This window comes from Molossus molossus, unplaced genomic scaffold (assembly GCF_014108415.1).
Source record: "Molossus molossus isolate mMolMol1 unplaced genomic scaffold, mMolMol1.p scaffold_m16_p_2, whole genome shotgun sequence".
Classification (NCBI taxonomy): domain Eukaryota; kingdom Metazoa; phylum Chordata; class Mammalia; order Chiroptera; family Molossidae; genus Molossus; species Molossus molossus.
This window is the reverse complement of record NW_023425355.1, coordinates 79,831,720-79,903,808: the sequence shown is the minus strand read 5'-3', so window position 1 is coordinate 79,903,808 and position 72,089 is coordinate 79,831,720. Positions and strand designations below refer to the sequence as shown.

General features: G+C 38.2%; 1 protein-coding gene across 1 annotated transcript; it reads left to right on the top strand.

The window, feature by feature from the left end:
• The first annotated feature begins 25,252 nt into the window (after nt 1-25,252).
• Nucleotides 25,253-26,878, top strand: LOC118635957 (60S ribosomal protein L7-like 1). Its single transcript, XM_036271030.1, has one exon. The coding sequence runs from the start codon at nt 25,274-25,276 to the stop codon at nt 26,015-26,017; it is 744 nt and encodes a 247-aa protein (XP_036126923.1). The 5' UTR covers nt 25,253-25,273; the 3' UTR covers nt 26,018-26,878.
• The last annotated feature ends 45,211 nt before the right edge of the window (nt 26,879-72,089 follow it).

Genomic DNA, 72,089 nt, shown 5'->3' with positions numbered 1-72,089 from the left:
ACTATTTATTAATGGCAGTATTATTGGAAATATCTCAGAAATATTTATAAAAATAAATGAATATCTATAATACTTTCTTTTTTTAATTTTTTAATTTATTTTGTTACACATTTCTCCTTTTTTCTCCATTGACACCCCCCTACCAATCCCCCCACCACATCCCAGCTATGTTGTCCAAGTCCATTGGTCATGCATACATGCATATAAGTTCTTTGGTTTTTCTCTTTGCACTCTCCCCACCCCCTCTTCTGAGGGCTGTCAGTCTGTGCCCTACTTCCATGTTTCTGGGTCTACCGTATTCCTCAGACTGTTATGTTCATTATATTCCATATATAAGTGAGATCATGTGGTATTTGTGTTTTTCTGTTTGGCTTATTTCACTTAGGATAATACTTTCCAGGTCCCTCTATGTCGTCTCAAAGGATAAGAGATATTTCTTTCTTACAGCGACATAGTACTCCATTGTGTATATGTACTACTGCTTTTTTATCCATTCTTCTACTGATGGACACTTGGGCTTTTTCCAGATCTTAGCTATTTTAAATAGTGCTGCTATGAACATGGGGGTACATATATTCTTCCTGATTGGTGTTTCAGGCTTCTTAGGGTATATTCCTAGAAGCGGTATCACTGGGTCAAATGAAAGTTCAATTTTTAATTTTTTGAGGTGACATCATATTGTTTTCCGTAGTGGCTGCACCAGTCTACATTCCCACCAGCAGTGTATTAGAGTCCCCGTTTCTCCACACCCTCGCCAACACTTGTTGTTTGATGATTTGTTGATGGTGGCCATTCTGACAGGTGAGAGGTGATACCTCATTGTTGTTTTAATTTGCGTCTCACTGATGATTATTGATGTTGAGCATTTCTTCGTATGTCTCTTTGCCATTTGTATGTCCTGTTTGGAGAGGTGTGTATTCAGTTCCTCTGACCATTTTTTTGGTGGGTTGTTTGTCTTCCTTTTGTTGAGTTGTATGAGCATTCTCTATATATTTGAAATTAACCCCTTATCTGATATATCATTGGCAATGACGTTCTGTCATATAGTGGGTTGCCTTTCCAATTTGATGATTGTTTCTATTGCTGTGCAGAAGCATTTTAGATTGATGTAGTCCCATGTGTTCATTTTTTCCTTTGTTTCTGTTGCCTTAGGTGATGTATCAGTGAAAATTCTGCTCCCTATGATGTCCGAAATTTTGTTGCCTAAATTTTCTTCTAGAATTTTTATGGATTCACAGGTCACATTTAATTCTTTTATCCATTTTGAGTTTATTTTTGTGTGTGGTGTAAGTTGAGGGTCTAGTTTCATTTTTTTTGCATGTAGCTGTCCAGTTTTCCCAACACCTTTTATTAAAGAGGCTGTGTTTACTCCACTGTATGCTCTTGCCACCTTTGTCAAATATTAATTGAGCATATTGCCTTGGGTCCATTTCTGGGTTCTCAGTTCTGTTCCACTGGTCTATATGCATGTTCTTGTGCCGGTACTAGGCTGTTTTGATTAGTCGCTTTGTAGTATAACCTGATATCTGGTATTGTGATCCCACCTACTTTGACCTTTTTTTTTTTTTTTTTTTTTTCAAAATTGCTATGGATATTCGGGGACTTTTTGGTTCCATATGAACCTTTGAAGTATTTGTTCTAATTCTGTAAAGTATGCCGTTGGTCTTTTTATGGGGATTACATTAAATCTATAGATTGCTTTGGATAGTATCGACATTTTAATGATATTAATTCTTCCAATCCATGAACAAGATATGTGCTTCCACTTTTTTATATCTTCCTCTATTTCTTTTTTCAATGTCCTATAGTTTTCTGAAAATAGGTTCTTTACTTCTTTGGTTAAGTTTATTCCTAGGTATCTTAATTTTTTGCCACGATGGTAAATGGGATTGTTTTTCAGTTTCTCTTTCTGTGAGTTCATCATTGGTGTATACAAATGCCGTCGATTTCTTGACGTTAATTTTGTATCCTGCTACTTTGCCAAATTCATGTATTAAGTCTAGTAGATTTTTGATGGAGTCTTTAGGGTTTTCTATCTATAATATCATGTCATCTGCAAATAATGACAGTTTCACTTCCTCCTTTCCAATTTGGATCCCTTTTATTTTTTCCTCATGTCTGATTGCTGTGGCTAAGACTTCCAGTACTATGTTAAATAAGAGTGGCGAAAGTGCACATCCCTATCTTGTTCCTGTACTTAATGGAAATGTTTTTAGTTTCTGCCCATTGAGTATGATGTTGGCTGTAGGTCTTCATATATGCCCTTTATTATGTCAAGATATGATCCCTCTATTCCCACATTGCTGAACGTTTTTATCAGAAATGGATGCTGGATTTTGTCGAATGCTTTTTCAGCATCCATTGATATGATCATGTGGTTTTTCTTCTTTATTTTATTTATGTGGTGTATCACATTTATTGATTTGTAAATATTTTACCAGCCTTGTATTCCTAGGATAAATCCCAGTTGGTCATGGTGAATAATTTTTTTGATGTATTGCTGGATCCGATTTGCTAATATTTTGTTCAGGATTTTGGCGTCTATGTTCATCAGGGATATTGGCCTGTAGTTTTCTTTTTTTTGTAGTGTCTTTTTCTGGTTTTGGAATTACCACTATGCTGGCCTCATAGAATGAGGTTGGAAATCTTCCTTCTTTATGAATTTTTTAAAATAGTTTGAGGAGAATGGGTGTAAGTTCTTTTCTGAATGTTCAGTAAAACTCCCCAGTGAAGCTATCTGGCCTGGTGTTTTGTTTGCTGGGAGAGTCTTAATTACCTCTTCAATTTCCTTAGTTGTTGTTGGTCTGTTCAAGTTTTCTATCTCTTCCCAGTCCAATTTTGGGAGACTGTATTTCTAGAAATTTGTTCATTTCGCTGAGATTGTAGAATTTGTTGCCATATAGTTGTTTATAGTAGCTGTTAACAATCTTTTGTATTTCTGTGGTGTCAGTTGTTACTTCTGTTTCATTTCTGATTTTGTGTATTTGGGTTCTTTGTTTCTTGGTGAGTCTAGCTAAGGGGCCATCAATCTTGTTTATCTTTTGGAAAAACCAGCTCTTTGTTTTATTGATCCTTTGAATTGTTTTCTTGGTCTCTATGTCATTTATTTCTGCTCTGATCTTTACTATTTCCTTCCTTCTACTTGCTCTGGGGTTTTCTTTTTGTTTGCTTTCTGATTCTTTAAGTTGTGAGGTTAGACAGTCAATTAGAACTTTTTCTTGTTTCTTGAGGTAGGCCTGTAGTGCTATGAACTTCCCTCCAGACTGCTTTTGCTGCATCCCATAGATATTGTGTTGATGTGTGTTCATTTTCATTGGTTTCCAGGAAATTTTTAATTTCTTCCTTGATTTCCTTGGTAACCCATTCATTGCTTAATAACATGCTATTTAGCCTCCATGTGTTCAAATATCTTTGCATGTTCTTGTTGCAATTGATTTCTAGTTTCATGCCATTGTGATCTGAGAAGATGCTTGATATGATTTCAATCTTCTTGAACTTGTAGAGATTTAGGTTGTGTCCTATCATGTGGTCTATCTTTGAGAATGTCCCATGTGCACTTGAGAAGAATGTGAATTCTGGAGTTCCGGGGTGTAAGTCTCTGTAGATATTGATTAAATCCATTTGCTCTAGTCCTTTATTTAGAGTCTGTGTTTCCTTGCTAATTTTTTGTCTAGAGGATCTCTCCCGTGGTGCCATCGGGGTGTTGAAGTCCTCTGCTATAATTGTATTGCTCTTGATTTCTCCTTGGAAGTCCTCCAGAAGATTTTTAATATATTTTAGTGCTCTTATATTGAGTTCATATATGTTTATCAAGGTTATATCTTTCTGTTGGATAGATACTTTCAATATTATGTAGTGGCCTTCTTTGTCTCTAGTTATGGCCTTCACTTTAAAATCAATTTTATCAGATATGACTGTTGCTGCCCCAGCTTATTTTGCTTTCTAATTGCTTGAAAAAAAATTTTTCCATTCCTTTACTTTCAACCTATGTGAATCTTTTGTTGTGAGTTGGGTCTCTTGTAACCAACATATAGATGAGTCATGCTTTCTTATCCAATCAGCTAATATGTGTCTTTTTATAGGTGCCTTCAGTCCATTTACATTTAAGGTGATTATTGATATGTACTTGTTTATTGCCATTTTTGTTTTGTGTGGTTATATATTTTTTCCTCTTTCTTCTAATTACAGTAGTCCTTTTTACATTTTTTGCAGTGCTAGTATGGTGCTAACGTATTCCCTTAGCCTTTTTTTTTTTTTTTTTTGTCTGGGAAGCTCTTTATGTGACCTTCTATTTTGAATGATAGCCTTGCTGGGTAGAGTAGTCTTGGATTCAGATCCTTGTTTTTCCTGAGCCTGTTTAACTTATGCCATTCCCTTCTGGCCTATAGTGTTTCTTCTGAGAAGTCAGCTGAAGCCTAATGGGGTTTCCTTTGTAAGTAACCTGTTGCTTATCTCTTGCTACTTTAGGATTCTCTCTTTGTCTTTAATTTTTGGCATTTTCATTACTATGTGTCTTGGTGTGGGCCTGTTTGCATTCTTCTTACTTGGGGCTCTCTGTGCTTCTTGCACCTGAATGCCTTCTACCTCACCAAATTAGGGAAGTTTTCTTTCACAATTTCTTTGAATATATTCTCTAACCCTTGCTTATTTTCTTCTTCTTCGGGGACTCTTATGGTGTGACTATTATTACGTTTCCAGTTGTCCCACAGTTCTCTTAAGCTGTCTTCCTGTTTTTTAATCTTTTTTTTTTTTTTTTCATTTTGGTTTTCTGATTGGTAGATTTTTTTTCTACCCTGTCTTCTAATTCAATGAGCTGGTCCTCAGCTTTCTCTACTCTCCTTTTTAGACCTTCCAGTGTGTTTTTCATTTTTGATATGTCATTTTTTTTCCTTCTTGGTGGTTTTTAATTTCCAATTGGTTTATTTTCAGCATCTTTATGTCCTTACTCATGCTGTTGTGCTTTCTCAAGATCATGGCTCTGAATTCTAGCTCTGTTAACATGCCTAACTGCTCCACATTGATCTCATCTCTGGTGGAGGTCTCTTGTTCTTTCATTTGGCTTCTGTTTCTATGTTTCACCATGTTGGCTATCACAGTGGACTTTGGAGCCTTTCAAGTTTTCCCTGTGGGTGTTGGTGTTCTGCTGTTTGTGGCTCCCTCTCCTGGGTGTAGACGAGCAAGGAAGGACCCACATTATACACCACTGTCAAGTCTTACTTTCCTGGTTAAAGTTGCTAGCCCAGGAAAGGTACTGTTATCCTCTATTTTTTTTGTCTGGAGGTAGCAGTTGAGGTTACTTGAAGAGTTTTGGGTTGTCAGTTGATTGAAAAACTCCCTGATGTGTTTGTCATAAGGGCATTTCCCGAGGGTGGGGCAGATGCTGGTTGTTAATGTGCCTCAATTAGCATTTCAATGGCCCACAGGATGGGGTTGAATCTCTGAGGGAGTGGCTGCTGCCTCTCCCCAGAGCTCTGGGAAGGAGCAAGATGGCCACCATCCTGTGTGACAACAACTCAGCAAAAACTCTGTTTGCCCTCCAAATCCCGAGTGTCCAGACACAGTTCCAGTCCAGTCTTCCCTCCTTCTGCTGGAGCCCAAGGTGAGTGGCTATCGCTTTTTTGGCCTCTGTCCCAGTTCCGCGCTCTGGAACCACTTGGGAGTGTAACCCGGGGGCGCTGCTCCTAGCTAAGGCAGCTCTAGTCTGTGGGCTCCCAGCCCCCATCCCGTGCCTTTGCAATTCTACCAGGATGGAGTCAGTGTCCCTGGTTATATGGTCCTTGCAAGCTGCTTTTCTGTTGCTTTTTCTCGTTGATTTGTCTGTGTTATAGTTGTAATTCCAGTTTGGTTCTGGGAGACGGTCTGTGTAGCTTTTGTTCAATCCCCTGCCATTTTGGAATGAATATCTGTAACACTTTCAACAATAAAGATAAAAAATAATAATAATAAATAAATATTTAAAATGTTTGGTCTAATATTCCCACCATAGGTGATCTAGTGACAGAAACAAAAACTCCAGTGGGCAAAGCATAAATAGAATGTTTATAGGTATACTGTTTGGTGATACCAAAAAAAAAAACCAAAAAACTAATACCCTGGAAATAACCTCAGTGACTATCAATAGTGAGTGCAATGGTTGAATAAAATATAATACTTTTATAAGTTGAGTTCATATGCAGCTATTAGCAAAGAATATATATATATATAATTATTTTTATTTAGGTGGAAAGAGTATACACATGCACTCTACTCATCCCCCTCAAACAGTAAATATGAAAAGTCATAGACTATAGAGATTAAGAGAAAAGTTATATCTATGTTCTTATTCTAGTTCTGACACTTGATAATAGTATCATCTTAGGTAGATTTGGGTTCATATTCCAGTTCTGAAACTTGATAATAATGTGATCTTGGACAAAAGACTTTTTCAACATTGGCTTCCTGACTATTAAAAGTGGATAAGAATACCTAGAACTATTTGGAATTATAAATACAATAAGGCAAGTTTAGCATTAAGAGGTTATGGAAGTAGGGTACAGACTGACAACCCTCAGAAGAGGGGGGTGGGAAGATATAAACCACAGAACTTATATGCATGTATGCATAACTAATGGACATAGACAACAAAGCCGGGGATGGGGCGGGGGGGATGGGGAGGAGGGTGTCAATGGGGTAAAAAAGGAGAAACATCTGTAACAAAAATTAATTAAATAAAAAAAAGTTATGGTTAATATTACTGAAGTTTATTTTTTTGTGTGACATGGAAAATAAGCACTAAAATGATAATACCCAAAAAGTATTTCACCTTCATTTATTCATCCATTCATCAGATATTTCTCACAGACTTTCCACAAGTGAAAACCAATGGAGTGTTTGTGAGCAGACCCCAGAACAAGTGAGTGTCCATTCACCTGGCCAGCACAGTCTCTTGACACCTCGATATTGGCTCCATATTCAGCAAAGTATGTGTTGGTTTCCCCAGCAATTCACTCTGTAACTGGGACTTCAATATGTGTTGAAATGCAAAACTAAGGAATACTCAGCCACATAGTTAAGGGACTCACAGTTTAGCAGGGGAAAACATGCATATAAACAACTAAATCTGACAGAGTGAGAACAGTTTTAACAAGAACACAATTCAACTGTAGCACAAAGGCAAGAGTGATCAATTTGGAGAGAAAGAGTAAAAATGTCTACAAAAATAATTTATGTTTGAAAAGGATTTCAGAAAAGATAAAAGTGAGAGAAGGGCATTCCAGAAAGCAGGAGGGCAGTATGAGTACAGAAACAGAAAAAAAATGAGAATAAAATTCAAGGGGCAAATAGATTATGGATAGTTAGGACTACCTAGTTTAGCAGACTAAATTCTCCTGAACACATATGCAAATCAGAAGTAAGAAATACATTTTATTGATTATTAATTTTAAAGAGAAAGGAAATGGGTGAGAGAGAGAAAGAGTGAGAGAGAAGTTGATTGCCTCCCATATGTGCCTTGACCAGCCATTAATCCCACAACCTAGGTATGTGCCCTGACTGGGAATCAAACCCACAACCTTTTGGTGTACAGGTTGATGTTCCAACCAACTGAGACACCAAGCCAAGGCAAAATATAAAATCTTTTAAATGGACAACATGTATATCATGCACTTACCAACAGAAGATCTTACCTCAGATTTCATTCAGAGTCTGGCTTTAATCTCTCACCTGTCTCTTGTCTTTTCTCTTCTCTCTTTCCTTAAATCTATCAACTTTAAACATATTCTCATTATTCACAGAAACTTAGAAGGAGCAAAGCAGTTTGAAGAAACCTGTGCACACAACAGCTGGCCATTAAGAGAGAAAGAAGTTCAAACAAACTGTTGAGAACAGATACAATTAAATTTTTTGAAATAAGGAGATTATTTTGGATTACCCAAATGGGCCAATCCTTATAAGAGCATCAGAGAAAGAGAAGTGATGAAAGCAGAGGTCAGAAGAGAGGGATATTTGAAGATAGTGCACTGCTGGATTTGAGGCTGTAGGAAAAGGGTCATGAGCCTAAGAGTATGGGCAGTCTCTAGAAGCTGGAAAGGGCAAGGAGACAAAATTTCTCCTAGATCCTCCAAAAAGGAAGGCCTGCCAACATCTTGATTCTGTTGTTATTAATCTTCACCCGAGGATATTTTTTCATTGATTTATTTTTTTGCAAATCCTAACCTGAGGATATTTTTACATTTATCTTCAGAAAGAGGGGGAGGGAGAGAGAGAGAGAAACATCAATGTGAGAGAGACACATGGATTGGTTACCACCCGCACGACCCCAACCGAGGCTGGGGATGAACCACAACTGATGTTTGTGCCCTTGGCCAGAATCAAACCCAGGACACTTTGGTTTGAAGGCCAGCACTCTAACTGCTGAGCCAAACTGGCCAGGGCTCCATTGATTTTTTAGAGAGTGTGAGAGAAGAGGAAAAAATATTTATGTGATAGGCACATTTATTAGTTGCCTCCCACATGCACCCTGACTGGGGCTGGGGATCAAACCTGCAATCCAGGTACATGCCTTTGACTAGGAATTGTACCCATGACCCTTTGGTGCATGGGTCTATGCTCTAACCACTGAACCACACCAGCCTGGGCAACACCTTGATTTTTAACCCACTGAAACCCATTTTGGATATCTGACATATAAAACTTAGAGGTAAGAAATTTGTATTGGTTAAACCTCCTAGTGTGTGGTAATTTGTTACAAAAGCAATAAGCAACTAGCACAGGCAGAATTTAGTGCCACTGATAATGACAAAGGCATCAAAAAACTTTTGTTTAAGCATACTATTTTTCACCAAGTTGGCAGGACTGTTTGGGATACAGAGAAGTTTACATGTAGGTGAAAGTTATGGAAAATATCTAAACTTTGAAAAATTCAAATATTCAGAAATATTTACCTCCTTTTATTTTCTATTTAATTTTTTTTTCTTTATTGATTTCAGAGAGAGAGGAAGTGAAGGAGACAGAGAGGTAGAAAAATCAATGAGAGAGAACATCAATTGGCCACCTCCTGCATGCCCCACACTGGAGATCAGGCCCACAACCTGGACATGTGTCCTGACTGGGAATTGAACTAGTGACCTCTTGGTTAATGGGTCGATGCTCAATCACTGACCCACACCAGCCAGACTCCTTTTATTCTCTGAGAGGGAAGAATACCTATCAATATATAGATAGCACTATGCTTTGGAGAAGGCTTTCTGCCTTGTCTTTAACTTTTATATTTTCCTGAAGGGCAGAAAGAGTAATATTTAGACAATCGATTGATACATTTTATCCTATGTAACCATCTTTCCATTGTCCTATAACTGGCCAAACAAAGTAATCTAATTTCCATAGTGTCAAATTCTTCCAAGTAGATGAAGTTACTGAAAATCGACTTTTGGGACAGAGTACTATAGCAGATAGTGCTGTTAGGTTCAGAACTATCTGCACAGAGTTTACAATAAATCTGGGGAGATGACAGATTTTAAGGACTCTATGGAGCAGCATGTCAACAAATTTGATTCAATATAGAAAAAATAATTGGCATATCTTAGTGCTGATTGAACATTCTAGTAAACTTGTATTTCTTTATAAAAAGTTTTACATTATGTATTAAAGGATTTAGCTCACTAATAATGTTGCCAGGAACCACCATATCTGACCTCTAAAAATGGTAAAATGAATAAATAAATGTCACATTAAATAATTGTTAATAATGCTGAGCTTTATAACATCACCCCAGAGATGTTTATGTTAATATATTGAATGTTTATCATTCTGTGATTGCTTCATTAGAAGTGAAAAATACCAAATAATTCCAAACAAAGCTCAGAGTTACAGTGTTTGGTCTAGTTGTCTGGACACAGGATGTAATATCAAGTTCTAATGGAAAATCATCTGCAAAAATGAAGAATAATATTGTAATAAAAAGTGTTGACTCCCTCAATTACATCTGTTTAATGACTCTTCATGACCTTCAGCATACTGTCCACACAGTCCTTCATCTATTCTTTGCTTATGTATCAAGCTTCAGAAGCAAAGATGTAGGTGGAAAAGTAAAACTAGGTATATGACCTCTCTCCCATCTTACCTCAGAGAAGAATGGGTCTCCTTGTCTTCTCCTTAGTGTGTCTCTCAACCCATCCTCTCCCATATATTTGTCTTTCTAGGCCCAATTTCTGTAACCAAGTACCCTGCATCTGCATTGACCTTTTCCTACTATCTATACAACTGTTGTAACCCAGGAGAATCAACCTCACTCAGACACAAATTAATTTAGAATATTAGGAGCTTTATTACCTGCACAGGGACTGCAGCCAACCTACACAGAGGAGAACTGCAGTCCCGAGCTCAGGGGGAGGGTTGCTTATATAGGACAGGGGTCATTCAAGAGTTTAGCAGAGCAAGCAAGCTGCTTGTACAGAAGCGGAGGCAGTTAGCGATAAGCAGGAGGGAACGGAGGTGGGAGGGAGCTGAGGCGAAAGGGAACTGGGTGAACTGGGTCAGCACACATCTATTCTACTATTCATTCTATTATCTAAGTTTTAAAAAATAACAAATTTGCTTAGCGGACACATTCATTTAGAGGAGTATCAGGCCAGCTGGTAATTCCTCAGGTTGCCTCTGAAAGCTTTGTAGTTGGCCTTTTGTTTGTTTAATCAGGACAAAGTGATAGGAGCAGGTTATTACATTTTCCACTGGTTTTCAGGGGAATCAAATCTTTGATTCTTGTTGTTCATCTAATGGCAACTTTTGGCAATGAGAGGCCAGGCCTAATAATTGGACAGATTGGACCCTCTCTCTTATGAAAGCTATTAATTTGTTTATAATTATAGGTCTATATGTCATTCCTAGAAATAGGAGTATGAGGGGGCCTGCTGGGGCAGAGAGAAGAGTAATGAGCTGACATCTCAATCGAGATAATGATGACAATTTACCTTGGGTCCTAATAACACCTGAAGGGACTTAGTCTGTATATATCTTTGAATTTATCCACTGTCTAACATCCTTATTAGACCCCTGTATAGTCATAATCAGAAAAATTAGAGTTCCAATAAATGTAAGAGTCTTATTTTTAAGGGATCTGGAGAGGCCTGCACCATCCTTTTTTTTTTTTTTCCTCCTTTAGCCAGGAACAGTGCAGCCAGACCGGGATGCCATTGACCTTGACAGCCGTTGGTGCAGGCAGGATGACAGTGTATGGTCCCTTCCAGGCCGGAGTAAGTCCCTGGGTGCTGAATTTCTTTATTTATATCAAGTCCCCGGGCTGGAAAGAGTGCACAGGTTTCAAGGTGGGCACAGGCAGGGCATCACAGCTGTGTTTATGGATGGTCTTCTGGGCAGACTGCAGGGCCTGCAAGAATTGTAAGAGGGTGAGAGGGAGCAGAGTGGTTCAGTTTTCACTGGTTTCTAAAGTCCTGTTTATATGCTTTACCTGCCTGGAACTCTGTGGGCAGTAAGCACAATGGAACTTCTAATTTAAATTTAATCCCTTAGAGATATCCTGTGATATCTTTGCTATTAAGGTGGGGTCATTGTCTGATCTAAGGGTCAGGAGTAGCCTAAATCTATTATTCCCTTTAATATACCCTAGACTGTTATTTTATTATTAGAGGCAAGTTCTCCCTCTCTCAGTGTCTTATTTTATTTCCTTCTTGAGTATTCCTCCAATGTCCTGTCTTCCTGTAATACGCATGTCTCTTTTTTTTTTATCTTTTCTTATCTTTTTATTTCCTCTGTATAATCGTTCTCTTTTTATTATTTTCTCTTTATAATTCTTCTTCAGTTTACATAGACCCTCTATGACTTACACAATCTTTCTTCAACTTACATAGACCCTCTATGACTTTTCTATTCCCTCCCCTGACATAAACCTGAGAGCTTATTCAATCTATCTGCTGTCTATACATCCCTCAGCCTTTTATTTCTCCTCCTCTCTATTTAGACTTATACATTCCTGTTTCCTTCTGTCTTCTCCCTTTTCCTGTAATCTTGTTGGACATTTCTTGCCTCTCAGGAGTTCAGTAAGCTTGGTGTAACCTAAGTGGGTAGTCTGGTGCAGCTGGTTGATTAAAGTCTGATTTAGAGCCTCTGAGACCAATAACCTCCCATCAGGTAGTGTCTATCATTCTTTGATTTTCTTTATGACTTGTTTTTGCTCGGTTAAGTCATTTTCTGACCCAGTGTAAGTAGGAGTCAGAGGCAAACTTGGGTTTGGCATGGTGACTAATATCTGGAGAGGTCCCCACTGGTTTTAAGGCCATATGTTGAGCTTCCTTATTTGCAGCATGGTTTCCCCTTGTCTCATCAGAGACCCTGGATTAGGGCTATGAGTTCAGCCTATTGGGCTGAAGTTCCCCTACTTAATGATATGGTCCAGAGTTATTGTTGCTGTCCCAGCATACCTGATTTCTTCCTGGACAGAGTTGTTCCTGTTCGTGAACAATACCTCATCTGATGATGGCAGTGGGTCATCCCTGAGGTCTGGGCGGCCATGTGCAGTGTCAATTGCCTCCAGGCCATCCTGCAGAGGTTTCTCCGGGTCATCATTAGGAGGCAGGCTGGCAGGATTGACGGCCAATGTCTTGTGGAACTTGGCCTGGAGTGGCAGTGGCCAGCGATTGCATTATCTCTGGAGGAGATCACGTCCGAGTAGGGGGTATGGGCACTCTGGCAGGAACAGAAACAAATGAGTTACAGTATTTTTCTCAAGGTCTATAGTCTTCTTTGAAGTCCAGGGGTAGGTTAGGGCCTCACCGGCTCGGTGAGGACTGAGTCTGCTGCACCAGTATTTACCAAGAAACTAATTTGTCCCCTATTATTTAGTATTATTCTGGGCTCTGGAGGGCTCAGCTGGAAGAAGCCCTAGCCCTATTATTTTCCTAAATTAAGGATGGTTTTTTATTTTGTTCCTCTACACCTGACTTTGTCTTTTCTATCCCTAATTGGGACCTAGGCCTGTTGTCTTGACTTTTCCTCATGTTTCCCTTCCTAGGGTGATTCTTTTATATGGGCCTGTGTCCCTTAAGGCTATTATTATTATCTTTGTTAATTCAGCCAATTGGGCCAAAAGGTCTAACAGGAGAACAAAGTGTCCAAGGAACTCCTTCCCCCAATAGTATCTGGGTCCCACCATGGGCAGAGAAATGGGAACATTTCCTCTGACACCAGGTTTACAAAAGGATGCTGGAAAGGGGAGTGACATCCCAACATGTATGTTTACATGGGGCAGAGTGTTCTTTTAATTCTCTAAGAGCATTTTGTATCCATGCCTGGGGTCCTTATATTCAATTCCCCAAAGTTCAGAGAAGCCTGTTGGAAATCAGTTGCCATCAAACCCACTGTAGGTGAGCAGCCGAGGCTGGCATTTCAATGGTTAAATAGTTTGCCTGTGAGGATGTTAATAGGCTTTGTAGAGAGGCCTTGAAACCTCATCATAAAGAAGCCAGTACATCCGAATACATTCATATCCATTCAGATATTGAGTCTTCCCATACACAGAGGACATAACAATTGAGGCTCTCAGAGACGCCTTCCCTGCTGACAAGGCAGGAGAAAGTGGCAAAGAATCACCATCTTTTTTACTCCTTTATGTCAATTTTTTATCTTCTATCATTCATAAATCTTAAATCTTTATTATTTTAATATTTTTCTTTTCATAAAGCCCTTCTCAGGTGGAGACCCAAGTACATCAGAGGCATCATTTTATTCATGCTATAGTAACCATAGCTCAGATTTATTTTTTTCTTTTTATATGTGAGTACATTGTAGCACCATGAAAGAAAAAGACTTTCTTAGTTAAACCAAAAAGAGCTTGATCTTCAGGCCTCTGGGGCTTAATCATGTTCTTTCTTTAAATAATCAAAGCATGACTTTATAAAATATCTTATAGTATATGCCTCTTTAAAGTGAGGAATGTTTGCATAACCTATAGCATTAGTAGAGACTCATATATAAGAGTCATTCTATGCATCTGTTAAGTGAACAAATAATCATTCCTAGTAGTGTGTATGCTCTTGCATTTGGAGTTTGTTGTCCCCTTATCTATATTCCAATGGGAAAACAGACTGTGTTAAGCCATCTGCATTGATTTGATTTCCTTTCATAAGGAGAGAAAACAAATCTTTGAGGAATTCCAGGTCCTATTGAAATGACTCAAAACTAATTCCAGGTCAAAAAAAAGTTTCTTAAAATTCAAATCCTGGAAAGGTTGTCAAACATATTTGACCAAAAGATTATATAGTATTATTATTATTAAATAGTATTTAATTATTTATTCATTTAAAGTGACAACGATAGATGTTAAGCATAAACATAGGTCAGTGAAACTTCAGTTCTTATGATTAAGAAAATGGTTCTTTAAGGAATCAAGTACTTGATTAACATAACATAAAACCATTTCAATAATACGTATATATATAATTTTTGTTTCCCAGGCAAATATTGGGAACAAATTTTTTCCCTTTTAACAGGCTGAAAAAGAACCAAATAAATTCTATATTAATTTATTTTAGATTCATGTATCTTATTAAATTCATTATTTATTTTATTTATAACTTTCTTCTAAGATTTCTATAAACAAATTTTTTAATTTTCATAAACCTTTTTATCCATTCAGAAATAACCAGTTTTAGAACAATTTTCTTTTAAAGAATATATATATCTTGAAGTCTTTCTCTCACTCTCTCCTAAGTGTCCAAATCTATCATTCCTTCTTCTGGGAACCAGGGACAAACTTCTTCTATAAGTCCCCCAAAATTTTTCCAGTCGGTCCTTACCGACCCTGACTTCTTTAGCTTGTATTTCTTGGTAAAGCTGGAGAATATTGATTGATTCATTAGCATCATACAATATACCTTGCAAATAAGATTGTATCTTTTCCCAGGCAATTTGATTATCATTGTATTGTTTAGGTGAAATACAAGTCCAATGATATTTTGCATGACATTGCAGCTGCATTCTAATTTTCAAAGTTACTCATTATTGTCCTATATATTTATCATGTCAAACAGAGCACTTACTTTTTCTGCTAATTTCTTATCTATATCCTCTTGAGTACCTAAAGCAGTTGTAACATTTTTGGACAGCTCATTAACATAATGTCCTGTCTGGATGGACTGACTTAAGGCCACCACTGCCATAGCTGCTGTGGCAGTAATGGTGACTAGGGCCGCTATACCAGCAATTAGTAGCCCAATAAAGTGGCAGGGTCTATTAAGCCCCTTTTTTATTTTTATTTTTCAACTTGAACCTTAAGGGTTCCATGAGCTCTTTCTATAATTCCTTGACTTTGAGGATTATAAGGTATTCCACTCTTATGTTGAACCGTAAATTTGGCACAGAATTTTAGAAATGTCTGATTAGTATATCCTGAGCCGTTGTCAGTCTTAATGACTTTAGGTATTCCTAGAACTGAAAAGCATTTAAGGCAGTGGGCAATTATATGTTTAGTTGCCTCTCCTGTCTGTGGAGTGGCAATTATAAACCCTGAAAAAGTATCAATAGTTACATTATATACTTTTGTTTTCCAAATTCAGGAACGTGGGTAACATCCATTTGCCATATTTGATTAGGAATAAGGCCTCTTGGGTTTACTCCTAATGGAGGAACAGGTTGAGTTAGAGGGCAGGTAGCACAATGTTTAACTATTTGTCTGGCAGCCTCCCTTTTTCTGATTTTAAATTGCAGACAGAGGCCAGAGCTATTTTGATGATGTATGGCATGAGATTGTTGAGCTAGCTGTTCCTGAGTAAGGAAGACTTGCCTAGTTGCTGAATCTACTAATACATTACCTTCTGCCAATGGTCCTAGAAGTCCTGTATGAGCTTGTAGATGACTAAAATAACAAGTTTGACTGTGTTTCTTAATTTTTGCTGAATAGACTGGAATAAAGCTTGAACTTCATTATTAACAGTTTCTATAAAGGCAACAGTTTCCAAAATGTGTAAGGTGTTCACAACATAAAAACTGGTGGAATATAAATTAAATTTTTGTCTTGCGATTTTATTCAAAACCAAGCATATTGCTCTTAATTCAACAATTTGAGCTGAGGCTGGGGTGGCTTTCCCCAAATCCTTAGCCATCTGCCTTCTTTGTTGCCCACTTTTAAAGGCATAAATTACAGAGAAAAAACTACATTCTCTTTGTAAGGAATTGGGGGCGCCGCCGAATAAAACAGAGAAGAGACTGGGGAGCCAATCAGCCGAATAAACAGGGATCAGGCTTTATTGGGTACACTCCGGGTGGGTTCACAGACTCCGGGGGTCGAGTCCTAGAAGCCACCCTCAATGTAGGGGCTTGTGTGTTTTATATCTGCCTGTTGTAGCTGGAATTTGTCCCTTAGGGTTTGGCCCTGTGGGGGCTATGCATGGAGCCTCTGGAATGTGAATCTATAAGAGCAAGATGGAAGTTAATCTACAAGCTCGAGGCAGGCCGTTCAGGGTGGGAGACAAGGCTGAGCAAGTGAGACAATGGTCGAGCACTTTGCCTGGCGCCAGTCCCCAGGCCATCGGACACTCTTGGCACCACTTTTGGCACCCTTAAGTGGGGCTGACACAGAGAAGGGGGAGAGAGAAGCTTGTTGGAGGTCAGGGCAACCATTAATCTTTTTTCTCATGGTTCCTCTGAGTTTCCCAAGTCCATCATTAACCCCTTATTTTTATATTTTTCTTTGGGCTTCTCAAGGCCTTCTCAGGTTAATTAACCTTTTAGTATATCCTCAAGGGGGGTCCTGAAGGACAGGATAGAATTTCCTTGGGGGGCTAAGAGGAGTTAGCTGTCCTTCAGGGCAGGCTGAGGTATTGTTGACAAAATTGTTTTTCCTTTCATTTGAACCTCTGGATACTGACATTTCTTAATATAATTGGGTTTGTCAGTAGTTATATCAATCCAAATATCAATATATGGCATTTGTTCCAGGTGACCAAGGCTCCTGTATATTTTCTGATGGACCATAAAAGCCAATTGCAAATTGAAAGTACCTTCAGGAGGCCAATTAACCCCTTAGGCAGGCCATTCAAGTTCATAGAGTACTCTCAGAAAACCAGGATTGGCAGGCTTTTCATAGTCACAGGAGCGCTTAAAGAAATCAGAAAAGTTAGCAAGCACACATTCCAAGGGAGTGGGGGGGGGGACTTCCTTGTCCCATCCTGGAAGGCAGAAGGCAATGAAAACACAAAACAAGAAACACAGACAGACAAAGATTACACTACACCCGTGGGTGACCAAACCAACTCCGTACTGCAGAGCAGCACCAAAACAACAGCCAGAGAACAGCGTCCTGTTTCTGACCAGGGTGATGCAATTGGTGCGGAGTCCTGCCTGCATCACCAGCAAATGCCTCAAGGTGCAAACAAACAAACAAAAGGGGATTCCCCTTACCAACATCCCAGATGAAACAGAAAGTTCCAAACCGAATTGAAAGCCAAATGTAGAGGCAGAGGATGTGGAGGCTCCCTCCGCCTATTCCAAGGAGGTCAACCCCTTAGAGTGGGGGACCTCACGGTTGATCTCGCTGGGGCCTCCAAATGTTGTAACCCAGGAGAGTCAACCTCACTGGGACACAAAGTTGGGTGAATTAGAGGTGAGCTTTAATACCTGCGCAAGGACTGCAGTCAACCTACTCAGAGGAGAACTGCAGCCCCGAGCTCAGGGGGAGGGTTGCTTATATAGGACAGGGGTCATTCAGGAGTTTAGCAGAGCAAGCAAGCTACGTGTACAGAAGTGGAGGCAGTTAGTGATAAGCAGGAGGAAAGAGAGATGGATATCAACAGTTAGCCAAGCGCAATACATATATTTTTAACAGTTACAGTTTTATGGGGTAAAAAGGGAGCTTCAGTTTCTCCCTATCAGTTTATTTACAGAGCATGCATGACCCTCTGGCCTTGGGGCCATTTCTGTTTCTGTCCTCCCTTTTTCTGGAGAATGTTGCTTTTCAAATTCCCAGTGAAGGTCAAATTCCGGTTAATTTTTAAGGGGCTAAAAGCCATCTATAACATTCCCTATTGTTTACCTTGCCATCCCTGAGGCTGTCTATTAGGGCAGCTTAAGGATAAGTTGTTTTTCTTTACTGAATTCCAAGGATAGTGAGCTATAACACCTTATTTATTCTATCATGTGAATCATTTTTTTTTAGCTGTAACTTTATTCACTATAACCTGAGAAATCCAGACTATTCTAAGATGTTTAACTAATAGAGACTATTTATTTAAATACAGAGATAGGACAAGAAGTGGGGCACAGTAAGATGCTTCTGAGAGTTTTTAAAAGGAGACCATCCATGTATTTTTAAACATTTATTATATTCATTTAACCAAACATCGTGTTGCTTTTAAAAATCCCCACTTTCTCAGGGGGAAGTTCACACAAATAATACAGCCCTTATTGCTGTCCAAGGGCACCCATCCCACCCCCATGCACCTCTGCAGATCCTATCATGCTAGATTTGACATCCTCTCTGGCCCTGGTTGTACTGGCTCTCTTCCAGCTGCTCTTCAGTTGTTTTTTACTGATGTTTTGTCTGCATTATAATTGTAATTCCAATTTGGTCCTGGGAGACAGTCTGTGTAGCTTCCATTCACTCAACTGACATCTCCATTATTCCAAGCATAAATTATTTTAACAATAAAGTGTATTATATATGAGCCAGTATATTATATATTCTGACATCATTTTTAATTAATATCTTTAAAATACTGAATGTTCACAAAAATAAGTATTTAAAAATTTTTTAAATATTTTATTTATTTATTTATTTATTTGTTTATTTGTTTATTTATTATTTTTATCCTCACCTGAGGACATTTTTCTATTTTTTGTTCAGAAACAGTGAGAGGGAGAGAGAGAGAGAGAAACATCCAGGTGAAAGGGGCACATTGAGTGGCTGCCATCTGTACAACCTAATGAGGGCCAGAAAAAACTGCAACCTAGGTATATGCCCTTAGCAGTAACCAAACCCGGGTCTCTCTGAACCGCAGGCTGATGTGCTAACCGCTGAGCCAAACTGGCCAGGGCTAAATTTATTTTTACTTTTATTTTTTTTCTTTATTTTTGTTACAGATGTTTCTTCTTTTTACCAATTGACACCCTACTCCCCACCCCCCCTCACCTGTCTCCAGCTTTGTTGTCCCTGTCCATCAATTATGCCTAAATGCAAATAAATTCTGTGGTTTGTCTCTTCCCTCTCCAGCAACCCTCTCTTCTGAGTGTGAGGTTGGGGGGTTGGAAGATGGATGTTTTTAAATCTTTTGTTAAGCACTCTCAACCTTGTGTTAATACATTCTCAGAATCCTAGCCCAGGGGAAAAACCTGGCTCCACCAGGTGTGTTGGGCACTTCATTTTCATGTGAATAAGGGTTTGTAATCTTTTGGCCTCCAGGTCTCTTCCCATAAAAAGCAAGAAACAGAGCTAGGGTATATGTAGTAATGCCATCTTAAGAAAATAATTTACTTAAATCCACTTGTAACCTGGGTATACCAGCCTGCAAATAAATAGGACTGCATCCAAAGATATGGAGCATTTGTTACCTTGCAAATCTCCCCCTCACTGCAAACATCTTGTGCTTGTGATCCCAGCAGGCCAAGACAGCAAGTGGTGACTCTGACGTGATGACGGGTAAGCAGCGGCGAGATTCCATGTGACCAGCAAATAGTGATGCAGCGGAAAGATTCTACACAACCAGCAATGTAAAGGTATGCAAAAGGGAAGTAGCAATCTGGATCCAAAGTAAACTTTAGTCACTCGAGTGAGTAAGAGTATTCTCGAGCCAGCAGTGCCCAGCTTGGGACAGCTGCCAGCATAACTAGTGTCTTGAGGGGTTTCCAGTAAGACAGCATGGGGTTGGGATTTTCTAAAGATCAGTGACTATATGTGAGTTTTACACAGCTGCTGAAAGGGGCTCAGTGCTCTGCATCAGAGTGGAAACTCTTGCAGCTTCTGAGGGACAAACAGGAGTTCTGCCAGTGGTTCCCTAAGGAGGGAACATTGGATTCTGACTGTAAGGAATCGGGGGCGCCGCCGAATAAAACAGAGAAGAGACTGGAGAGCCAATCAGCCGAATAAACAGGGATCAGGCTTTATTGGGTGCACTCCGGGCGGGTTCACAGACTCCGGGGGTCGAGTCCTAGAAGCCGCGCTCAATGTAGGGGCTTGTGTCTTTTATATCTGCCTGTTGCAGCTGGAATTTGTCTCTTAGGGTTTGGCCCTGCGGGGGCTATGCATGGAGCCTCTGGAATATGAATAGATAAGATGGGAGTTAATCTATAGCCTAGAGGCAGGCTGTTCAGGGTGGGAGGCAAGGCTGAGCAAGGAGACAGTGGTCGAGCACTTTGCCTGGTGCCAGTTCCCCAGGCCATCGGACACTGACATGTGGTTCAAAATAGGGGAAACTGTTAGGGTTTGCTAGGATTCAAGGTGCAAAATTTCTACCTCCACCCTTCTTTTATGGTGACTGGTATTTACAACATTGCAGCAGCTGACTCAGGAGATCAGTCCCAGCAGTGAGGCAGCTCCAAACTTCCCTTCAAAGGATACTCCTGAGCCAAAAGCTCCCACTTGGTCACCAAAGGAGGAAGGATTCCCTCCCCCTTCTCCACCTTTTGTGGAGGATTTCTTAGCCTCACCAAGCCCAGCAATGGAGGGCTGTTTTATAGAGGCCAGGAAAGCGGGCAACTTTGGGGCTTTCCCAGCTATAATATAGCCAGGTCAACAATGTGTGCATTGTTGTAGACCAACAAGACAGACCAGACTCAGACTTTGAACTGAGTTCAAATTAAAAGAGCTTTATTAACCACAGGGCGACTGTCCCATTCTACTCAGAGGAGAGAGCAGCCCCGAGCTCAGGGGGAGGGTTGCTTATATAATTGTTTTAGCCCCTGTTAAGAAATTTGGATTAAGGGTATGTGAGCAAGCAAGCACATACAGAAGCAGATATTTGCAGTTAGCTGTTATGCCTGAGGGAACAATCAGTTTCTGTGTACACAAAGCAGTGGTGATCTATACAATGCAGTGGTTATCTACTAGCAGATAGTTCTTGCCATTCCCTTAAAAATCCAGGGAGCAAGGTCACATGATTGTCCTTTATATTATGAATGTTTGCACTATCAGGTTTTTAAGAATTCAGGCAAAGCATAAAGGAGAATGGTTTGCAAAGTTTCTTTACTATAGGAATATTGGAGGGAATAGCTGGTAGTTATATGATGACTCCTTGGGATTGGAGGGCTCTAGTAAAAACGGTGTTGATGCAAGCCCAGTTTGCCATGTGGAAGTTCAAAAAAAGGGTGGGAGACCTCAGAGCCTCCATGGCAGGAAGTATCAGCCTGGATCTTATCACCACCACAGAATTAATCCTTAATGAGTCTGATAATATTTGTTTGGTACCTACAAGAGTCTATGGCCCCTTGCCAGAGGGGAAAGTGGGTTTAGTGATGGGAAGATATAATTTAACAATGAAAGGGTTACAGGTGATGACACAGGTAACTGACACAGATTTTAAAGAAGAAATTAAAGTAATACTTAAAGCAGTGGGCTTTCATGTATTAATGCCAGGAACCCCAATAGCTAAATTTCTTTTGTTACCCTACTAGGTTCCTGGAGCCAACTTTACAATTAGAGAAAATGCAGGATTTGGGAGCACTGGTCAGTGTGATGTTGTCTGGACTGCAGCTATTAACACCAAAACGCCCTTGCTCTCCATTAATATACAAGGGCAACTATTTTCAGGATTAGTGGATACAGGGGCAGACATTTCTATTATAACAACACAGGAATGGCTTAAAGCCCTGGTAACCCTATTAATTACTGGAGTGTGAGGAATTCAATCTCCTCAACAAAGTACTCGCTGCCTTTCCTGTACAGGTCCAGATGGACAAAAAAGATGGATTCAACCTCATGTAATCTCCCCTAAATTTGTGAGGAAGGAATCTTCTCTCTCAATGGGGAATGGTTATTCAAGCCCAGCCTTTAGGCTAGGGGTCACTGATAAAATTCCCCTTTTTTCATTGGCCTGGAAAACAACAAAACCAGTATGGGTTGATCAGTGACCCTTAAAAGGGGAAAAATTATTACATGCAAACAGATTAGTAAAAGAGCTATTAAAAGCAGGTCATATAGAACCTTCAGTCAGTCCCTGGAACACTCCCATTTTTGTAATTCCAAAAAAGGGTGCAAAATGGAGATTACTACATGATTTGAGAGCAATCAATGCTATTATAAAACCCATGGGAGCATACAACCTGGGCTGCCCAATCCTACAATAATTCCTGAAAATTGGCATGTAATTATTATAGATCTTAAAGATTATTTTTTCACTATCTCTTTGGTTCTTACAGATAGAAATTTATTTTTTGTTTGTTTGTTCTCTCCATTTAAAATTTACCACTTAGATTTCCCAGGCAATAAACTTTCAAATAGCTCTAGCAGATTTCATTGGAGAAATTAATTACTCTCTTCCAGCAAATACGTTATTGCAAAATGTTCCTCAGTTACACCTTAACTTGGTGCAAAAAATTAGTAATACCCCATTACCTGGGACTAGAACTGTATTTATTGATGGACAGATAATAGGCCATCCTATACATCTCAAAGCATTAAATTAGTTCTCCAACAATGGAGCATTAGCCATAAAACTGGCATCCCCTATAACCCTACAGGATGAGCTATTGTTGAACATGCTCATGCTACTTTAAAATTTTTAATTAGAAAACAAAAAGGGGGGGAGTATGGGAGAACCCCCTGTAAATAAGCTTTCTCTGGCAATCTATACCTTAAATTTTTTAAATCGAGATTGCTTTGGCACTACAGCTGTGGAGCGACATTTGCAACAAAAGACTTCTGCCATAGGGCCCAAGCCTTTAGTCCAGTACAGAGATCCACAGCAAGAAACTGAGTGGCAAGGTCCTGCAGAGTTACTGGCTTTGGGGTGGGGGTATGCTTGTGTTTTGTCTCCTACAGGTCCCAAGTGGCTGGCAGCATGGTGGATAAAATCTTACCATGAACAGGAAGAACCTGCCTTTCAATCTGACTTCTGAGATGGCACAACTGACATTGGACACTGATTGTAAAACTCACACTCAGTCCCAGACTCAGTCCCAGGGCCCCTCTCAAACCCTTTTTAAGATTACTTTGGGAAGCCTTAAGCAGTTGCAACAAGGTTCTGAGGATATGCTAACTAGAATGGGGGCTTCTCTTACCCCAGAGAATATATTTTGGCTTAATCATCTAAAATCTTCACCCAATCTAGGGTAGTTATTTTATGCTGCTTGCTTATATTATTGAACCTCGCAGCAGATGCAACAATTGGAGGCCCCAGTGAGATTCTCTGGTGTTTTGCTACACCAAGGGCTAGACACCTAGGATGGGCTACCTCTCCCAATCTGGCCACTGGACCCCTATGGATCTGAGGGGAGGCACCCCCTGAGTTCCAGGACTCCAGAGCTCCTACTTGGGTTTCTGACAAATGGCCAGGAGATGCCAAGATGTCCCCCCCAAAAATGAAAGGAGACCTGGTAAAAGCCTCTGGAGGTGAGTTCTGGGTGACTGGTCCATCTGGATGAGAGTGAGAGGGCCGGACATGGCGCAGCCTCTCTTCTCCTGGGAATCCCCCTAAGATGTTAATCTGGCAAATTCTGGTTCAAATCTAGCAAATTCTGTTCATTCAGACCCACCACTGGGACAGAAGGGGAGACTGATCACCTCCCAAACGGCATAGGTGCCACTCAGGATAAGGAATTTCTGAAAGAAAATTTAAACAGTGTGTGAATCTGACTATGAATGTAATTGCGTGTGAGTGACCATACTCCATACTACATGACGTTTGTAAGCAAAAGTTTCTGTCCTGTGTGTCTTTCCTTGTTTTTCTCCTCATCTACCTCCCTACAGTGTCTCCCTCAACTTTGTTACTTAGTCTAATTATAGTTAGCAGCCCTAATGCTCAGAAGACCTCATTGGGTTGCATTTCAAAACTTTATTTGAGGAAGGTTCTGATTAGGGCACAAATACTGATAGTGGACCCCAAACTGGGCCCCAAGAGAAACCTGGGCAAAGGTATGACAGTGCCTGTGAGGCAGAGATATAGCATAAGGCCTGAACAAGTTTCTGGTGCAAACATTTCCTCTCTTTGGGCCCTAGCAAGAGTCTTGATCTACAGGAGGCTAATAAGGTGGGGAAGCAAGGTGTAGTGAAAGACTTGAGGAAAGCTCAGAATGGCTAAGAGTTCTTAAAGATTCACCCACCATCTTCCATTAGAGCTATGATTAATATTTGTGCTTTGAAGGCCTGGAAAGAGTTCCCAACAAAAGGGAGAATGTGCTAAACTGTGCATCCATCAGACAAGAACCTGAAGAGCAATATCAAGATTTTGTAGCTTGGTTGCTACAGACAGTTAACAGAATAATTGGTGATTCAAGGGCCGCCCCTGCCAGCGGGCCACTGTGTGTGTCCTGCTTGATGCCATACTAAAAGTTGTCCAAAACTCCTCCGCAATGCCCTGACTATGCTCACCTCGGAATCTATGCACCCATTCCAGCCCGAGGACTCAATGTGGTTTTCTGAGGACTCTGGCAAATGGTATCCTCTATGCAGAAGACTGAAAAATGAGTGATGATGCTCCTAACCACTGCAACCATGGTGATCCCACAATTTCAAGAAAACAAAATGGGGGGAGATGTGGGGTTGGGGGGTTGAAAGATGGACTTTTTTTAACCTTGTGTTAAGCACTCTCCAACTTTTTAATGCATTCAAGAAATCCTACCCCAGGGGGAAACCTGGCCTGACCAGGTGTGTTGGGTGCTTCATTTGCATGTGAATAAGGGTTTGTTATCTTTTGGCTTCAAGGTCTCCTCCCATAAAAAGCAAGCAACAAAGCTAGGGTGTAAGCAGTAATGCCATCTTAAGAAAATAATTTACTTAAATCCACTTGTACCCTGAGGGTACCAGCCTGCAAATACATGGAACTGTGTCCAGAGATCTGGAACATTTGTTACCTTGCAAATCTCCCCCTCACTCCAAGCAGTGTGTGCTTGTAGTTTCATTGCATAGCACCTATCCTGGCAGGCCCAGAGATGGCACCTAAGGTTGTCAGTCTGTACCCTACTTTCACATCTCTGGGTCTACCCTGTTCCTCAGACTGTTATGGTCATTATATTCCACAAATAAGTAAGATCATGTGATATTTGTCTTTCTCTGCTTGGCTTGTTTCACTTAAGATAATACTCTCTAGGTCCTTCCATGTTGTCTCAAAGGATAAAAAATCTTGGCAGCGTTGGAAAGATGGCGGAGGAAGAGCAAAGAAAAAAGATCCCTTTGGTTCCAGAAAATCTCCTGAAAAAGAGGAAGGCTTATCAGGCCCTCAAAGCCACCCAGGCAAAGCAGGCACTTTTGGAAAAGAAGGAGCAGAGAAAAGGCAAAGATCTCAAGTTTAAGCGACTGGAATGGTTCCTACACGATGCCTGGCGGCAACAACGTGACAAGGTGCGCCTCAGACGGCTAAAAGTGAAGCCTCACGGTTTGGAAGTGCCAGATGAACATTCCTTGGCCTTTGTTGTACGCATCCAAAGGATCAAAGGAGTGAGTTCAGTGGTACAGAGGACCATCGCAAGGCTTCGCCTGAAGAAGATTTTCAGTGGTGTCTTTGTCAAAGTGACCCCCCAAACCATAAAAACACTGTGGATAGTCGAACCTTATGTGACCTGGGGATTTCCAAATCTGAAGTCTGTCCGGGAACTCATCTTGAAACGTGGACAAGCCAAAGTTAAGAATAAAATCATCCCTTTGACAGACAACACAGTGATTGAGGAGCACCTGGGGAAGTTTGGTGTCATTTGCTTGGAAGACCTCATTCATGAAATTGCCTTCCCGGGGAAGAATTTCCAGGTGATCTCAGGGTTCTTGTGCCCTTTCCATCTCTCAGTGGCTCGTCATGCCAGCAAGAATAGAGTAGGCTTCCTCAAGGAGGTGGGCTCACCTGGCTATCGAGGGGAACGCATCAATCAGCTCATCCGGCAGCTGAACTGAATCCAGAATATCTGAAAGCACAGTGCATCAGAAGCATGTGTTTTTGTTTTTGGAATCATCCAGTATCTTCAAAGAAGATTATTTTTTGCTATATTTCCAGAAACTGGAGGGGAAGGGTCAGGGAAAAGATGGAGATGTTCCTGGCAGGCACTTCTCATCACAGCCCAGTTCCAAAGGAGAAGTCCAGTGTGTTCTCCGTGTTGGCCACTGCTGCCTCCTCTGAAATCAAGAGGACTCATGCTATCCAGGGGTGTAATATTAATGAATGGATACCCAAGCACGAATACAAGATGGCAGTGGACCAAGCCCAGGGGCATACTTGAACCTGGGGGTTCCTAAAGCTTGTTTTGGAAAGAACTTGAAATAACATTTAAAAGAACACAGAATCCTCACTTGTCTGTTGTGAGTCCATGTTCCAACTTCAGTGACAGCTTTGCAAGCTCTCGGGCTTAGCTGGCTCTATGTTTCTGGTGGCCTCCTTACCCCAGCTCAGGATTTTAACATATTCTTGGACCTTTGAGAAGGGAAGGACCATTTCCCCAAGAAAAGATGCTTACACTCCAATATTTACTTGGAAGTTCAGGGTGTTCATAGACTCTTCTCAAGGACCCATGCACCTAACGTGAGAAAGTCCTGCACTGTCAGGATTGGTTACCCAGGTCCTGACCTTGCTAATCTGGTTCCATGTCCTGTGGAAGACCAGCATTTACCAAGACGGCTTTTTCCCTTCAAGCCAATGGGTGTTTCCTATTAACAGTGGTACTGGTGTGGCTCAGTAGATTGTTGTCCCATCGACTGAGAGGCCCCAGTCAGGCCTCTCAGTCCCAATTGGGGCACATGCCCAGATTGTGGGCTTAATCCCCAGTAGGGGGTGTGCAGGAGGCAAGCTGATTGATGTTTTCTATCCCTTCTCATCTCTCTAAAAATATCAATAAAAGCATATAAAACCCCCCCAAAAAAAAAAAAAATCTTTCTTTCTTAGAACTACATAGTACTCCATTTTGTATATGTACCACAGCTTTTTTATCCATTTGTCTACTGATGGACATTTGAGCTGTTTCCAGATCTTAGCTATTGTAAATAGTGCTGCTACAAACATGGGGGTACATATATTCTTTCTGATTGGTGTTTCAGGCTTCTTAAAGTATATTCCTAGAAGTGGGGTCACTGGGTCAAATGGCAGTTCAATTTTTAATTTTTTGAGATAACACTATATTGTTTTCCGCAGTGGATGCACCAGTCTGCCTTCCCATCAGCAGTGTACAAGAGTCCCCTTTTCTCCACAACCTCACGAACACTTGTTGTTTGATGTTTTGTTGATGGCGACCATTCTGACAAGTGTGAAGTGATACCTCATCGTTTTAATTTGCATCTGTCTGATTAGTTATGTTGAACATTTCTTCATATATCTCTTAGCCATTTGTATGTTCTGTTTAAAAAGGTTTTATATTTAGATTCTCTGCCCATTTTTTAATTGGGTTATTTGCCTTCCTTTTCTTGAGTTGTATGAGCACTCTATATACTTTGGAAATTAACCCCTTATCTGACATCTCATTGGCAATTATGCTCTCCCACACAGTGGGTTCCTTTTCCATTTTGGTGGTTGTTTCTTTTGCTGTGCAGAAGCTTTTAAGTTTGATGTAGTCCCATGTGTTCATTTTTTCCTTTGTTTCTGTTGCCTTAGGAGATATATCAGTGACAATTCTTCTGCGTACGATATTCAAATTTTGTTGCTTAAATTTTTTTCGAGGATTTTTAAGAATTCACAAGTAACATTTAAGTCTTTTATCCATTTTGAGTTTATACTTGTGTATGGTGGTCTAGTTTCTTTTTTCTTTCTTTTTTTTTTTTTTTCATGTAGCTGTTCAATTTTCCCAACACCATTTATTAAACAGGTTGTCCTTACTTCACTGTATGCTCTTGCCACCTTTGTCAAATATTAATTGAGCATAATGTCTTGGGTCAGTTTCCGGGTTCTCTGTTCTATTTCACTGGTCTATATGCCTGTTCTTGTGCCAGTACAAGGCTGTTTTGATTACAGTAGTTTTGTAATATAACCTGATATTCAGTATTGTGATCTCACCTATGTTGTCCTTTTTTATTTTTTTGAAGATTGCTGTGGCTATTCGGGGTCTTTTTAGTTCCATATGAACTTGTAAAGTATTTGTTTTAGTTCTCTTTTCAGTGTCATTGGTATTTTGATGGAGATTACATTGAATCTATAGATTTATTTGGATAATATGGACATTTTAATGATGTTAATGCTTCCAATCCATAAACAAGGTACGTGCTTTCACTTTTTTATATCTTCTTCTGTTTCTTTTTTCAATGTCCTGTAGTTTTCTGGAAATAGGTCCTTTGCTTCTTTGATTTAGTTTATTCTTAGGTATCTTAATTTTTTTTGCTGCGATGGTAAATGGGATTTTATTTCAGTTTCTCTTTCTCTGAGTTCATTATTGGTGTATAAGAATACTGTCAAGCCCTGGCCTGTTTGACTCAGACCTTGGAGCATCGTGCTGCAGACCAAAAATTCCCACAGCTGGGAATTTGGTTCCTGCTGGGAACACATACCAAAAAATTAAAATATAAAAACAAAACAAAACAAAAAGAATGCCATCGATTTCTTGACATTAATTTTATATACTGCTACTTGGCCAAATTTATTTATTAAGTCTAGTAGATTTTTGATGGAGTCTTCAGGGTTTTCTATGTATAATATCATGTCATCTGTGAATAATGACAGTTTCACTGTCTCCTTTCCAATTTGGATCTCTTTTATTTTTTCTTCATGTCTGATTGCTGTAGCTAAAACTTTCCATACTAAGTTAAATAAGAGTGGCAAAAGTGGGTATCCCTGTCTTGTTCCTGTTCTAAAGGGAAATGCTTTAGTTTTTGCCCATTGAGTATGATGTTTGCTATAGGTCTTTCATATACGACCTTAATTATGTCAAGATATGATCCCTCTATTCCCAGATTGCTGAGTGTTTTTATCAGAAATGGGTGCTGGATTTTGTCAAATGCTTTTTCAGAGTCTATTGATACAATCATGTGATTTTTATCTTTTATTTTGTTTATGTGGTATATCACATTAATTGATTTGCGAATATTGTACCAGCTTTGCATCTCTGGGATGAATCTCCCTTCATAGTGGTGAATAATTTTTTCAACTTAATGCTGGATCTGAGTTGCTAATATTTTGTTAATGATTTCGGCATCTATGTTCATCAAGAGTATTGACCTGTACTTTTCTTTCTTTGTAGTGTATTTTTCTGGACTTAGAATTATATTTTGCTGGCTTCATAAAATGCATTCAGAAATTTTCCTTCTTCTTGAATTTTTTGAAATACTTTGAGGAGAATGGGTGTTAGTTCTTTGAATGTTCAGTAAAACTCCCCTGTGAAGCCATCCAGGCCTGCACTTTTGTTTACTGAAAGAGTCTTAATTACGTCTTTGATTTTCTTTGTTGTTATTGGTTTGTTCAAGTTTTCCATCTCTTCCTGGTCCAGTTTTTGGAGACTGTTTCTTGAAATTTGTCCATTTTGCATAGATTGTCAAATGTGTTGCCATATAATTGTTCATAGTATTTATTAATTCTTTGTATTTCTTTTGTGTCAGTTACTTCTCTTTCATTTTTGATTTTCTGTCTTTGGTTCTTTGTTTGTTTCTTGCTGAGTCTAGCTAATGGTCAATCAATTTTGTATATCTTTGAGGGGGTTGGGGGGGGGGAGATAAACCATAAAATTTATATGTATGTATGCATGACCAATAGACATGGATAACAAAGCTGGGGACAGGGTGGGGAGAGAGGGGGGAAAGGGGTGTCAATGGGGAAAAAAAAGAAACATGTAACAAAGATACATGAATTTAAAAAATATTATAGCTCTTTGTTTCATTGATCCTTTGAATTATTTTGTTGGTCTCCATGTCATTTATTTCTGCTCTAATCTTTACTATTTTCTTCCTTCTACTTGCTCTGGGGTTTTCTTTTTGGTTACTCTCTAGTTCTTTAAATTGTGAGGTTAGATAGTCTATCAGAATTTTTTTGTTTGTTTATTGAAATAGGCCTGTAGTGCTGTGAAGTTCTCTCTCAGAACTGCTTTTGCTGCATCCCATAGATTTTTGTGTTGTTTTGTGTACATTTTCATTGGTTTCCAGGAAGTTTTCAACTTCATCCTTGATCTCTTTGGTAACCCATTCATTGTTTAATAACATGCTATTTAGCCTCCATATGTTCATATGTATTTACATGTTCTTGTTGCAATTGATTTCTAGTTTCATGGCATTAAGATCTGAGAAGATGCTTGATATGATTTCAATCTTCTTGAACTTATAGAGAGTTAGTTTGTGTCCTAAAATGGTGTCTGTCTTTGAAAATGTCTCATGTATACTTGAGAAGAATGTACATTGCTTCATTTAGAGTCTCTGTTTCCTTGTTAATTTTTTGTCTAGATAATCTATCCAGTGATGTCAGTGGGATGTTGAAGTCCCATGGTATGATTGTACTGCTATTGATTTCTTTTTTGACATCCTCCAGAAGATTTTTAATATATGTTAGTGATCCTATATTGGGTGCATATATATTTACCAAGGTTATATCTTCCTGATGGATAGATTCTTTCAATATTATGTAGTGGCCTTCTCTGTCTCTAGTTATGGCCTTCATTTTTAAATCTATTTTATCATCTATGAGTATTGCTACCTCTGCTTTTTTTTTCCTTTCTGGTTTCTTGGAAGATTTTTTTTTCATTCCTTCACTTTAAACCTATGTGATTATTTTGTTGTGAGGTGGGTCTCTTGTAAACAACATATATTAGTCATATTTTCTTATCTAATCAGGTACTCTGTGACTTTTAATTGGAGAGTTTAATCCATTTACATTTAAGGTGATTATTGATATGTACTTATGTATTTCCATTTGTGTTTAGTGTTGTTATATTTTTCTTTCTGTTTCTTCTACTAATTACAGCAGTCTTTTTAACATTTTTTGTAGTACTGGTTTGGTGCTGATGTATTGCCTTAGCCTTTTTTTTTGGTCTTGGAAGCTCTTTATTTGACCTCCTACTTTGAATGATAGCCTTGATGGTTCAAGTAGTCTTGGATTCAGATCCTTGTTTTTCATGACCTTGATTACTTTATGCCATTCACTTCTGGCCTGTAGTGTTACTGTTGAGAAGTCAACTGATAGATTTATGGAGCTTTCTTTGTTGTTGACCTGTTGCTTGTCTCTTGCTGCCTCTAGCATTCTCTTTCTTTAATTTTTGGTATTTTAATTACTATGTGTCTTGGTGTGGGTCTGTTTGGGTTCTTACTTGGGGTTTTCAGTGGTGCTTGAACTTGAATACCTTCTTCCTTCACCAAATTAAGGAAGTTTTCTGTCACTATTTTTCAAATATATTCTCTAACCCTTGCTCATTTTCTTCTTCAGGGACTCCTGTGATGAAAATATTATTACATATTCCAGTGTGCCACAGTTCTTTTAAGCTGTCTTTCTGTTTTTTAATTTTTTTTTTTTTTACTTTTGTTTTCTTATTGGTTGATTTTTCTACCCTGTCTTGGAATTCACTGATTTGGTCCTCAGATTCCTTGACTCTGGTGTTTAGTTCTTTCAATGTGTTCTTTATTTTTTCTATGTCATTATTCATTTCTTCTTGATGGTTTTTCATTTACAATTGGTTGATTTTTAATGTTTTTATGTTCTTACTCATGGTGTTGATGTCCTTTCTCATGCTGTTGAACTTCCTGAAGATCATGGCTCTGAATTCTACCTCTGATAACTTGCTTAACTGCATTCTATTTATTTTATCTTCGGTCAAGGTCTCTTGTTCTTTTATTTGCTATTTGTTTCTTTGTTTCACCATTTTGGCTATCTCAGTGGATTTTGAAATCTGCCAAATTTTCCTTGTTGGTTTTGGTGTTCTGCTGCTTGTGGCTGCCTCTACTGGGTTTGGATGAGCATGAGGGGGAACCACATTAAACACTACTGTCAAGTCTTACTTTCCTGGGCAGACTTGCTAGTCCAGGAAAGGTTCAGTTATCCTCTAGCTTTTTGCTTGGAGGTTATTAGTTGGATTACTTGAACGGCCTTGGCTTCTCAGTTGAATAATAAACTCCCTCAATTGTTCAGTGTAAGAGAATTTTCTAAAGGTGGGGCAGATGCTGGTTATTAATGAGCCTAAACTTGCATTTCAATAACCCGCCTAAGTGGGGTTGAATCTCTGAGGGAAGGGCCGCCACCTCTTCCCAGAGCCCTGGGAAGAAGTAAGATGGCCACCATCCTGTGTGGCCACAACTCAGCAAAATCTGTGAGTGCCCTCCATATTGTGATTGTCCCCACACAGTTCCAGTCCAGTCTGTCCTTTCTTTGTTAAAGTTCAAGGTGAGGGGCTGTGGCTATTTTAGTGCTCTATCCTGGCCCTCTGTGCTTTGGTGTGAGTTTAAGATTTTAACCCCAAGGGTGCTGCTCACAGCTAAGACCACTGCTGTCTGTGGCTTCCCAGCCACCTTCTCTCACCTCCACAATCCTACCAGGATTGATTCAGTGTCCCTGGTTGTATGTTCCTTGAAAGCTGCTTTCCTGTTGTTGTTTTTTTCCCAACTGTTTGTCTTTATTTTAGTTGTAATTCCACTTTGGTCCTGGGAAATGGTCTGTGTAGCTTTCATTCACTCTGCTGCCATTTTGGAATCCCCAAAATGAGTTTTGATTTTTTATGTCAAAGGTATAACATATGTGAAATGTATGGGATGATAGATTAAACATTCATATTGAGGTCTGATAAGAACCAACACTTTCTATGTCTTGAACATAAAATGAATCATTTAATATTCATTAAAAAGAAAGCGCCTGGCCAGTGTGGCTCAGTGGTTCAGCATTGACCCATGCACCAAGAGGTTGGTGGTTCAATTCCTGGTCAGGGCACATGCCCAGGTTGTGAACTGGAGTCCCAGTTACAGGGCATGCCAAAGGCAGCCAATTGATGTTCTCTCTCATTGATGTTTCTCTCTCCCTCTCCTTTCTCTCTCTCAAATCAATAAAGAAAAATAAAGAAAAAAAAATAGAAGAAAGATATGTTTTGATAAAGGAGCTAAGACTTTTCAAATGAAAAAAAGTCATAATATTTGGAAAACAAGATGTGCATATGCAAAAGAATGATGTTAGACCTTTAACATGTATAAAAATTAACTCAAAATGGATACATAACCTAAATTTGAGATCTATTTTCTAGAAGATATCACAGAGGAAATGTTTTTAATATTCAATTTGATAATTCATTCTTTATTGTGACACCAAAAGCACAGGTAATAAAAGGAAAATCGAATACATTGGACTACATCAGAATGCAAATTTTGTGTATCAATTCATACTTTCAACAATGAAAAGGCAATCCATTAAATAAAGTAAATATTTGAAAATTATATATCTGATAACCTGTTATTGTCCAGAATAAAAAAGAGCATTAACAACTCAGCCAAACAACAACAAATCCTGATTAAAAAATGGGAAAATGACTTGAAAGACATTTTTTCAAAAGAAAGATGTACCAATGACCGATAAACACAGGAGAAAATACTCAACATTACTAATCATTAGGGAAATGCAAACCAAAATCACAATGTGGAAAGTGACATCAGAAAGATGAAGAAATTGGAAGTCTCCCAACCAAAACATCTATGTGACAGCTATTCTTAGACAAAAGTGCAATTATCAGGGATCTGGAATCCAGATAAAATGTTGCAAAACTTCTAGAATGAAGACAGCTGCTCTGAGAAGGCAGACCCAATTCCTGGTATGAGGCTAACCAAATGTGTTTCAGCATATTGACCAAGGGAACTCCACCCTCCTGTGGACATTGATTCAGCTATACTTGTCTGTCATTTTGCAGCTAATCCCATGTTCCAAGGGATGCAGGAGAATCCACATCCACCTGTGCTCCCAGTTATAGTCTTACCACCTTACAGATATTATTGCAAGTCTTAAAGTTGCCCTGCAACTTGGCTATAGCCCAGCTCTCCTGCCCGTTTAGAAACATTCCTGCCTGCCCAAGGACCCAGGAGGAACCACTCCTGTTGAGGACTCTAGTAACAGTCACTCAGGCAATGTATAACCCCACTGTAGATACTGAAAGTGTCTGTGACCTAGCTTCAGCCCAGAAGTCAGTCCTGCCTGCCCAGAGACACAAAACACAACAATGCCATTCTGTGGTACTTGTCACAGGCCTGCTGACCTCATTCCAAGCTGTGGGCCCAAAATTCAATTCTGGCTATGAATCTGGAAGTGGCCCTGAGAATTACTTTGGTACCCATTCTGCCACATTCTGGTGGAAGTTGTATCAACCCAGCTAACTGGCAGGAGACAAGCTTTTCCTAGTTCCTTTTGGCAGTCATCCTGATACAATTTCTGAGTACAGACCCTGAAGCAGTCCTGTAACCCAGCTCCATCTCCACTCACCATGGTCCTGGAGGAAGTGCTATTCACCTAAAAACCCAGCTAGGGACCACGTAGGAGCCCATTAAAATAAACAGTGAGAGCCAAACCACTCTGTATCTTGTAACAAGCCCATTGAACGGGACTGCAAACCAGCAAATGGCCACAGAAATTGGCCCCAGCAAGGTCCTAAGAATAGTTCAGTCCATCTAGGGATTTGGCAAGAACCACCCATGTTTATGCTTTTGGTAACAGTCCTGCCAACCATGGACCTCACTGTGGACCTGACAACCGCTGTGTATCTCTGCACTAGTTCCACTTGACTGAGATGCCAGGAGCAGACCCATCAATATGGGAACCTAGCACTGCTATAGGTAAATTTATTGTCAAATTCAGAATATTCTAATACTGTGATGGTGGCATGTAAAATCACTTTTAACTTTAGTATAAAAGTTAAAATACAAAAGTATTAAAATAATTATAGCTACAATAATTTAATAGTTATACTATATAAAATGTGTAAATTACGACATAAAAACATAAAATATATGTGCATTGGGGAGAAAAGTAGAATTTTTATGTGCAATTGAAATTAAATTTATAGATTAAAATAGACTGCTATAATTATAAGATTTTATATATGCCTTTAAGACATATACATGCTTTTAATATAGAGATATGCATGGGCAGAAATTTCTACATGTTTTACTTTTTTTTTAAATTTCAAAGTACCTTTTGCAATCAAATAATTGTTTGGTGCTAAATTGCAAGTTTATATCCTATGAGAATGTATCTTTCACATGTGAAACTCTGAAAGCATTTAATTAATATCGGGTTTCAACAAATCAGGAGACAGAAAAGAATGAAAAAATTATATCAAGCAATAATTCTACTCTAAGTCTAAAATTGGGATATTTTATAGATGACAGCTAAATTAAATTTGAGTAAGAATTGCTCACAATATTGAATGCTGCTGTTCATTCATAGTAAATAGAAAGGAGAAAGAAAGTAATTTTTCATTAAGAGGAAAGTCAATAGGCTCAAGAAATGATCAATTTCTGAATACAAAATCCTGGAAAAACTCATCAAGAGTTTCAACTTCATTATACTCTTTGAGGTCATAAGGCCTTTACCCATGGTGTCTATAAAATATTCTTAAGAAACCTCAGTTGCTCTCATTCTAATTGTGACCTGGAAGGCATCTGGGAAAGCATGGGTGTGCCTGTCATTCACTGTTCAGCTGCAGGTTGTGGATCTCTTTTCCATCACCCATAATAGCTGAGATTTTTTTTTTTCCTAGAACAATCTTAACCTTCCCCATTTATTTTTTATTTTTTTAATCCTCACCTGAGGATATTTTTTATGTATTTATTTTTATTTTTAATGTATTTATTTATTTTTTAAAATTTATTTTTGTTACAGATGTTTTTCCTTTTTCCCCCATCAACACCCTCCTCCAAATCCCCCCCACCCCACTCCTTCGCCAGCATTGCTCTCTACGTCCATTGGATATGCATACTACGATCTGGAAACAACCCAAGTGTCCATCAATAGATGAGTGGATAAAAAAGCTGTGGTATATATACACAATGGAATACTATGCAGCTGTAAGAAAGAAATATCTCTTATCCTTTGAGACCACATAGAATGACTTGTAGAGTATTATCCTAAGCAAAACAAGCCAATCAGAGAAAGACAAATACCACATAATCTCACTTATTTGTGGAATATAATGAACAAAACAAACTGATGAACAAAATAGAACCAGACGTGGTATAGAAGTAGTATACAGACTGACAAATCTCAGAAGAGGGTGTGAGGTGGGGAAGAAAAAATAAAACACAAATCTTTTTTCCTTCCTTCCTTCCTTCCTTCCTTCCTTCCTTCCTTCCTTCCTTCCTTCCTTCCTTCCTTCCTTCCTCTTTCTTTCCTTTATTAAAAAAAAATGTCTTCTACGCATGTATTTCAAGTTATGCCACAGAGTGAGAGAATATAATAAAAAATAAAATGGATTTAAAGAAGACAACACACATCCTAATTTAAGCCACACCCACTATGTACTGGGAATTAGTAAATAACAAGGCCTTAGGCTTTTGGCAGCCCTCTTACATCTTTATATCACTTTATCTATTTTGTCCAGAATTAGAAACACTTCACAATATTTTTACCTCATTTGCCTGCTGGCTTGGATTCATGTCATCAAGCAAAAAAAAAAAAAATATATATATATATATATATATACACAAATATGAACTAGCTCTCATGCAGCTGAGAAAATCTACAATGGAGATAGTGGTACTAATAATAACTTTATTTTCCACTCTGGAGGGACCTGGAAAGTATTATTCTAAGTGAAATAACCCAAGCAGAGTAAGACAAATATCACATGAACTCACTTATTTGTGAAATATGATGAACATAACCCAGAGATGTGAAAGTAGGGTACCGGCTGACAACCCTCAGAAGAGAAGGTGGTGGGGGTGGGAAGAGATAAACCACAGAACTTATATGCATGTATGCATAACCGATGGACATGGACAACAAAGCTGGAGATGGGGTGGGGGGGATGGTGAGGAGGGTGTCAATGGGGTAAAAAAGGAGAAACATCTGTAACAAAAATAAATTAATAAAAGTTAAAAAAAAAACTTATTTAAAAGATCAATTTTTTTTTTATATCACTGAACAGATTATGGGTCACAAACATTGGTTATTCACACAAGCTCATTGCCTTTTCTAAAATAACAGTTTTAGAATTATTCCACAAAAGGGATGTCATAGAACATGCATTTACAGACTTATTTTTCTGAATAGGTTTATTCATACTATTGTATGTATTTGCATATAATTATTTGGAAAGCCACATTTCACCAATAGTGAGAAAAATAAGATTATAGTATGAGATTAGCTATGGTTCCAGGTGCAAAAAAAAATAAAATTTCTTGTTTTGTTTTTTCTACTAGATTACTAATATGTACAAGTTAATATATATAACAATCCCATTATATACCCATAAATAATTAAATAATAAGAACTAATAGATTCTTTTATAAGTCAACTTCTACAAAATATAAATATGGAATTTAAAATGTATTTAAAAGTGTAAAAAATGGAGAGAGACATTTTGCTTCAGATTAAGAAATATTTATTAGTCAAAACTATACAAAATATATCCCAATTGCTTGTCTCAAGATAACATAAGACTCCATAAAATGCTATTGGATTAAATGAAGGCACAGATTATTTGAGAAATCCCATCTTGAATATGGGAAGATAAGTGCTTTATTACATATGAAGGAGATTCAAGCATCAGCAAATATGTGAATAAATATATTTGAGGCTAAAGTTACTTTGGAAGAGTATTTTAATTAAACACTGTACAAGTAAAGACAAAATTGTCTGGCTGGTGTGGATCAGTGGTTGAGCATTGACCAAAGCAGCAGGAGGTTGCCGGTTCAAATCCTGGTCAGGGCACATGCCTAGGTTGTGGGCCTGATCCCCAGTGTGGGGCATGCAGGAGGTGGCCAAAAGAAGTTCCCTGCCATCAATATTCTATCTCTCTCTCCCTCTCACTTTCTCTCTAAAAAATCAATAAAGAAAAATATCTTACACCATAAACGAGAATAAACTCAAAATGGATAAAAGAGTTAAAAGTAACTCGTGAATCCATAAAAATTCTAGAAGAAAATGTAGGCCACAAAATCGGACATCATACGCAGCAGAATTTTTAGGGACACAATACCTATGGCAACTGAAACAAAGAAAAAAATAAACACATGGGACTACATCAAACTCAAAAGCTTCCACACAGCCAAAGAAACAACCATCAAAATGAGAAAGGATCCCACTATATGGGAGACCATAATTGCTAAAGATTTACCAGATAAGGGGTTATTTTTCAAAATATATAGAGTGCTCATACAATTCAACAAAAGGAAGATAAACAACCCAATTAAAAAATGGGCAGAGGAACTAAATAGACACTTCTCCAAAGAGGACATACAAATGACCAAGAGACATATGAAGAAATGCTCAACATCTCTAATCATCAGAGATTCAAATTAAAACAACTATGAGGTATCACCTCACACCTGTCAGAATGGCCGCCATCAACAAATCATCAAACAACAAGTGTTGGTGAGGGTATGGAGAAAAGGGGACTCGAGTACACTACTTTTAGGAATGCAGACTGGTGCAGCCACTGTGGAAAACACTATGGTGTTACCTCAAAAAGTTAAAAATGGAACTGCCATTTGACCCAGTGATCCCACTTCTAGGAATATACCCTAAGAAGCCTGAAACACCAATCAGAAAGAATATATGTACCACTATGTTCATAGCACCACTATTTACAACAGCTAAGATCAGGATACAACCCAAGTGTCCATCAGTAAATGAGTGGATTAAAAAGCTGTGATACATGTACACAATGAAATACTGTGCAGCTATAAGAAAGAAAGATCTCTTATCATTTGAGATGGCATGGAAGGACCTGGAGAGTAATATGCGAAGTGACACAAGCCAAGCTGAGAAAGACAAATATCACATGATCTCATTTATTTGTGGAATATAATGAACTAAACCAACTGCTGAAAAAAATTAACCCAGAGACATGGAGGTGGGCTACAGACTGACAAGCCTCAGAGGAGGAGGGTTTGTGGGGGAAGAGATAAACCACAGAACTTACATGCATGTATGCATGACCAATGAACATAGATAACAAAGCTGGGGAGGGGCCGGGGGAAGGGGAGGAGGGTGTCAATGAGGGAAAAATGAGAAACATCTGTAACAAAAACAAATTAACAAATAAAAAGATAGACAAATAAACTATATAACTACTATACTTCAGTTAAATAGAGTTAATAATAACCCCTACGGGTATGAATTTATAAATCTGAAACTACTATATGCATGTGCCACAGTAGAAGAGATAATTAAACTTTTAGAAAATTATAACCAGGTTCTTACTATCAGAGAATGAAGCTAAAAAAAAGAAGAGTAAATTCTAGAATAAATATCATGATGTTGGATTGGAAGTGGAGATATCAGTATGAACTCATGTTTTAATTAACATATACATAGATGGATGTTAGATAGATAGATGATAGATAGATAGATGGATAGATGATAGATAGATAGATAGATAGATAGATAGATAGATAGATAGATGATAGATAGATAGATGATAGATGATAGATAGATAGATAGATAGATAGATAGATAGATAGATAGATAGATGATAGATAGAATAATACATTTGTGAAGCCCTAGGTTATTAAATATACATATATTTTCAAGCTCTGCTTATGGAGAAGGCCTAGAAGTAATGATACCCTGGTAGAAAAAAACACTTTGTACCTAGATATAGGTTTCTAAATACCATTTTCCAGTTGGGGGGAAAAACGGGATCACTAAGAAAAGTGGTTCATTCTAGGACTGAGACAGAAAAAATACAAAATGATTCCGAAACATTGTGCAGTGCCAAAATTTTTTTAAAAAGGAGAGATGACGGCGGGCAGGACCAGAGGGAGGGTGAGTGTGTGAGAGAGCAAGGGAGTGTGTGACAGAGTGTGAGTGGATGTGAAGGTGGACAACCAAACCCAAGCAGTGCAGAGCTGTGGAGCAGAAAGTTCCTGGGCTGTGGACAAGAGCAGCCGGGCAAGTAAATGGCCCTTCAAGACACTTCTCCCTGCGCCTGAGGCAGGTCCCACCATTTTGGAAGATCCTGGGTTTTCCCTAGGAGTAGGTAGTGGGAGCAGCTTTGGCCCAGCAATCTCAGCCCACCAGCACACCTGGCACCATCGGACCAGTGGACACTCTGTCAACAGACCTGTGCACAGTAGTGGAGCTCCCAAGGTGCAGGTTGTGAAAGCCCCAGACAGCCCAGAGCCCAGCACCAACCCCCATAGTAGCAGCGTGATCAGAATCAAGATACACCCCCAGCAACAAAGGCTGGGGAGCAGACATCCATCCTGAGAAAACAGAAAAACAGACCAGCAGCTGAGACCCATCTCCAAAAACTACAGCAAAAACTGAGCAGGAGTTGAGCCCCACAGGGCAGCAGAACTCCCCAGCCACCAGTGACAAAAGCTGAGGCTCCACAGAGGCCTGTGCAGTCCAGTAGCCAACAAGAGCAGTGGGAAGCCTGAGGCCTTGAAAGACTGGTGCAATCCAGCTTCCTGCCCACAAAAACTGCAGGATGCGGGGACACCAGGGAAGCCTGTGTGATCCAGTAGGGACTGTGTGATCCAGGTACCTTCAGAACCTGTGGGGTGCTGAAACAGATGCCTGTGAGACCCAGCAGGGATTGTGACATCTAGTTACCAGCAGGACCTGTGGAGAGTTGAAGCACTGGAGAGTCCTGTGCAACCCAGCAGGGACTGTGACATTCAGTTACCCACAGGACCTGTGGGGTGCTGAAGTCCCAGAGAGTCCTGTGCTACACAGCAACCCATAACATAGGCACAGAGCCGGGTCCCAAAAGGGCCTGTGCGATCCAGGTACCCGTGGGACGTGCAAGGTGTGGGGGCACCAGAAAGGCCTGTACGACCCAGCTACGCACAAGATAAGTATAGAGAATGAAGCTACATAGAGGATCTCCCAGGACCAAATAAAAATTACAAGTAAAATAAAGACAAATCCTTGGAAAAAAGCAACAGGACAGATCAACATAACCAGGGACACAGGTAGGATCTGTTGAGGAGCGACAGGGTGGCTGGCTGGGAACCCAAGGACAGCAGCAGTCTTAGCCTTGAGAAGTGCCTTTGGGGAACAAAAACCAAGCCCACTCCACAGTGCAGAGGTAGGACAGAGTGCTAAAACAGCACAGCCACTCAGCTGGGGGCTACGGCAGAAGGAAGACAGACTAGGCTGGAACTCCATGGGGACACCCGGGTTTTGGAGGGCATTCAGAGTTTTTGCTGAGTTGTCGCCACAAAGGATAGTGGCCAGTGCGCTCCTTCACTGAGCAATGGGGAAAAGCAGCAGTACCTTCCCCTAGCCTTCGGGGATTCAGCATTTGCCAGGTGAGGCAAAGAAATGCAAATTGAGGCTCATTAATAAACAGTATCTTTCCCACCCCCTAGAAATTCTCTTATTCAAAACACCAGGGCTACATTCCAAGGCAATAAGTAACTGAGACTACAAGCCACCAGGAAAAAGCTAGAGAATAACTGAAACTTTCTTGAGCTTGCAAACCTACCCAGGAAAGTAAGACTTGACAGTGGTGGTAAACGTGGGCCCACCCAAGATCTCCCAACCCAGTAGAGCGAGCCACAAACAGCTGAACACCAACAACCACAGGGAAAATTTGGCAGGCTCCAAACCCAACTGAGATAGCCAAAATGGTGAAACAAAGAAACAAATCCCAAAGGAAAGAACAAGAGATCTATATCGAAGGTGAGATCAATGAAATGCAGCTAAGCAAATTATCAGAGGTAGAGTTCAGAGCCATGATCCTGAGAAAGCTGAACAGCATGAGTAAGGACATCAGCAACATGAATAAAGATATAGAAACATTGAAAACCAACCAAGTGGAAATGAAGAATGACATAGCAGGAATTAAAAACACATTGGAAAGACTAACCAGCACAGTAGAGGAAGCTGAGGACCAGATCAGTGAATTAGAAGACAGGGTAGAAAAAAATCAACCAATCAGAAAATCAAAATCAAAAAACAATTAAAAAACAAGAAGACAGATTAAGAGAACTGTGGGACAACTGGAAAATAATAACATTCACATCATAGGAGTCCCTGAGTAGGAACAAAATGGGCAAGGGTTAGAGAATATATTCAAAGAAATAGTGACAGAAAACTTGCCTAACTTGGTGAAGGAACAGGGCATTCAAGTTCAAGAAGCACAGAAATTCCCAAGTAAGAAGAAACCAAACAGGCACACATCAAGACACATAGTAATTAAAATGCCAAAAATTAAGGACAAAGTGAGAATTCCAAAGGCAACGAGATATAAGCAACTGGTTACCTACAAAGGAAACCGCATAAGGCCCTCAGCTGATTTCTCAAGAGAAACACTACTGGCCAGGAGGATGTGGAATGAAGTAACCAAAGTCATGAAAAACAAGGATCTGAATCCAAGACTACTCTATCCAGTAAGGCTATCATTCAAAATAGAAGGTCAAATAAAGATCTTCCCATACTAAAAAAGGCTAAGGGAATATAATAACACCAAACCAGTACTGCAAGATATGCTAAAAAGACTGCTGTAATTACTAGAAGAAATAGAAAGAAAGATAGAACCACACAAAACAAAAATGGCAATAAATAAGTACATATCAATTATCACCTTACATGTGAATGGTTTAATTGCTCCTATAAAAAGACACAGAGTAGCTGACTGGATAAAAAACACATGACTCATGTATATGTTGTTACAAGACACCCACCTCACAACAATAGACTCATAGGTTGAAAGTAAAGGGATGGGGAAAAATCTTTCAAGTATACGGAAAGCAATAAAACAAGCTGTGGTAGCAATATTCATAACTGATAAAGTAGATTTTAAAATGAAGGCCATAACTAGAGACAAAGAAGGCCACTACATAATATTGAAAGGATCTATTCAACAGGAAAATATAACCTTGGTAAACATATACACCCAATATAGTAGCACCAATATATATTAAAATTCTTTTGGAGGACTTTGAAGGAGAAATCAACAACAATAGAATCATAGCAGGAGACTTTAATACCCTGCTGAGATCACTGGATAGATCTTCTAGACAAAAAATTAACAAGGAAACACAGACTCTAAATGAAGCACTAGATCAAATGGATTTCATAGATATCTACAGAGAATTACACCCCAAAAGAACAGAACTCACATTCTTCTCAGGTGCACATGGGACATTATCAAAGATAGACCAACATGTTAGGGCACAATCTAATTCTCTACAAGTTCAAAAAGATTAAAATTATATCAAGAATTTTCTCAGATCACAATGGCATAAAACTAGAAATCAACTGCAACAAGAACATGCAAAAATTTTGAAAACGTGGAGGCTAAATAGCATGTTATTGAACAATGAATGGGTTACCGAGGAGATCAAAGAAGAAATTTAAAACTTTCTGGAAACCAATGAAAATGAACACACAAAAACACAAAATCTATGGGATGCAGTGAAAGTAGTTCTGAGAGGGAAGTTCATAGCACTACAGGCCTACCTCAAGAAGAAATATTTCTAATAGACTATCTAACCTCACAACTTGAAGAATCAGAAAGCTAAAAAATAATAATAATAAATAAATAAATAAACAAAACAAAACAAAACAAAAAACCCCAGAACAAGTAGAAGGAAGAAAATAGTAAAGATCAGACCAGCAATCAATGACATGGAGACCAAAAAAAATATTCAAAAGATCAATGAAACAAAGAGCTGGTGCTTTGAAAACATAAACAAGATTAATGTAAAGTTAGCTACATTCACCAAGAAACAGAGAAAGAACCCAAATTCACAAAATCAGAAATGAAAGAGGAGAAATAATAACTGACACTACAGAAATAGAAAGGATTGTTAACAAATATTATGAACAATTATATGGCAACAAATTTGGTAATCTAAGCAAAATGGACAAATTGTTAGAAACACATAGTCTCCCAGAATGAACTGGGAAGAGAGAAAAAACTTGAACAGACCATTAACAACAGAAGAAATTGAAGATGTAATCAAGATTCTCCCAGCAAACAAAAGCCCAGGCCTGGATGGCTTCATGGGGGAGGTTTACCAAACTTTCAAAGAACTAATACACATTCTTTTCAAACTATTTCAAAAAATTCAAAAATAAGGAAGACTTCCAATCGTGTTTTATGAGGCCACCATGATTCTAAAGGCAAAACCAGAAAATGACACTGCAAAGAAAGAAAACTAAAGGCCAATAGCCCTAATGAACCTAGATGCCAAAATTCTGAACAAAATACTAGAAAATTGAATCCAGAAATACATCAAAAAAATCATTCACCTTCACCAAGTGGAATTTATCCCAGGGATGCAAGGCTGGTACAATATTCTCAAATCAATACATATGATACACCACATAAACAAAATGAAAGATAAAAATCACATGATTATATCAACAGATGCTGAAAAAGCATTTGACAAAATCCAGCACATATTTCAGATAAAAACGTTCAGCAATGTGGGAATAGAGGGATCATATCTCGACATAATATAGTCCATATATGAAATACCTACAGCCCACTTTATACTCAATGGGCAAAAAATTAAAAGTATTTCCCTTAAGAACGAAACAAGACAAGGATGCCCACTTTCGCCACTCTTATTTAACATAGTTCTCGAAGTCTTAGCCACAGCAATCAGACAGGAAGAAAAAATAAAAGGGATCCAAATTGGAAAGGAGGAAGTGAAACTGTCATTATTCACAGATGACATGATATTATACATAGAAAAACCCAAAGACTCCATCAAAAAATCTACTAGACTTAATAAATGCATTTGGCAATGTAGCAGGATACAGAATTAATATCAAGAAATTGATGGCATTCTTATACACCAAGGAAGAACTCACAGAATGTGAATCTAGAAAAAAACAATCCCATTTACCATCGCAGCAGAAACAATTAAGATACATAGGAATAAACTTAACCAAAAAAAAAAAAAGAACTACAGGTCATTGAAAAAATAATTAGAGGACAATATAAAAAAGTGGATGCAAATACCTTGTTCATGAATTGGAAGAATTAACATCATTAATATGTCCATATTATCCAAAGCAATCTATAGATTTAATGCAATCCCCATCAAAGTACCAATGGCATACTTCACAGAACTAGAACAAATACTTCCAAAGTTCATATGGAACCAAAAAGACCTGTAATAGCCACAGCAATCTTGAAATAGAAGAACAAAGTTGGAGGGATCATATTCCCAGACTGCAGTTTATACTACAAAACCACTGTTATCAAAACAGCCTGGTACATTCATAAGAACAGGCATGTAGACCAGTGTAACAGAACAGAAAACCCAGAAGTTGACCCAAGACAATATGCACAATTGATATTTGACAAAGGTAGCAAGAGCATACAGTGGAGTAAAGACAGCCTCTAATATATGGTACTGGAAATTCTTGACAGCTACATGGAAAAAAATGAAACTAGACCATCAACTTACACTATACGCAAGAATAAACTCAAAATGGATAAAAGAGTTAAATGTGTTTCATTAATCCATAAAAATACTAGAAGAAACTGTAGCAACATCATTTCAGACATCATGCGCAGCACAATTTTCACTGATAAATCACCTAAGGCAACAGAAACAAAAGAGAAAATGAACACATGGGACTACATGAAACTCAAAAGCTTCTGCACAGCAAAAGATACAATCATCAAAAGGGAAAGGCAACCCACTGTTTTGGAGAGAATAATTGCCAATGACATATCACATAAGGTGTTAATTTCCGGTATATAGAGAGTGCTCATAGAACTCAACAAAAGGTAGACAAACAACCCACTTAAAAAATGGGCAGAGGAACTAAATAGACACCTTTCCAAACAGGACATACAAATGGCTAAGAGATATGAAGAAATGCTCAACGTCACTAATCATCAGTGACCACAGCTTTAAATCCATAGTTTGACCTTGCTGATGAGTGGGAGGACATTATTACCAAAGATACATCAGTTAAGGGGTTAATTTCCAAAATTTATAGAGTACTCATACAACTCAACAAAAGGAAGACAAAGAACCCAATTAAAAAATGGGCAGAGGAGCTGAATAGAAACCTCTCCAAACAGGACATACAAATGGCCAGGAGACATATGAAGAAATGCTCAACATCACTAATCATCAGAGTGATGCAAATGAAAACAACGAGTTATCACGTCACACCTGTCAGAATGGCCACCATCAACAAATCATCAAACAACAAGTGTTGGTGAGGGTGTGGAGAAAAGGGGACTCTAGTACACTGCTGGTGGGAATGCAGACTGGTGCAGCCACTATGGAAAACACTATGGTGTTACCTCAAAAATTTAAAAATTGAACTTCCATTTGACCCAGTGATCCCACTTCTAGGAATATACTCTTAGAAGCCTGAAACACCCATCAGAAAGAATATATCGTACCCCCATGTTCACAGCAGCACTATTTACAATAGCTAAGATCTGGAAACAGCCCAAGTGTCTATCAGTGGACGAATGGATAAAAATGCTGTGGTTCATATACACAAAAGAGTACTATGCAGGTGTAAGAATGATCTCTTATTCTTTGAGGCGACATGGAGGGACCTAGAAAGTATTATCCTAAGGAAAACATTCCAAGCAAAAAAAGACATATACCACATGATCCCACTTGATATATGGAATATAATGAACATAACAGTCTGAGGAATACGGTAGACCCAGAGATGTGGAAGTAGGTTACAGACTGATAACCCTCAGAAAAAGGGGTGGTGTGGGAAGAGATAAACCACAGAACTTATATGCATGTATGCATAACCAATGGACATGGACAACAAAGCCGGGCACAGGTTGGGGGGGATGGGGAGGAGGGTGTTACTGGGGTTAAAAAGGAGAAACATCTGTAACAAAAATAAAATTAAAAAATAAATTTAAAAAAATGAAAATTAAGAATATATAAAAAATAAATTTATATTGACTTATGGCAATCCCTAAAAAAAAAAAAAAAAGAAATTACCAACATTAACTCCACCAAAGAGTTGAATTTTTCTTTTCTTATTGAATGTCATAATATGCAGTAAGATTGTTGTAGAAAGTGGGTTTAAAAATGTTGTGACAAAAAATACTTTAACAGTTTCACCAGTAGTTCCCCAATGCATGGCTTTCTACAATGCCTGCTTCTGTAGAATGCCAAGGAACCGTCACTTGAAAACTAAATAACTAAAATATTATATAGTATTTGAAATAATTTCAATAAACTAAATTTATGTTACCAGCACCATTTTGAATGATGTCTCCGGCAGGTTTTTTAAAAAAAATTTTATTTATTAATTTGCTTTTGTGACATGTTTCTAATTTCTCAGGCAGTTTTAATGGACTGACTTTGTTAAATGCAGTGACGTGTAGGATTCAGTCAAAAGTAATTGCACAGTGAAGTCCCATGAATACACTGTAACATGGAGCTCTTGCTGGAGTATGTGAAATTCCAACCTCTCATCATGCTACTCCCCTAGCCTAGTCCAACTAGAATTTTGCCAGATTTATTAGGCTTAATCCTAGAAAGCCTAGATTTTTTTTTTCCCTTCCAGGAAAAAAGCAAACTGAGAGAGACAGAGAGAGACAGAGAGACAGAGAGAGACAGAGAGAGAGAGAAATTGGACTTCGGAGCCTGTGCAATTGCTCTGAGCTAAAAGAATTTGGTCTTCAAAACAAAATCCATTATAAATTCTGCAAGTTATACTTTTTGTAAAAATTATCTTTTGCAACATATGAATCTATTAAAAATTAAACTTTTACATCCCTTTTCTATAAACATCTTGAAGCACTTTTAACAATTATAAGAACATGGGCCAATTTTCCAAGTTCTTTTCTGGGTAAGGCAGCCTTGATCTGTGGAATGATGTGTCAGTTGCTTAACAATAGTGAATAATGGGAAAGAAGAGAGCCAGTAATCCAAAATATAGTAAGATAGAGAATAAAAGTGAGATTTGGGGCTAGAAATAATGCCTTTGCAGTAGACCTTGAATTCTAGATTTGAAGTCCAAGGGTTTCTTGGCCAATAGTAAGATGAAAAAGGAGTGGTTTCCATGCCATACCAATGTGCCAAGTCCAAACTCCTGAGCAAGAAAACAAAGTCCTTTGTAACTTGGCACCTGTCTACTCCAACATTCCCAAACATTTTCTCCCCCAATACTATATGTTCCAAGCATTCTACAAATATGTTACTTGTATCTCTCATTTCAAATGCCATTCACATACTCTCTTTATCTTAATAAGTTGCATTAAATCAGACTAAGTTACAAGTGTCACTTCCTCTGGAAAACATCCATGATACCACTCCCAGCTACTACTGAATTTCCTTGGTTCCCTAATTCTGCAGCAAACAATTAAGGTGGGTGCCACATCTCTCACCTCAATACACTGTGAGCTCCTATATGTGTCTTCATCCCTAGTCCTAGAAAAATAGCTATTCAGTTACACGTTTACTCAATTAATGACTGAATACAGTCAAAAGGTAACAGATTTTTAATTCTTGCTGATCAACCAACCTATTTGGAGTAGGACTGCCAAAAATCAACTAATGATATTGAAGATTAGGCCTGCTATCCAAAGAAAAGAGGCTGAAAGAGCTAGCTAAAGATCCAGTAAAGCATTCTAAATTTCAGAAGACTATGTAGGAGCCAAGCTTTTCAAAGTACTCCAAAATAATGAAGGTCCCAGTAAATGCTGCAGCTTGGTGCAAATATAAGATATTGGCCAGGTCACATGAAAGCACAAGCAATTTCAGACACTCGTTGCTATTGGAGTTCAGGCATTTAATGACTCTGAAAAAAGGAAAGGGAGAACATTTGATAACTGGGGGAGCTAAACTTGTAGGCCAGGTTTTGTGACACAAGAAGAAAATGAGACAATGTAGCATCAAGGAAAGCTCAGGCAGAGCCTTGAAGAGAAACGCAGATTGAAAAATAATATCAATTATTTGAGTTTAATTTTTCTTTTCTGAAACATGGGAATAAATATCACCTCACAGCACGGTTTGCCAATGTACAGTAATATATTCGTAAGTAGTCAGCATAGTTTCCCGTGCCCAAAAGATAGTCAATAAATGTTATTTTCCTTAATTTCTTTTTCTTCCTTTAATAAAAATCAAATTCATATACTTTAGGTCCTTGGTTTACTCAATATTTGACATTTCAAATGTTCAAAACATAGATTTTTCATAGTTCTAGAAAGAAAATTACATACTATTTTAAGCATAAAATTTAAGATTTCTATCAATGATAGTGACTGTATAAATGAAGGTTGTTTTTTTTTGGCCTCTTATCATTCCAATACAGTGAAAACTTAAAGTGAATACCATTTTCAAATAAAAAGTATACTTAGATTTATTCCCTATGATCTCTGAGGAAAGAACTAGGACTAGTCTATAAAAAATCATAATATAATAGATTTTTATTTAATATAAGAAAAATTATTTCCAACTGATAGTGGGTCAATGATTGAATGAGTCATTTTAAGAGTTTGCGAAGAGTTTGCGAGTTCGTAGTTATTACAAGAGTTCAAGAAGTGCCAGTGTGAACACTTGTTGGGGCTATTAAAGAAGGACACTGCATATTTTCTATGACCCCTACTTAATTGAGAAACTACAAATTTATCAGTATAATTATTATATATTTTTCAGGAAACCTGAATTCTGTATGTTTCCATACAAATCTCTCATTGATTATTCCTTTGAAAGCAAGTGTCATATCATATTTATCTTTACTTGACAGTAACAGATGTCCAATAAATGGTTAAGTTTATTAACATTATTTTTACTCTCTCAAAAGCACATTTTTTGTGTGTTTTGGGTAGCATAAACAGATCAAGTATAAGTTGATTCCACTAAACTTATTTCAACAAAAATTGCTGAAAATACCTTATGCCAATAATCTTTAACTATACAATCATGAAGTGTATTAAATAATAAGAATTCTGAAAGAGTAAATAAACTAAGATTGAATATTATTCTTCCAATATACATCTGTGCAAGTGCACACATACATGTATTCACAGAGGGCAGATTATATAAAATATGTGAAAAACTTACAAGTAAAAAGAATAATATATCCTATTAAATATTTTCCTGCTTTATGATAATAGATCTCCAGTATTTTTATGGAAAAAATGTGAGGCTTCGAATGGAAGAGGACCAAATACACAGGATTATCTTGTGAAGGTTAATCCTAAGAAAACGTTTTATCATTTTTTTTCTGGTATAGTTACTTATAATGCAAAAACTGTTCAATTTCCTTCAATAAGATTTCTGAATAACTAAACCAGGAGGACACATGTAGAAAGCAATGAATCAAGTTCACTGACATTCAGTATCATTTTCCAGCTCTGAGAGAAATAAAAACTAGACAAAAAAAAATTATAGCTAGAATCTTGGAAGCAAAAGCTAGCATGTTTGCTGTTATTTGCTTTCTGGAATACTTATACCCAGTAAGAAATAGGAATTATTAGTGAATCTGAAGAGAAAGGTAGAATGCTTATATCCATGATGCTAATACATATGATTTATAAGTATTGAGCATGTTTTACTAAAAGATTTCTAGGAGTCTCTTCAAGCATGTATTCTTTAAATAATCAAAAGAGTATGTTGAGACAGTTTCAAACAAACACAACATCTTTGGGGCATTCCAATAGGAGATACTTGGAATATATTTTTTAAATGAAATTTTAATTAAAAATGGTGAAATAAGTTTACTTCTATGAAGTTCAAGTAAGAAACTAAACCTCCAAAGCACAAGGCCTATTTTCAGCTTCCTCAGCTAGAGAACAGAAGTAAAACTCTTATTATGAATGGAGACTCTGGAACTAATTCACCATGTAAAACATTGAAAACTGCCTCTGGTGTTAGGAAATAACTTTTGGTTTTAGGAAATAGCCTTTGAGTTACACATGACTACAGTGCTTTGTTTTTCAATGCAATCTAGTTTGATATTATAGCAGAACATCCACACAGTTAAAATAATTCTCTCAGGGCATAGATGTTCCAACATGCTTTTTAAAAAAATGAACCAGTTCTTAGAAAAGATAGGCAAGGAAAGAATAAATGATTTTCTTTTAGTAGGTGTACATTTCTTTCAGGTAATATGAGAACAATAAAATAAAAACACTTTTTTATTTATCTGACTATTAATTTTTGTAAAATAATTTACTTACAATAAAATAAGAGCACTTTAATTTTTCATTTCAATGTTTTGGTAACTGTATACAGCTATAAAATCACACGACTATCAAGGAGTACACATTTTCTATCACCCCAGATAGTTCCCTCATGCTCCATTAAATTCCATCTCCACCATCTCTAGCCTTACACAACCACTAATCTGCTTTGTGGAACCATGGATTAGTATTGTCTCTTCAAGAATTTCATATGTAATTGTATATTATATACTCTTTTGTGCCAGCCTTCTTTCACTTAGCATGTTTTTGAGATTCATTAATGTAGTTGTGCATATCAGTAGTTTTTGTTCCTTTTTTCTTTGCTAGTGCTGCTCAACTGTACAGATATACCAAAATTTGTTTATGTTTATCTGTTAATAGACATTTAAGTTGCTTCCAGGTTGGCTATTATAAATAAAGCTGCTATGAACATGTATTTTAAAGCCTTCCTATGGACATATATTTGCTTTTTCTTGTATATGTAAATAATAGTAGAATAAAGGACCTTAGGGTAAGTATTTTTTTAACTTTTTAAGAAAGTAACAAACTGTCTGCAAAGTGGTTATACAGTTTTACATTACCAGCAACAGTGCATTTGTGTCCCAGTTGCTTGTCACGAATATTTTCATTTTTTAAAGTTCAGTCATTCTACTAGGTGTGTAGGGGAAAGTTATTTCTTTAAAGATTTTGTTAACCTCTTTGCAAATATTTTGGAACTATTTATTTATTTTTTTATCCTCACCCGAGTTCATTTTTCCATTTTTTGTACAGACAGAGTGGGAGGGAGAGAGAGGAAGAGAGAGAGAAACATCGATGTGAAAGGGACACATCAAGTGGCTGCCACCCGCACGACCAACCAGGGTCGGGGACAAACTGCAACCAAGGTACATGCCCTTAGCGGGAACCGAACCCAGGTCTCTCCGGACCGCAGGTGGGCGCTCTAACCGCTGAGCCAAACCAGCCAGGGCTGGAACTATTTTTTCTTGTTATTGATATGCAAGTTACTTTATATTCTAGATACAAATTCTTAAAAAGATATGAGTATTGCTAATACTTTTCCTAGTCTGTGGCTTACCTTTTCATCTACTTAACTGTGTTATTTTCAAGAAGGAGCTTTAATTTGATGAAGCCCAACTTGCCATTTTCTTTTTTATAGTTGGTGCTTCTTGGTGATAAGAAAATTTTCTCTAACCCATGCTCACAAGAATTTCCTCACGTTTTTCTCTACATATGTTACAGTATATCTTTGATGTTTTTAGTTGTATATTTAAAATTATTCTTTGTTAACGGTTTTAAAAATAATGTTTATTTTTTATTTAACTTTGTTGAAAATATTACAAATATCCTCCTTGTTCCTCCATTTGACACCCTCCTTCCTTCTCCAGTTCCCACCAGCCTTCACCACAACGTTCTCTGTGCCAGTGGTTAAGCGTATATAAATATAAGTTCTTTGGTGTTTTTCTTCCAACCCCCCATATACCTCATTTCTTCTGAGGTTCATCAGTCTGTTCCCTACTTTCATGTCTCTGGATCGATTTTGTTCATCAGTTTATTTTTTTCATTATATTTTACAATTAAGTGATGTCACATGATACTTGTTTTTCTCTGACTGCTTATTTTACTTAGCATAATATTCTACAAGGTCCCTCCATATCGTCTCAAAGGGTAAGAGAACTTTCTTCTATGCAGCTGCATGTATTGTGTAAATGTACCCCATCTTTTCTATCTACTCATCTGCTGATGGACACACGGGCTCGTTGCAGATTTTAGCATTTGTAAATAGTTCTTCTGTGAAAATAAGGGTGTGTATATTCTTTCTGATTGTTATTTCAGGCTTCTTAAGATATATTCCTAGAAGTGGGATCACTGGATCAAATGGCAGTTTATTTATTTATTTTTCATTTTCTCTTCAGATAGAGTGAGAGGGAGAGAGGGAGGAAGAGAGAGAGAGAGAGAAAGAGAAACATTGACATAAGAGAGACACATTGGTTGCCACGCACATGACCCCAACTGGGCGCAGGATGAACTGCAACCGGGGTATGTGCCCTTACAGGGAACTGAACCCAGGTCTTTCTGGTCCACAGGCCTGCACTGTAACGGCTGAGCCAAACTGACAAGGGCAGCAGTTCAATTTTAAATTTTTTGAGGAAACACCATATTGTTTTCCATAGTGGCTGCACCAGTCTGCATTTCCACCAGCAGTGTACTAGAGTCCCCTTTTCTCCATACCCTCGCAAGCACTTGCTGTTTGATGATTTTTTTGATGGCAACCATTCGGGCAGGCGTGAGGTGATACCTCGTAGTTGTTTTAATATGCATCTCTCTAATGATTAGTGACATTGAGCATTTTTTTATATGTCTTTTAGCCATTTGCATGTCCTCTGGATAATTGTCTATTCAGATTCTCTGCCCATTTTATAATCAGATTATTTGTCTTGTTTTTGTTGAGTATTATAAGTACTTTGTATATTTTTGGGGAAAAAAAATCCAATATAACTTTGGCAAATAATTTTTCTCATACAGCAGGTTCCCTTTTCATTTTGATGATGGTTTATTTTGATGTGCAGAAGCTTTTAAGTTTGATATAGTCCCATTTATTATTTCTCTCATTTGTTTCTTTTGTCCTAGGCCATGTATCAGTGAAAATTCTGCTATGTGTGATATCTGAGATTTTTCTGCCTATATTTTCTTCTAGGATTTTTATGGTTTCACACCTGGCATTTAAGTATTTTATCCATTTTGAGTTTATTTTTGCGTATGGTGTAAGTTGGTGCTCTAGTTTCATTTTTTTACATGTACCTGTGCAATTTACCCCACACCATTTATTGAAGAGACTGTCTTTACTCCACTGTATGCTCCTGCCTCCTTTGTCAAACATTAATTGACCATAACATCTTGAGTGGACTTCTGGTTTCTGTGTTCTTGTCCATTGATCTATATGCCTGTTCTTGTGCCAGTACCAGGATGTTTTGATTAGAATGGCTTTGTCGTATAACCAGATATCTGGTATTGTGATCTCTCCAACTATGTTTTTCTTTTCCAAGTTTGCTGTGGTGATTTGGAAAAAAATACTGGTTTCCTATACATTTATAGAGAATTTATTCTAGATCTGTGAAATATGCCATTGGTATAGGGATTGAATTGAATCTATACATTGTTTTGGGAAGTATGGACATTTTAATGATGTTAATTATTCTAATCCATAAACATGGTATATTGTTCGATTGTTTGTATCTTCTATTTCTTTTTTCAACATTATGTAATTTTCCCAGTACAGGTCTTTAACCTCCTTGGTTCAGTTTATTTCTAGGTATCTTAATGTGTTTCTTGCAATTGCACATGGATTTTTTTTTTTAATTTTTCTTTCTCAGTGTTCTTTATTGGTGTATAAAAATGCCATTGAGCCCTGCCCGGTATGGCTCAGTGGTTAGAGTGTCGACCTGTGGTCCCGAGAGACCCGGGTTCGGTTCCCACTAAGGGCACGTACCTCGATTGCAGTTTCTCCCTGTCCCTGGTTGGTCGTGCGTGTGGCAGCCACTCGATGTGTCCCTTTCACATCGATGTTTCTCTTTCTCTCTCCCTCCCACTGTACTTGAACAAAAAATGGAAAAATGTCCTCCAGTGAGGTAATAATAATAAAAAATGCCATTGATGTTAATTTTGTATCCTGCTACTTTGCTGAATTCAATTATTCAATCTAGTAGTTTTTTTTTGTGTGTGGAGTCTTTAGGATTTTCTATGTACAATATCATGTCATCTGTGAATAATTACAGTTTCACTTCCTTCTTTCCAATTTGGATGCTTTTTATTTTTTTCTTCTCTCATCACTGTGACTAAGAGTTCCAGTACTATGTTCAATAAGAGTGGTAAAAGTGTACATCCCCATCTTGTTCCTCTTCTTAAGGGAAATCCTTTAAAATTTTGCCCATTTAGTATGATATTGGTTGTAGGTTTGTGATATATGGCCTTTATTATGTTCGGGTAAGATCCCTATATTCCCACTTTGCTGAGAAATTTTATAAAAATTGCGTGCTGGATTTTGTTACATCATTTTTCAGCATCTATTGATATGATCATATGATTTTTATCTTTCATTTTATGTGTGTGGTGCATCACGTTTATTGGTTTAAGAATATTGGATCAGACTTGCATCCCTGGCATAAATCCCATTTGATAGTGGTGCATAATTTTTTTAATGTATTGCTGGGTCCAATTTGCCAATGTTTTGTTGAAAATTTTGGCCTCTGTGTTCATGAGGGATATTGCTCTGTAACTTCTTCTCTTTGTAGAGTCTTTATCTGGTTTTGAAGTTAGGATTATGGTGGCCTCATAAAAAGAGCTTGGAAATCTTTCTTCCTCTTGAGTTATTTGGAATGGTGTGAGTAGAATAGGTATTAGTTCTTTTTTGAATGTTGGTAAAACTCCCCTGTGGAGCCATCCAGACCTGGGCTTCTGTTTGCTGGGAGTTTATTCATTTCTTTCTTTATTTTTTTCTTTATTGATATTAGAGAGAGAAAGGCAGAGGGAGAGAGAGATAGAAACATCAATGAGAGAGAACATTGGTTGGCCACTTCCTGCATGCTCCCCACTGGGGATCTGGTCCACAGTCTGGGCATGTGCCCTGATGGAGAATCAAACTGGTTACCTCTTGGTTCATGGGTCGATGCTCAGCCACTGAGCCACATTGGCCGGGCTGCTGGGAGTTTATTGATTACTGCAATTTTCTCAGTTGTTACTGGACTGTTCAAGTATTCTGACTCTTCCTAGGTGAGGTTTGAAAGCTGGTATGATTTTAGGAATTTATCCATTTAACCTAGGCTGTCCAATTTGTTGGCATATAATAATTTATTACAATCATTTGCATTTCTGTGGTGTCAGTTGTTACTTTTGATTTGGATTTTATTTATTTGGGTCCTCATTCCTTGTTTCTTGTTGAGTCTGGCTAAAGGTTCATCAATCTTGTTTATCTTTTCAAAGAACCAGTTCTTGGCTTAATTGATAATTTGTTTTATTGATTTATTGATTTTAGTTTCATGTCACTTATTTCCACTCTGACATTATTGATTCCTTCCTTCAACTTACTCTAGGTATTTCTTTTTGTTCTCTTTCTAATTCTTTTAGTTGCAGAGTTAGATATTTGTTAGAACATTTTCTTGTTTCTTGCAATAGGCTTGCAATGCTATAAACTTCCCTCAGGACTGTTTTTGCTGTGTCCATAGATCTGTGTTAATTTTAATTTGCTTCCAGGAAGTTTTTTATTTCTTCCTTGATTTGATTGCTAACCAATTCATTGTTTAATAACATGCTATTTAGCTCCCTTTTGTTTGTATGTATTTAAGTATTTTTATTGTAATTAATTTCTAGTTTTGTACCATTGTGATTCAAAAATACACTTAATATGATTTCAATCTTCTTGAATTTGTAGAGGCTTCTGTACATGTGGTCTGTCTGTGAGAATATTCCATGTACACTTGAGAAGAGTGTATATTTTGCAGCTTTGGGGTGAAATAACCTGTAAATACAATTATATTTATCTGCTGTAGTGTGTTGTATAGGGTTTCTGTTTCTTGTTGATTCTTTCTCTAGAATATCTCTCCAGTGATATTAGTGGGGTGTTAAAGTCCCTTACTCTGATTGTATTGCCATTAATCTCTTTCTTAAAGTCCTCCTAGAGTTTTTAAATATATTTTAGTGCTCCTATATTGAGTAGAATTTTGTTTACCAGTGTAATTTCCTCTTGTTAGAGTGACCCCTTTAATATCATGTACTGACCTTCTTTGTCTCCTGTTATGCTCTTCATTTAAAAACTTTTTTCTTTATTGATTTTAAAGAAAGAGGAAGGAAGAGGGATAGAGAGATAGAAACATCAATGATAGAGAACATATATTGGCTGCCCCCTGCTTGCCCCGCACTGGGTACTGGGATCACAACCTGGGCTTGTGCCCTGATCAGGAATCGAACCACTTACCTCTTGGTGCATGCCCAACCTCTGAGGTACACTGGCCGGGCACGTTCTTCATTTTGAAGTCTATTTTATAAGACATGAGTATTACTTTCTCTGCTTTGTCTTTGTTTCCATTTGCAATGAAAAATTTTTTCATTCCTTCACTTACATGTTATGTGAGTATTATGTTCTGAGATGGGTCTCTTGTATTTTTTTTCTTTATTGATTTTTTTTAGAGAGAGAGAGCAAGGGAGAGGAAGAAAGAGATAGAAACATTGATGAGAGAGAACATCGACTATTTGCCTCCCGCATGTCCCACACCGGGGACCAGGCCCACAACCTGGGCATGTGCCCTGACTGAGAATCAGACCAACAACCTCTTGGTGCATGTGTCAATGCTCAACCACTGAGCCACACTGGTTGAGCAGATGGGTCTCTTGATGACAGCACATATATGTGTAATGTTTTCTTATCCAATCAGCTGCCCTATGTTTTTGAATTGAAATATTTAAGTATTTTAAATTTAAGATTATTATTGTTAAGTACTTATTTATTGCCATTTTAATTATTTAGGCCTGTATTCCCCCCCCCCCATTTTATTTTATCCTCACCTGAGGACACTTTTTGATATTTTGTTCAGATAAAGTGTGGCGGGGGGGCAACGACGTGAAACGGACACATTGAGTGGTTGCCACCCACATGACCCAACCAGGGCTGGGGACAAACTGCAACTGAGGTATGCACCCTTAGCGGGAACTGAACCTGGGTCTCTCCAGACTGCAGGCCAACACTCCAACTGCTGAGCCAAACTGGCCAGGGCTATTTTATTATTATTATTATTACACTAGTCCCTTTATCATTTATAGAAATGCCAGTTTGGTGGAAATTGACTCCTTTCTAATTTTTTTTTTTTTTTTGTCTGTGAAACTTGTTATTTCACATTAAATTTTGAATGATAACCATGCTGGATAGTGTAGTCTTGATTTCAGTCCCTTGTTTTCATTACTTTGTATACTTCCTGCACTCCCTTTTGGCCTGAAGTGTTCCTTTTGGGAAATCAGCTGACACTCTAATGAGAGCTTTGTGTTAGGTAACTTTCTCTCTCTCTCCTGCTGCTTCGACAATATTTCTTTGTGATTCCAAAATGGTAACAGAGTGAATAAAAGCTACACAGACCATCTCCCAAGATCAAACTTGAATTACAAATAAAATAAAAACAAATTGTCAGGAAAAGTAACAGAAAAGTACCCTGTGAGGACCATATAACCAGGGACACTGAATTGTTCCTGGTAAGATTGTGGAGGTGTGATAGAGGGGCTGGGAGCCCATGGACAGCACTGGTATTAGCTGTGAGCAGGCCCTTGGGATAAAGTCCCAAGTGGCTCCACAGTGCAGAGAGCCAAGACAGAGTGCTAAAATATCCACAACACTTGGGCTCCAGCGGAGGGAGCAGGGCAGACTGGACTGGAACTGTGTGGAGATGCTTGTGATTTGAAGGGCACTCAGAGCTCTTGTTGAGTATTGGCCATGCAGGATGATGGCCATCTTACTCCTTCCCAGGGCTCTGGGGAGAGGAGGTGGCCTCTCCCTCTGAGATTCAAACCCACCCAAGTGGGCCATTGAAGTCCAAATTGAGGCTCATTAAAAACCAACATCTGCCCCACTCTTGAGAAATCCTCTTACACCGAACACCTGAGGGAGTTTGTTATTCAACAAAGAATCCAGGCCTCTTCAAGTAACCCTGACAAATAGCCTCCAGGCAAAAAGCTAGAAGATAACTGAACCCTTCCTGAGATTGCAAATCTACCCAGAAAAGTAAGACTTGACAGTGGTGTTTAATGCTCATCCAAACCCAGTAGAGGAAGCCACAAACAGCAGAACACCAACACCCACAGGGAAAATTTGGCAGGCTCCAAAGCCCACTGTGATAGCCAAAATGGTGAAACAAAAAAACAAACTCCAAATAGGAATATAAGAAACCTCTATCAAAGATGAGATAAATGACATGCAGTTAAGAAATTCTCAGATGTAGAATTCAGAGCCATGATCTTGAGGAAACTCAACAGCATGAGTAAGGACATCAACAACATGAGTAAAGACATAGAAACATTGACAATCAACCAACTGGAAATAAAAAGCCACCAAAAAAAAAAAAAAAAGAAAAATGACATAGCAGAAATAAAGAACACATTAGAAGGATTAAAGAGTAGGGTAGAGGACGCTTAGGACCAGATCAAAGAATTAGAAGACAGGGTAAAACAATCAACCAATAAGAAAAGAAAAAGTAAAAAAAAAATTGAAAGACAGCTTAAAAGAACTGTGGCACACTGAAATATGTAATAATATTTTCATCACAGGAGTCCCTGAAGAAGAAAATGAGCAAGGGTATTTTGATAGGGATTGCATTGAATCTACAGATTGCTTTGGGTAGTATGGACATTTTCATAATGTTGATTCTTTAAATCCATGAACAGGGTATGTGCTTCCACTTTTTTACATCTTCCTCTATTTCTTTTTTCAATGACCTGTAGTTTTCTGTGGATACATTCTTTATTTCTTTGGTTAAGTTTATTCCTAGGTATCTTAATTTTTTTGCCGCGATGGTAAATGGGATTGTTTTTTCAGTTTCTCTTTCTGTGATTTTATCATTGGTGTGTACGAATACCATTGATTTCATGAGGTTAATTTTGTGTCCTGCTACTTTGCCAAATATATTTATTAAGTCTAGTAGATTTTTGATGGAGTCCTTGGGGTTTTCTACGTATAGTATCATGTCATTTGCAAATAATGACAGTTTCACTTCCTCCTTTCCAATTTGGATTCCTTTTATTTTTTCTTCCTGTCTGATTGCTGTGGCTAAGACTTCTAATACTATGTTAAATAAGAGTGGCGAAAGTGGGCATCCTTGCCTTGTTCCTGTTCTTAAGGGAAATGCTTTAATTTTTTGAACATTGATTATGATGTTGGCTATAGGTCTTTCATATATGGCCTTTATTATGTCTAGATATGATCCCTCTATTTCCACATTGCTGGGCGTTTTTATCAGAAATGGATGCTGGATTTTGTCGAAGGCTTTTTCGGCATCTATTGATATGATCATGTGGGTTTTGTTCTTCATTTTGTTTATGTGGTGTATCACGTTTATGGATTTGCGAATATTGTACCAGCCTTGCATCCCTGGGATGAATCCCACTTGGTCATGGTGGATAATTTTTTTGGTGTATTGATGGATCTGATTTGATAGTATTTTGTTCAGGACTTTGCATCTATGTTCATCAGGGATATTGGCCTGTAGTTTTCTTTCTTTGTAGTGTCTTTTCTGGCTTTGGAATTAGAATTATGCTGGCTTCATATAACGAGTTTGGAAGTCTTCCTTCTTAAATTTTTTGAAATAGTTTGAGGAGAATGGGTGTTAGTTCTTCTTTGAATGTTCGGTAAAACTCCCCCGTGAAGCCATTCGGGCTTGGGCTTTTGTTTGCTGGGAGAGTCCTGATTACCTCTTCAATTTCTTCTGTTGTTATTGGTTTGTTCAAGTTTTCTATCTCTTCCTGGTCCAGTTTTGAGAGACTGTGTGGTTCTAGAAATTTGTCCATTTTGCCTAGATTTTCTAATATGTTGCCATATAATTGTTCTTAGTAGTTGATAACAATCTTTGGTATTTCTGTGGTGTCAGTTGTTACTTCTCCTCTATCGTTTATGATTTTGTGTATTTGGGTTCTCTCTCTTTGTTTCTTGGTGAGTCTAGCTAAGGGTCCATCAATCTTGTTAATCTTTTCAAAAAACCAGCTCTTTGTTTCATTGATCCTTTGAATTGATTTTTGGACTCTATTTTGTTTATTTCTGCTCTGTACTATTTCCTTCCTTCTATTTGCTCTGGGGTTTTCTTTTTGTTTGCTCTCTAGTTCTTTAAGTTGTGAGGTTAGATAGTCTATTAGAGATTTTTCTTGTTTCTTGAGGTAGGCCTGTAGTGCTATGAACTTTCCTCTCAGAACTGCTTTCAGTCCATCCCATAGATTTTGTGTTGTTGTGTGTTCATTTTCATTGGTTTCCAGGAAGTTTTAATTTCTTCCTTGATGTCCTCGGTAACACATTCATTGTTTAATAACATGCTATTTATCTTTTTATGGGAGCATTAAATCCATTTACATTTAAGGTGATTATTGATATGTACTTATTTATTGTCATTATTGTTTAGTGTGGTTCTATTTTTCTTCTTATTTCTCCTGCTAATTACAGCAGTCCTTTTAACATTTCTTGCAGTGTTGGTTTGGTGCTAATGTATTCCCTTAGCCTTTTTTTTTTTTTTTTTTTTTTTTGGTCTGGGAAGCTCTTTATTTGACCTTCTATTTTGAATGATAGCCTTGCTGGGTAGAGTAATCTTGGATTCAGATCCTTGCTTTTCATTACCTTAATTACCTCATGCCATTCCCTTCTGGCCTGCAGTGTTTCTTTTGAGAAGTCAGCTGAGAGCCTTATGGGGTTTCCTTTGTAGGTAACCTGTTGCTTATCTCTTGCTGCTTTTAGGATTCTCTCTTTGTCTTGAATTTTTGGCACTTTGATTACTATGTGTCTTGGTGTTGGCCTGTTTGGTTTCTTTTTACTTGGGGCTCTCTGTGCTTCTTGAACTTGAATGCCTTCTTCCTTTACCAAATTAGGGAAGTTTTCTGTCACTATTTCTTTGAATATATTCTCTAACCGTTGCTCATTTTCTTCTTTTTCAAGGACTCCTATGATAAAAATATTATTACGTTTCCAGTTGTCCCACAGTTCTCTTAAGCTGTCTTCCTTTTTTTAAATAGTTATTTCCTTTTGGTTTTGTGATTGGTTGATTTTTTCTACCCTGTCTTCTAATTCACTGATCTGGTCCTCAGCTTCCTCTACTCTGCTCTTCAGACCTTCCAATGTGTTTTTCATTTCTGATATGTCATATTTTTTTTATCTCTTCTTGGTGGTTTTTAATTTCCAATTGGCTTATTTTCAGCATCTCTATGTCCTTTCTCATTCTGTTGAGCTTCCTCAAGATCATGGCTCTGAATTCTAGTTCTGTTACCTTGCTTAACTGCACCTCATTTATCTCATTTTTGGTAGAGGTCTCTTGTTCTTTCATTTGGTTTCATTAGTGTTTTTCACTATTTTGCTATTGCAGTAGGCTTTGGAGCCTGCCAAATATTCCCTGTGGGTGTTGGTGTTCTGCTGTTTGTAGCTCCCTCTCCTGGGTTTGGATGACGCAGGGAGGACCCCCTTTGAACACTATTGTCAAGTCTTAACTTTCCTGGTTAGAGTTGCTAGCCCAGGGAATGGTAGTTATCCTCTAGCTTTTTTGCCTGGAGGCTATTAGTGGGGGTCACCTGAAGAGCCTTGATTTCTGAGTTGACTTAAAAACTCCCTCAGGTGCTCAGTGTAAGAGGATTTCCAGAGGGTGGGGCAGATGCTGCTTGTTAATGGGCCTCAATTAGCATTTCAGTGGCCACCAGGTGGTGTTGAATTTCTGAAGGAGTGACCACCTCCTCTCCCCAGGGCCCTGGGAAGGAGTCAGATGACCACAGTCCTGCGTGGCTGCACTCAGCAAAAGCTCTGAGCACCCTCCAAATCCCGATTGTCTCTACACAGTTCCAGTCCAGTCTGCCCTCCCTCTGCTGGAGCCCAAGGTGAGTGGCTGCTGCCAATTTAGCCTCTTTTCGGGCTCTGTGCTGTGGTGCCACCTGGGACTCTAACCCGAGGGCGCCGTGCCCAGCTAAGGTTGGCCGAGGCTGTGGCAGCTCCCAGCCAAGGGCATAGCACCCAGCCGAATTTGCAGGACCCAGCTGAGGCTGCAACAGGTCCCAACAGGGGCCACAGGTCTCAGCCGAGTCTGCTGGTCCCAGCCGAGGCCACAGCAGGTCCCAGCCGGGGCCACAGCAGGTCCCAGTCAGGGCCACAGGTCCAAGCCAAGTCTGCTGTTCCCAGACGAGGGCACAGCATGTCCCAGCCCAGGCTGCTGCCGACCATGGGCTCCCAGCCCCCTCTCGCGTCTTTGCAAGCCTTCCAGGATTGAGTCAGTGTCCCTGGTCATGTGGTTCTCCAAGCTGCCTTTTCGTTGCCCCTTCCTGATGATTTGTCTTTATTATTGTAGTAATTCCAGTTTGGTCCAGGGAGATGGTCTGTGTAGCTTCCATTCACTCTGCCGCCAATTTTTTTCTCTCCAGATCTCTTATCCTTTGAGATGACATGGAGGTACCTGGAAAGTATCATCCTAAGCAAAACAAGCCAACCAGAGAAAGACAAGTATCATGTGATCTCACTTATTTGTGGAATATGATGAACATAACAGTTAGAGGAATGAGGTAGTCCCAGAGACGTGGATGTGGGGTACAGACTGACAATCCCCAGGAGAGGGGTTGGGGGTAAAGAGATAAACCACAGAACTTATATCCATTTGTGCAGGAGCAATGAGCATGTACAACAAAGCTGAGGACAGGGTGGGGAGGGAGAGGAAGGGCGAATCGGTGAGGGGGAAAGGAGAAACATCTGTAACAAAAATAATTTAATTAATTAAATAATTTTTAAAAAATCGCTCAGGTACATATACACAATGGAGTACTATGCAAGAAAGATCTCTTATTGTTTTAGATGACATGGAGGAACCTGGAGGAGATCGTCCTAACCAAAACAAGTCAAGCAGAGAAAGATAAATATTACATGATCTCACTTATATGTGGACTCTAATGAACACAACAGTCTCAGGAATAGGGTAGTCCCAGAGAGGTGGAAGTAGGGTACAGACTGACAACTTTAAGAAGAGGGGTTGTGGAGGGGAGGGAGGTGATAAACCACAGAGCTTATATGCATGTATACCTAACTGATGGACATGGACAACCAAGCTGGTGATGGGGTAGGGCGAATGGGGAGAGGGTGTTAATGGGAAAAAAAAGGAAAAACATTTTTAACTAACTAACTAAATAAATAAATAAAATAACTTAAAAAGAAAAGAAAAAAAAAGATTATTTCTTTGAACCATTTACCATTTTAATTGTGATGTGTGTAGGTTTTTTTTTTTTTTGCTTTATCTTGATGAAGTCTCTCTGTGTTTCCTGGACTTGTGTGACATTTTCCTTCACCAGGTTAGGGAAGTTTTCTGTCATTATTTTTTCAAACAGGTTCTGTGTTCCTTTCTTTGATTTTTCTTTTTCTGGTATTCCTATGATGCAAATGTTGTTACTTTTTATGTCCGAAATCTCCCTTAAACTTTACGCCTGCTTGTTATTAGTATTATATTTTATTTATATCTCTAATTTTTTTTCTACCTTGTCTCCTAACTTTCTGATTCAGTGTTCAGCTTCTTCTAGTCTACTAATAAATAATTCCAAGATATTTTATATTTCAGCTATTGTCATTCTTCATTGCCTCTTGATTATTTTTTAAATTTTTTTCTTTATTTATTTTAGAGAGGAAAGGAGAAGAAGAGAGAGATAGAAACATTGATGAGAGAGAACATCCATTGTCCACCTCTTGCATGCCCTCCACTGGGGATTGGGCCCACAACCTGGGTATGTGCCCTGATCAGGAATCGAACTGGTGACCTCTTGGTTCGTGGGTCAATGCGCAACCACTGAGCCACACCAGCAGTGCAGTTGATTCTTATTTATAGTTTCTACCTCTTTTTTCACTCTGATGTAGTTCTCACTGAGTTTTTTTTTTTTATAATTCTGATAGAGTTGCTTATAATTCTCACTAAATTGTTTGAGTATCCTTATAACCATTACTTTGAGTTATTTATGTGATAAATTGCTTGTCTTCATTTCATTTAGTTCCTTCTCAGTGATTCATCCTTTTATTTCATTTGGAGGTTGTTTTTTATGTATCATCATTTTATTTGAACTTTGGTCTGGGTTCATTCAGGTGTTGTGGACTTGGTCACAGGATTAGGTTGGTGATTCCAGTGGCATCAGGTTACTGTGGGTCATTTGCACCTGTTCTTTGATCTTCTCATGTCATCCTATGGCACTACTGACTCTTGGCCATGGTGGTGGAGGGCCCTACATCTGTGGGTTGTCAGTGGTGGCAGGGCCAGAGGCAAGTGGTGAGGCTGGCAGCTGCTGTGGCAGGTCCAGTGGCTCTTGAAAGTAGCTGCAGCAGAGGAGCTAGCTACTCTCTGCTGTGGCAGGGCTGATGGCATGGGATGGTACCTCTTTGCTGAGGAGAGAGGGTTCTGGTGCTGGTAGATCATCCTTCAACAGGACTGGCGGCCCTCTGCTGCTAGTGGGTCCCATAAGAGTAGCAGCCCTTTGTTACCAGGGGAGATATGGGAAGGCTGGGCATGAATATCTATAACCTCTGTGTGCTGGGTCTCTGCTGTTCCCTGCAGTATCCCCCCATGGACGATCCTACATATCCCCCAAAATGGCAAGCTCTCTGATCTCCAGTGGGGAGAAACACCTGGCCAGGGAGCACATTTCTGTGGCCAGTAGCTCCCTCAGTCTTGAGCACCCAAACAGACTTACCTGAGTTCCTCTACCAACAGGCAGATGATGACCCACATATCCATCCACACTCTTTATCACACTGAAATTCTCACCCTCACTCGGGTCCTGCCTCGCTGCCATGTTGGATCCAGCATGTTTATTTATTATTTTCTTTTGGATATTCAGTTGTTCTGACATCAATTGTTGAAAAAGACTATCCTTTCCTTGCTTAATAACCTTGATATCTTTGTAAAAAATAGTCAATTGGCATATATGCATGAATACAATTATGGACTTTTGTGAACAAAACATCAATTGACCATGTAAGCATGGTTCTATTTATAGAAATTTATTCTGGTTTTTATCTAATACCACACTGTCTTGATTGCTGTAACTTAATAGTAAATCTTGATATCATGTAGTATAAGGCCCTACAAATTTAATCATTTTTTTCAGAATTATTTTAGCTATTATAGTTCCTTTTTATTTCAATGTAAATATTAGAGTCTGCAACTGAACAAATGAACCTGTTGGGATTTTTATTGGAATTCTATTTAATCTATAGATAAATATAACGAATTTAGATTTTTAACAATTATGAGTCCAAGTTAGCAATTTGGTACAGTTTTCTGTGTATGTAAGACTTCTTTAATTTTTCTCAGAAATACTTTGTGATTTGCAGTCTTCATGTTTTGTTAAATGTATCCCTATATATTTCATATTGGTTGCTGTTATAAGTTGTTATTTTAAAAATTGTATTTTCCAATTTTACTGCTAAGATATAGAAATATAATTTTTTAAGATTTTTATTGATCTTTTTTAGAGAGAGAGGAAAGAAGAGGAGCAGAGAAAAAGAGAATCATCGATGTGAGAGTGAAACATAGATTGACTGCCACTTGCACACACCCACCAGGAATTGAGCCTGCAATGTGGACGTGTACCCTGACCAGGAATCGAACTGGCAACATTTGGGGGCATGGGAAAATGCCCAACCAACTGAGCCAAACCAACCAGGGCAAAATATAATTTATTTTTATATATTGATTTTTATCCTTCAAGTTTTCTAAATTTACTTATTAATTACAGTAGGCTTTATTGTGTATTTTTTGAAATTTTATATGTACATGATCATCATGTCGCTGAATAAAACTAAGATTATTTCTTCCTTTGTAATTTACAAGCTATCCCATTTACCTATTTATTTTTTGTTTAAGTTGTGAGAGAGTGACATTAGTAAGAAGCCAAAATAGGAGATTCTCTGCACCAAAGCAACAACATTTGGCAGCCATGTACAGATAAAGGAGCTTTAGGACACAGGTTGAAGCTTGCAAGTATCCAGTGGGAGCCAAAAACTGAGAGAATGACATTTTGAGAATGCAGGTCTATGTCCATGTCTTAGGCTCACCAAGAATGGTCTCAGTAACAGATCCAGAAACAGCCTTGTCCCTCTGTGGATTTGGCTACAGGTCTGTTTGGCTTTGTTCTTGCTACCAGCACCAACCACAAAAGGATATAGGAAGAGCCTTGCCTGCCCATTCCTTGTGTGATAGGACTGAATATCTTAGTTCTGGTTGTAGACCCTGAAGTGACCCATGACCCAGCTTCAGCTAGTCTTAGCTACAGTTCAGTAGCTGGCCTGCCTTTACAGGGACCTGGCAGGAGACACACTCATCTCTGCCCCTGAAGGCAGGCCTACAGACCTCAATTCAACTGCATACCTGGAAGTGGTCCTGTAACCCAGCTTCAGCTCCACTCAGTCATAAAAAGATATCCTGTGTTCATGGATTGGAAGAATTAATATTGTTAAAATCTCCATACTACCCAGAGATATCTATAGATTCAGTGTAATGCTTATCAAAATTCAAATTACATTTTTTAACAGAAATAGAAAAAAACGATCATAATATTTGTATGGAACCATAGAGACTCCATATCATCAAAGCAATATGCAGAAACAAGAACAGAACTGGGGGCTTTACACTGCCTGATTTCAAACTATGTTATGAAGCTATAATAATCAAAACAGTAAGGTGCTGGTATAAAAACAGACACATAGACTAATGGATCAGGGTACAGAGGCCAGAGATGAATCCATGCCAAGAATACACATGGGGAAAGGATAATCTCTTAAGTAAATGATGTTGAGTAATCTGAATTTCCACATGCAAATAATTAAATTAAAACTTTGTTATACATCATTCACAAAAGTTAATTCAAAATTAATTAAAGACACAAACATAAGACCTGTAACTATAGTGTTTCTATAAAGAAACTCCTTTGTAATAATTTGGATTGCACTCCAGGTGCACAGCAAAAATGAACATGTGGAACTACCACACACTAAAAAGCTTCTGCACAGAAAATGAAAAAAACAATATGGAAAGACAAACTACAGAATGAAAGAAAGTATTTGCAAACCATATATCTGAGAAGAAGTTAATATCCAAAATATATAAAAAACTCGTACAACTCGATAGCAAAAATGAATAATAATGATCTGATTAAAATAACATTACATATAAAACATATTTACATTCTGTTCTTTTTTTTAAAATTTATTTATTTTTTTGTTACACATGTTTCTCCTTTGTTACTCCATTGGCACCCCCCTTCCCACCACACCCTTGCCCCATCCTCAGCTTTGTTGTCCATGTCTGCTGGTTATGTATACATGCATATAAGTTCTGTGGTTTATCTCTTCCCACCCCACACCACCTCTTCTAAGGGATGTCAGTCTGTGCCCTACTTGCATGTTTCTGGGTCTGCTGTATTCCTCAGACTGTTATGTTCATTATATTCTGTATATAAGTGAGATCATGTGGTGTTTGTCTTTTTCTGCTTGGCTTATTTCACTTAGGATAATACTTGCCAGGTCCCTCCATGTAATCTCAAAGGATAAGAGGTCTTTCTTTCTTACAGCTGCATAGTACTCCATTGTGTATATGTACCACTGCTTTTTTATCCATTCGTCTACTGATGGATACTTGGGCTCTTTCCAGATCTTAGTTATTGTAAATAGTGCTGCTATGAACATGGGGGTACATATATTCTTCCTGATTGGTGTTTCAGGCTTCTTGGGGTATATTCCTAGAAGAGGGATCACTGGGTTAAATGGAAGTTCAATTTTTAATTTTTTGAGGTAACACATATTGTTTTCCATAGTGGCTGCACCAGTCTGCATTCCCACAAGCAGTGTATTAGAGTTCCCATTTCTCCACACCCTTGCCAACACTGGTTGTTTGATGATTAGTTGATGGCGGCCATTCTGCCAGGTGTGAGGTAGCACCTCATTGTTGTTTTAATTTTCATCTCTCAGATGATTAGTGATGTTCAGCATTTCTTCATATGTCTCTTCCCCATTAGTATGTCCTGTTAGGAGAGGTGTCTATTCAGCTGCTCCGCCCATTTTTTAATTGGGTTCATTGTCTTCCTGTTGTTAAGTTGTATGAGCACTCTCTATATATTGAAAATTAAACCCTTATCTGATATATCATTGACAATGATGTTCTCCCATATGGTGGGTTGCCTTTCAATTTTGATTATTGTTTCTTTTGCTGTGCAGAAGCTTTTTAGTTGGATGTAGTCCTTTGTTTCTGTTGCCTTAGGTGATGTATCAGTGAAAATTCTGCTCCGTATGATGTCTGAAATTTTGTTCTAGAATTTCTACATTTTCTTCTAGAATTTTTATGGATTCATGGGTCACATTTAAGTCTTTTATCCATTTTGAGTTCATTTTTGTGTATGGTATAAGTTGATGGTCTAGTTTTATTTTGTTGCGTGTAGCTTTCCTGTTTTCCCGACACCATTTATTAAAGAGGCTGTCTTTACTCCACTGTATGCTCTTCCCACCTTTGTCAAATATTAATTGAGCATATTGCCTTGGGTCCATTTCTGGGTTTTCAGTTCTGTTCTACTGGTTTTTATGCCTGTTTTGAGCCAGTACCAGGCTGTTTTGATTACAGTCGCTTTGTAGTATAACCTGATATCTGGTATTGTGATCCCACCTACTTTGTCCTTCTTTTTTAAAATTGCTTTGGCTATTGGGGGACTTTTTTGGTTCCACATGAACTTTTGAAGTATTTGTTCTAGTTCTGTGAAATATATCGTTGGTATTTTGATGGGGATTGCATTGAATCTATAGATTGCTTTGGGTAGTATGGACATTTTAATGATGTTAATTTTTCCAATCCATGAACAAGGTATGTGCTTCCACTTTTTTATATCTTCCTCTATTTCTTTGCTCAATGTCCTATAGTTTACTGCAAATAGATCCTTTATTTCTTTGGTTAAATTAATATCTTAATTTTTTTGCCATGATGGTAAATGGGATTGTTTTTTTCAGTTTCTCTTTCTGTGAGTTCATCATTGGTGTATAAGCATGCCATTGATTTCATGAGGTTAATTTTGTATCCTGCTGCTTTGCCAAATTCATTTATTAAGTCAAGAAGATTTTTGATAGTCTTTAGGGTTTTCAATGTATAACATCATGTCATCTGCAAATAATGACAATTTCACTTCCTCCTTTCCAATTTGGATCATTTTTAATTTTTCCCATGTCTGATTGTTGTGGCGAAGACTTCCACTACCATGTTAAATAAGAGTGGCGAAAGTGAACATCCCCGTCTTGTTCCTGTTCTTAATGGAAATGTTTTTAGTTTCTTCCCATTGAGTATGATGTTGGCAGTAGGTCTTTCTTATATGGCCTTTATTATGTCTAGATATGATCCCTCTATTCCCACATTGCTGAGGATTTTTATCAGAAATGGATGTTGGATTTTATCGAATGCTTTTTCAGCATCTACTGATATGATCATGTGGTTTTTGTTCATTTTGTTTATGTGGTGTATCACATTTATTGATTTGAGAAAATTGTACCAGCCTTGAATCCCTGGAATGAATCCCACTTGGTCATGGTGAATAATTTTTTTGATGTATTGCTGGATCGGATTTGCTAGTATTTTGTTCAGGATTTTGGCGTCTTTGTTCAACAGAGATATTGGCCTGTAGTTTTCTTTTTTTGTTGTGTCTTTTTCTGGTTTTGGAATTAGAATTATGCTGGCTTCATAGAAGATGTTTGGAAGTCTTCCTTCTTGTTGAATTTATTGAAATAGTTTGTGGAGAATGGGTGTTAGTTCTTTTTTGAATGTTCAGTAAAACTCCCCCATGAAGCCATCTGGGCCTGGACTTTTGTTTGCTGGGAGAGTCTTGATTACTTTTTTAATTTCCTTAGTTGTTATTGGTCTGTTCAAGTTTTCTATCTCTTCCTGTTCCAGTTTTGGGAGACTGTGTTTCTAGAAATTTGTCCATTTCACTTAGATTGTCAAATTGTTGCCATATAGTTGTTCATAGTAACTGTTAATGATCTTTTTTATTTCTGTGGTGTCGGTTGTTTCTTCTGTTTCATTTCTGATTTTGTGTATTTGGGTTCTCTCTCTTTGTTTCTTGGTGAGTGTAGCCAAGAGTCCATCTATCTTGTTTATTTTTCGAAAAAACAGCTCTTTGTTTCATTGATCCTTTGAATTGTTTTTTTGGTCTTTATGTCATTTATTTCTGCTCTGATCTTTACTATTTCCTTCTTTCTACTTGCTCTGGGGTTTTCTTTTTGTTTGCTTTCTTATTCTTTAAGTTGTGTGGTTAGACAGTCAATTAGAAATTTTTCTTGTTTCTTGAGGTAGGCCTGTAGTGCTATAAACTTCTCTCTCAGAACTGTTTTCACTGCATCACATCGGTTTTGTGTTGTTTTGAGTTCATTTTTATTGGTTTCTAGGAAGATTTTAATTTCTTCCTCAATCTCCTTGGTAACCCACTCATTGTTTAATAGCATGCTATATATCCTCCATGTGTTGATATGTCTTTGCATGTTCTTGCTGCAATTGATTTCTAGTGTCATGCCACTGTGATCTAAGAAGATGCTTGATATGGTTTTAATATTCTTGAACTTGTGGAGATTTAGTTTGTGTTCTATCATGTAGTCTATTTCTGAGAACATCCCATGTGCACTTGAGAAGAATGTGAGTTCTGTAGGTTTGGGGTGTAATTCTCTGAAGATACCTATTAAATTCATTTGGTCTAGTTCTTCATTTAAAGTCTCTGTTTCCTTGCTAACTTTTTGTCTGGAGGATCTATCCAATGCTGTCAACGAGGTGTTGAAGTCCCCTGCTATGATTGTATTGCTGTCGATTTCTTCTTGGAAGTCCTCCAGAAGATTTTTAATATATTTTGGTGCTCCTATATTGGGTGCATATATGTTAACCAAGGTTATATCTTCCTGTGGCATATATCCTTTCAATATTATGTAGTGGCCTTCTTTGTCTCTAGTTATGGCCTTCCTTTTGAAATCTATTTTATCAGATATAAGTGTTGCTATGCCAGCTTTTTTTTGCTTCCCATTCAGTTTGAAATTT

What these genes read in the sequence shown, in the direction of transcription:
- LOC118635957 (XM_036271030.1), top strand. Translation starts at nt 25,274, where the DNA reads ATGGCGGAGGAAGAGCAAAGAAAAAAGATCCCTTTGGTTCCAGAAAAT.